Here is a 66,604-nt window from a genome sequence, read left to right as displayed (position 1 = left end):
AAACTCGAACGATCCCGTGGGGTTCTCGTCTGACACTGTTCCGATGTTCCACTCCAGAGAGTCTCCGGAGACCTCGTACGAGGCATCGAAACTCGAGACAACTGGCTCGCTGACCTGGTAGGGGATGATCACACTGACGTCCCTGAGTGTGTCGCCGCCCGTCAGTTCGTACTCGACCGTCATGTTGTACTTGTCCGCATCCTTGTTGATCCAGACTGTGAACGTGATGGGGCACGCGCTGGCATCATCTGCCTTAGCCGTCGCCCTCCAGCGCAGCACGCCCACTGACTGGTTCGTGGGGAAACCGCGGGCAGTGTTGCTCATCTGGATAACCTTGGAGCTGTTGAATAGGTTCTTGTCGACGTTGGGATGCGTTCGGAACTGGGCGCCGTGAGATGCGTTGGCCGTCAGATTCAATTTGACCTTGGTCAAGGTAGGATCGGAGATGCGGAGGCTCAGATCACCAACTATCGCAAGGGAGTTGATGGCTCCCTCTCTCGACAGCTTGGCACTGATGGCCTCGTTGACCACGACATGGATAGCATCACGGTCAAGGGTAGAGGAGACGCGGGGCTCTGCTGCAGGCTCGGGAACATGGGCAGCGGACGGCGTGATAAGGGGCGTATCATCCACCTCGGGGCCCATCTCGCCTCGAACACGCTCGAACATGTCCGTGGTCTTGGATTTCTTGCCCAATTGCATACCCTTGCCCTTTGGAGCGTTCAGTCTGTACATGTCAGCCGCCGATCATTGTGTCCTGGTACCACACAGCAACTCACTTGTTGAACGTCTTGTTCTTCTCAGCTTCGTACGAGTCATACGTATCCGTTGGCGTCGGGCGGGTAGGAGGAGTGTAAGTCGGGTACACGGGCGTTCTGGGCATGCCACCACCAACGCGGCCAGCTCGAGCCGACTCTTTGCGCTGCATTTCCAGTTGCTTGGCCTTTCGCTTCCGCTCCTCCGTCGCCTCCAACTCCTTGTTCTGTAGCAGATGTTAGTATGAAGCGTTTGGAAACACCAAAGAGTAGAGTGACGGACTCTTGCGATGATCTCCTGGATTCGCTCTTCGTGACTCTCCATCTCGAGGAAGGTTTTGATCTGGCTGATGGTCAAGTTCTCGCGGTATCCGAGGGTGACGAGCTCGTCGAAGGCGCTGAGCAGCTCGTACGCATTCTTCAGGATCTCCCTCTCATCGAGGCTCTTGCATGTGCTGGTGACAACCTGCGCGAACAGGTGCAGGGAGTCGATGTCTTGAAGGATGTTGGATTGGCGGTTGGTAATGAGCACCATGTAGAGCTCATCCAGCGGCTGGTAAACGAAGCGCACATTATCTTGTTCGACGGTCGTGTGCTGGGTGCCACTATCGGCCAGCTTTGGAAAAGACGCGAGGAGGGCTTCGATGCGGGATCGTGGCATCTCCCTGAACTGGCGGGAGAGGACAGCTTTCCCGCCACGGGTACAAATCGACGCTGCGAGGACAACCTATTCAAGTCAGCATCTCCTGTCTGCATTCTAAAACAAAGCCGTATGGAAAGGAGGCGCTTCACCATTTTGGATGGGGTGTTGTGACAGTGTTGGAGCGAATTGAATATGTAGATGGGCTGTCGCAACTCGACTTCGAGGTCCCGGGCCAAAGGGGGACCACATGGGGAGCTCGAATATTGAGCCGAATGTGTGAATCTGGCCAGTGCACGGGCCACTTCAACCTTACGTACAGCGGCTGGAACTAGCCCCAAAAAAGTAAGGTGGAAGCTACCTCCAGAAGGCGCGTCTAGCCGCGCTTACGGAACGTAGAGGGGTGGCACCTGGGCCCTTTTTAAATTCCTAACGCGCCTGATTCAACTCCACCTGGTAACTGGTTTGCCCTACCATCAACTTTCAACTCTTTGTCCTGCAACCATTTCCTCCCCTTTCCAGGGCATGCTTCCTCCGGACAAGTTTTTCAACGAACGCACGTCAAAGACCAGTACTCTCAGGGTACGAACTCAGCCTCACAGTAAAATCCCACCGATACCTCCAAACAACTGGATTTCGCTAGCTTCGTCGGGCGGACATCCGGATCTACGATACCCGAAGTACCTAACCGAACCGCCGATCGTCCTGATATCCAGAGGAAACCCGGAACCTCTTTCCTTGAGAAATTATTTCCGACTTGTCGGAATCAGAGGGGATGGCAACTGAAGCAGCTCCGCCCCCGAGCCTCGAGGCTCAGCAAAACGAGGAGTACATCGACTACTCTGAAGACGACTTGGCAGTACCTGCCGTCGCAGCCAAAGACTCTAACAACAAACCATTTTCGTCCAACGCTCAGTTTGACCCCGACGGGTCGGAGATCTTGGAGATGCTGCCTGTAGAGTCAGACCATGAGGCCCAAGCTATCGACGTGCAGGTCGACGCTGATATTGAGGTCATTTCTACGGTTACCGATGTAAAGTCGAAGGATGACGGTGCAGAAATCGATACTACGCTCGACTCTGAAGCCGTCCATCAGATGCATACTACGGAATCTGAGGGTAATTACTTCGACGAGACTGAGATCCTCAATACTGTCAATAATACGGAAGCCGAAGAAGCTTATGTCAACGAGAACGAAATCAGCTGGGAGGATGGTTCTGGCAATGAACAGGATGCAGATCAAGACGGTGGTCACGCCAAGACTGGTAACGATGACTGGCAATTGGTTGGTGATGCAGACCAGATCGCACAAGATGCTGCAAATCTAAACGAGGGATCTTCCAGACATGGAGAAGCGGAGCGTCACGAAATTGACCAAGCGCTCGAGGACGTTCCCAGCGCTTTTGCCAACCTCGACACAGACCTTGAAGCTATTGCTGTTGTTGACGTTGACCCTGCTTCGGAAGAAGGGCAAGTCGCCGAAACCCAAGATTCGGAGGCGGATGATGTGAATGGGATAGCTGATCCCGATCCGGAGAACGGTGATTCAGCTGTCGATGCCTCGACAGATGTCAGTGACGCCCGGCTTGAACGTCTTGAGACCTTTCGAGAGGGTCTTCACAATTCCCCTAGCGAACAAGGCGCCGAGGACCATTCCATGGGCGAAGATTACGGTTCTCAGCTTGAGCAGGACGTCGAAAGCGGCATTGCTGCTACTGATGATGACGTTACCGACGAGCAGCACCATGGCGAAGTTGCCGACTCTACCGACCACATTGCGACAGAGGAAGCCATATCGGACCACGAGCATGCAATGTACGATGATGAGATGCTTGCCGATGTGCGATCATCAGTGTCGGCAGAAACGTCACCCAACGACGACATGGATATTCCCGTAATCACGGTCTCATACAAAGGTATCGACTATCCTTTTTTTTACGGCTCGCCGGATAGTGAGGGCAAGGAATGCTTTTTCCATGACCTGTCTCTTTTGCACTGCAAAATGGAAGGCGTACTGGCAGGTTTCCGTCGAGAGCTTGCCAATGAACTCGGTCCATTCGACGAGCTTGTGTTCCAGATCGACGAGCTCGGACTTGAATTTGCTGAAGTAAGCTTCCATTCTCTGAAGACGAAACCTTTACTGACCAGCTCAAAGTCCAGCCAACCAGATGTGTTTTCCGATATAACCTTGGGCCAGATTATCTCCGTGTTTGACTCACTAGTCAAGAACCAGAACCCCAACGCGTCAAAACCGCTCTACGCGTATCTCTCTACCCGGCCCAACTGCAAGAAGCGATGGCTTTCGCTGGTCGATGATGCCTACAATGGCAAAGGTCTCGATGAAATCAGCTTCTACTTCGCATCCAGGGCGCACAGTGAAGCCCCTGAAATTCTGGATGATGAGGCCGACCTCATTGGAGAAGAAGACAATGCCGATGCTGCTGCATGGCCACGGTCCCCTCGCGAGAGTGAGCGTGGCGACCTAAATGAGGACGAGACCCAGGATGAAACTGTGGAGACCAACGAGGACATCAACGAGTATGACGATGTTGACGATGGGATTAATGGAGATGGCGATGCAGAGTCACAAAGCGCTCTTAATGAAGATCCCATCCAGCCAGGGGCGAGCGTCGTAGACGATGTCGATGTCGAGCCGACCATGGTCAATAACGGGGCTGCCCCCATGGATGAGTCCAACATAGCCGCGGATGTTGACACCGCTGAAGACGCCGGCGTGGTAGACATGGGAGACCAGTCACCCGAACACCACGGAGAAAATGGTAATGCCGACTATTTCCTATCAACCCCTTGTTTCTGCCCTAGTTTTTGCCTTTGCACCACTTGTTCTTCGGCTTTTCCAGCGGCACAGATGGCGGAGGAAGATGGCTTTCGATACGAATCTTTAGTGCGGATGACCCGACATTCTGCCCAACGACAAACGCAATCTCAGCCAAACCATTTGTATCTGGAATTTAACAAAGGATCCCACTCCCGCACAACCCTACGCCATTTGCATTCTCATTCAGATATCAGCATGGTTTTTTCTTCAACCACAGACGCTGACAATATAATTCAAGCTCCAGAAGTCGATGCATCTAACCCACTCGTGTGGGATGCGGAAGAAGCCGATGCGTTCAACGCTGGCGAGGACGCCCAGGCCTTTCCAGAAGACGAGGATCTCACGCACAGTTTGAACCAGATTGCCCAAGGTGTCGACGTGAACCCAACAGACAAGGTAACCCCCAATACCAGTGCGACATCGACCCTGAACGGCGATGAAGAGGCCACGTACGACAATGAGCTTGATCTCAATGCCGACCTGCCTGAAAACGAAATTGATGGCGCTGAGGTCCATGGCCAGGACGACGAACTGGCAGAAATTGATTGGAGGGAGTTTCCTGGCCAAGGCGATGATGTTGCGAAGTCTCCTTCGATTTCTGGCAAACGCCAGAGATCGGATGTGGACGACATGCTGGATGACGAAGCTCAGAAAGGTATGGCTCATGTCTATAAAAATCACGGAATTTGCCAGACTAACCATGCATTAGACGTCAAGCGTCGTCGGTCTTGAGCTTCAAGCATCCTCACAACTAACCCCTTTTATGGCTTTTCCACCGACGCAGATAGGATTTAGGTCTGCTGGACTTTCGGACCCAATTGTTGGTCATCTTGGCGAGCTCGAATCCCACGGTGCAACTACAACTACGGGACTGTTACTCGGCATGGTGTCCTATACGACCATCACGGTGTCTCGCTTGGGGCACCACAATTGCCCACCCAAGGTAGGCTTCTGACATTGAATTTCGTACTGACTTGCAGCTTTCACATTCAACAATTACCAACCAGGCGGCGACCTGGCGTACTGAACGGACGACACGCTCCTTCCGTTACAGCCCCCCCCGAATCTTCTCGATACCCCGTCTATTCTCTTGCGATTTTGGTGGGATTTTGGCGTATAATGGGGGTGAAAGCAATGGGACAGACCCACTGACTCGGTTGATGTTTCTTGTAACCAAATCGTGTCGGAGAAAGGACATGAACAAGGCGCCAAGAAGGCCTGCTCAGCCAGGTGAAGTATGAAGTCTTCCTGCGAAAAGACGCGGGAGTGATCAGTATCTAGATGTCATCAGGGTATCTAGTTCTCGTGACCGGCTGCCTTTGTCTCATATGAGCTCTTAGAAGGAGGCGAATCAGGGTGCCATATTTCACCAAGCTGATGCGTAGAGCCCTTCGAGGAAGCAGCATACGACAGAAAAAACTTGCCTAATGAAGAACACGCATTTGCTTATCGATTTGTAGTAGGTCGGGTCGTGCTGAAGCCCTTGATGAGTCAATCTGCCGGAAGTGAACCATTCCTTGCAAGCCTAAGCCTCGGCTTGCCTGTGGTTGTATCACGTGAAACAAAGGCTCATGAAGCCTAATAGGATGTCGGCCAACAGCAGCCATCAAACAACTTTTGTTTGATATTTTGAAGGGATCGTGCTGAGATGCCATTGACGGCAGTAGATTTGGGACGCGGTCTGAGCATACGGTGCAGGATGAGACGACTGCATGGTGCATGCATGGTGCAAGATTCTACCTAGGACTCATTCCATCGCACTTTACCCCGGTCTTTTTCTTCTTCATCCAATGTTGGAGCGCTTATGTGTGGTTCATGACTACAACAGACCAGGAACGCAGATTAGCGACATGACGATTGATTCCGGGACATTCGGGAAACCCTGCGAGGAAGAGGGCTATTCGAAGCTCGAGCTCCTTACCCCCCTCCAATACATAGCACAATATGTGTATGGTTCGACCCGAACCCGGCGACTAAGTTGAGCTAGAGGCATTGAGGCGGCGAGGCCGCAGGCGAGATCTTCAACGAACTGCCATTGATGGAAGTTTACGAGCCCAAGGTTTGTATGGGTGGTGAACGAGCCCATGCTGCTGATGTAGAGTTTTCCCCGACTTGTCGACTGTTTTGCCTCTGGATTACCTAGTATGGCGCGGGAATCCCTGCGTGCTCTCTTTCCGTGTATCAGTTTCTTAAATCAATCCCCTCCCCGATGAGAGGGACAAACTGATGGCAGGTTTTGTTTCGACGACGACCGTTATGCGGGGCCCTGCCGTCGCTCACGCGCCGCCAGGTTGGTGGATTCGTTTCCCCCCCACAATTAAAGGGGGGAATACTTCATAGCAAGGGGCAATTCACAATACATATCTGCTGTGCGAGACCCTCAGCATGGCACTTGTTGGTAGGTTGTTTGCAACTCGTCTGAGCCGAACGTGGGATCCGGGGAGAGTGTCTGTTGGAGAAGATTGGACATGGGTACACAGAGCACGAGGCATGCTGAGGGGACGTATGGTCGCGTTTTGGAGCGGCGGTGGACAGGAAGGCGCTGGTCACGAGTTAGCATAGAATGGCGCCTCTACATTCCTCTGTGCCATGGCAATATTACCCACGCCAATATATGGCAACTTTCCAAGGGGGAAAATTGCCTATGTTACGGCATGGAGTCCTGGGCAGCCACTGGCTGCTGTAGTGGCCCATATCGACGAAGCAGACTGGAGAGATTCCCGTTTGCTGGTGAGGATAACTCACACTAATAATACACAAATGTGGCTGTGTGGTGGTTTTTATTTTTACTTTTTACACATAGACGAGCCATTTCGTAATGAACCGGTTTCAACAAGACCCCACTTGGGCTGTGAGAGAAAAATAGAAATGCCGATTTCCCTCTTTGTGGGATCGGATCTTCGTATGGAGATTCGACAGGGGGAGAAGAGCACTGTGCTATCCTTGAAGGCTACACAATTACCTAAGCCATGACTAGCATGTGTGTGCTTGCTGTTCCCAACAATACCTAGGCGGATTGCGCACCTAGATCCTAACGGAAGCGGTCCAGGGGGCTTTGATCGCCACAAGTTCAGTGTGACAGGAGAGCCTAGGCTGGCAGCCTCAAACCCCCCTCAAGACTGGTCAGTCTGATACTTCAGGAGAGCGCTGCTAAACTGTGTGGCCCTCCTGCGGAGAGAACAGCGGGACCTCACACATCAAGTCCCCCTTACGCGCCGTCACCCCTGTCGGAAGTTGAGTCGAGTTGCGCTAGTCCAGGTGATGTTCCGAGACCCCTACCTCTGCGATGACCTCAGCGTCGGCGCCATCGCCTTTAGGTAACACAGGACAGAACGCTCAAGATCACGCGAGAACAGGCGGAGAGGCTTAAGATGGATGGAAGGGATACGGAATACTGAGATCCCCCCTCTCCCCCTTCTTCGTCTCGATCTTGTGCAGCGAGCGGAGACTACTTCACGACACAGACGAAGACGAGAGGGAAAAGTTTCGAAAATCCAAGAGGCTTGGCTTGACGTCCCTGCAGATTTGGCTGTGTCAGGAATCGCCTTTTTGTCCAAATCGCATGCGATGAACGTTCCATCCCACTGATCCCGCCACTCGCCGCCCGCCGTCTGCAGTGCCTGTCCGTGTCTGACCTGCATGGTCTTATCTCCAGAAATCGTACAGCGCTTCTAGTCCCCGTCGCACTCCTGCTACACGACAGCAGGCCATGCATGCCACCTCACATCATCATCATGTCCATAGCCCAGCCGCCCCAGCCGCAGCAGGCTGAGCAGAGTTAGTAGGTACCTAGTGTACTCCGTACTTTGTTCCCCTCCAAAGTGGACAGCCTGGCCAGGTCTCTCTCTCTCTCTATTTTCCCCAACGCGCTGTTCCCTGTCCGGTCGGCCTCAGCCCCTCTCGTCCCTCCCGCTAGGTCGATATTCAACACAGGTACGGATACAGGTACAATGGACCCACCCGCACTCAACATGTTTGGCATCGCGACCATGTTCCCGTCTTTGTGCAGAGGCACTGGGGTGTTTCCAGGATCAGTTGTTGGAATTTATTTGTCCGGTACCTGACTCTCTGCTCACTTTCGCTGTTCAGAACTCGTAAAAAACGGGCAACACGAAAAGAGAACGCGCACCCTTGTCGCACACGTACATTAGGTACATGACTTATTTCCAAGGCAAACCACTGAGCGGGTGACTTCTCAGACCTGAAAGGGCACGCCTCTCTAACCCTCTCCCCAGGGGGCTCTGAAACTCAAACCTGTCCCTATCTGGCCAGCTAGCATTCCTCCACCACGCTCCTACCCACTACGTAAACTACCTTCTCTGCTACGGGACCACATACTGCACTGCACCACTCCCAGCAAGTACCAAAACCACAACTACCTTCATCCTCGCTTTACATTACTATTACCTTGCTTTGTCCGTCTCTCGCCTTGTGCTGTCGGTTGGGCGCAGTACTACCGCAGGAATAAACCTGGAAAGATAGGTACCCATCTGTGGTCTATCCGCTACGTACCACTTTCGCAGTTTGCAAAATCCCACGAAACGCCCTCCCTCCCCTTTCGGCCTCCCATTCGCGCCAACCCACCTTTCTCGACTCCGACACTCGCACACCACCACGACTCCTTCGACCTCACTCTAGGCCCCGATTCTCCAACTCGACCACCACGACGGCGAAGACGACGACGACGACCGCCATCGCGTTCGATTCCAGATCTTACAGCTACTGCCACCACCAGTGTCCCCAGGGTCCATATTCCCATGTGTCGCTGCTGACGAGGTCCGGCCATCACTCCAATCGCTCTACCTCGCCCGGCGCGAGCCTCGCAAGCTTCCCTTCACGGGGTACGACATTCTCTACAACGACCGCCTCGCCACGGCGCATCCGCCTAACAAACACCGTCACTCTTTCCCACCTTTGTCGCAGTCGGCGCACTCACTTTCGGCAAGATGATGCTAGATGAGAAGTACGTTTGCGACCTGGCCGGCATCCTCGTCGCCATCCAGATGCCACCACTTCCGCCTGGTCTCGGGGCTCTAGTTAGCTGACTATCAAACCCGCACAGATACATTGGCCTCGGCCTCGCCATGGCGTCCAGCTTAGCCATTGGTATGCATACAATTTTTCAAAGATACTCGAGAACCACCACTAACCGTGCCGTCTTGCAGGTATCAGCTTCGTTGTGACGAAAAAGGTACGCGCGATTTCCGAATGTTGCGGCCGCCCTGGCAACGTCGATTACCATTATCAAGTGTGGAAGCTAACCCTCCACCGTAGGGTCTCATGCAAGCGGAAGAGCGTCATGGCTTCGAAGGCGACGGATACGTGTACCTCAAGAGCCCGGTGTGGTGGGCTGGAATTTCGACCTGTGAGTTTGCATCGGTCCAGCCCCTCGACTGACGCCTGCAAGTCGCTAACAGGTGCTCAGTGGTCCTCGGGGAAATCTGCAACTTTGCTGCGTATGCCTTCGCGCCAGCCATTCTCGTCACCCCTCTCGGAGCTTTATCTGTCCTCATCGGAGCCGTTCTGGGATCATATTTCTTGAAGGAAGAGCTCGGTGTCCTGGGCCGCCTGGGAAGCGCAATCTGTCTCATTGGAGCCGTCATCATTGTTCTTCATGCGCCCCCAGATGAAGACATCCAGACCATTGACCAGATCCTGCATTACGCCATCCAGCCTGGTAAGTCTGCAGCTCCAGCGGTAGAGCGCAATGCAACTGATAACTAACGCCACCCCAGGCTTCTTGCTGTATGCATTTGCCGTCACTTCCTTCGCCGTCTTCATGATTTACAAGGTCGCGCCGGTTCACGGACGGAAGAACCCCATCATCTACCTCTCCATCTGCTCGACGGTCGGCTCAATTTCGGTCATGTCTGTCAAGGCTTTCGGAATCGCACTAAAGCTCACGTTCGCCGGAAACAACCAGTTCAGCCACCCCTCGACCTACGTCTTCATGATCCTGACGACCGTTTGCATCCTGACGCAAATGAACTACTTTAACAAGGCACTTGCCCAGTTCCCCACAAACATGTGAGTATAGCCGTCCCGTAGTGCGCGCTTCGGACTGCGCTAACGAAAGACGACGCAGTGTCAATCCCCTCTACTATGTAACCTTCACGACGGCGACTCTTTGTGCGTCCTTCATTTTGTTTGGCGGCTTCAATACCACCGATACGGTCAACACGATATCTCTTCTCTGCGGCTTCCTCGTTACCTTCACTGGCGTCTACTTGTTGAACCTCTCGAGATCCGACCCGAACGGACACAAACTGGTTGCCGGCCGTGGTGGCGATGATGCTACCGGCACGGACATGATCTCCACCATCCAAACCCGCCTGAGCATGCAAGCCCGCAGGAGCCAAGATCCCCACCGAATGAGCATTGGCAGTCGCCACGGTGACACGACTGGCTTGATGAGGGCCTACGACGAGGAGGCTGGTGCCGAGTTCGGTCTCACTGATCTAGCCGAGGAAAGCGACGACGACGATGCTCATCATAGAGCGAACGGATCTGCTAACGGTCACTCGAAGTCATACAACGAGACAATCGAGCTCCAGAACCAGAGGTCAAACAGATGAGAGGGTACAGTGGAACCGTCTACTCTCTAGGCATGGGTAGACGTTGAGGCGGCAATTGTCCTTTTTTTTTCTTTCCTCTCCAAGCATTTCTTATTAGGAGCCCGATATGGGGGCAGTATTGTACATTTTTCTCCACAGCCATATGACTTGAGAAGTTCTCCACGACATGATCGGATTCATGAAAGAGGCAAAGACCTACTACGGAAAAGGTGCAGGTGCACCCTAAGCAAGGGAAAGGGAAAGCACCAGGAAACCAGAACCAGCAAGCTTTCCACACTATTTCACTTCTGCCACGACACGAGGAGTATCATCGGCACGGGAGTGATCACCCGGGGGGAGGGGTGGGCGTTTATCGGGGGTTCTATGGCACCGCGTGCGAAGGCACCTATTGTACGATTAGGGAGGCGATGATGGGGGAGGGCGTGACTACAAGAGGCATACCCCAATTCGCCCAGAGACTAGCATTTTTCTTCATTGTCCAGAAGCATTCAAGGCATCATAGACGTAAGACCGGAGCCAGGAGCCTGGCGAATTGAGAACACCATGGACCCGTTACGATTTCGATTGCGAACGCGGTTCCAGCAGGCCTTCATACCCAATCCCATCGGTCATGCACGCCGAGCGTCCGTCACTTGGACGAGGCGGGTATAGTAGCAGGGCACCATCATCTTACTTGAATGATTTCGTTGCTCATTTCATGGTTTGTTCTACCATTACAAGCCAGTCGCAACTATCCGAATTCCCCTTTCGCAGAGTGATGCAAATGTTGATCAAGACGCCTGAGTAGTAGTATTCCACACCCCCGTCCTCCCGATAACTTTTTTTTGTGCCTGGTTCGTGCGCACACCCCCATTGTTATCATCTCCAAGTCTGTCTGGTATTTTTTGGGAAAGTAGACAATAGAGACTAGAAGCTAGCGGAAAGCAGACCAAAAGTTTTTTTTTTCCTTCCCCAACTGACGTCTTTTACCAACCAGCCGGGCTGGCGCCAGACTCAGCAGTCTCCTCGACGACATGAGAAGAAACCTGCGGCTCGGCAGCCTCCTACGACTGAGCCTCGGCCTCCTCGCCGCCCTCCTGGGCCTGCTGCTCCGCTTGTTGCGCCTCGGCGGCGGCCTGGGCCTGAGCGGCCTTGGCGCCGTAGTCCTGGGACATGGGCTGGACGACGGCCTGCTCCTCCTTGGGCTCGAGGACGGAGACGGCGTCGGGGAGGGTCTTCTGGGGACCGGCCTTGCCCTCGGGGTCGGAGCCGCGCATGATCTTGACCTTGATGCCGAGAACACCCTGGCGGAGGAGGACGTGACGGGTGGCGGAGTCGATGAAGTCCTTGGCGGGCTGACCGGAGTGGATCATGAAGCCGTCGGTAAACTTCATGGACTTGGCACGGGCGGCACGGAGCTTGCCGGAGACGACAACCTCGCAACCCTTGGCGCCAGACTCCATGATGAAGCGGAGGACACCGTAGCAGGCACGACGGACGGCGAGACCGTTGAGGAGCTTGTAGCGGAGGGACTCGCACTGAGCGACGGCGGAGAGACCGCGGTTCTGGACCTTGGCGGCGTAGAGGGAGACGGAGTTCTCGGGGAACTTGAAGCGCTTCTGAATGAGGGAGGTGAGCTCGCGGATGCGGCGTCCCTGCTCGCCGAGGACCTCCTGGGTGTGGGTGGCGCGGATGATGATGTCGGTTACCGTGGGGGTGACGCGGACCTCGACACCGGAATAGCCCTCCTCGGCCAGCTCGCGCTGGAAGAACTCGTTGAGCTCAGCGTAGAAGACGCCATCGGCGACGAACTTTCTGCGCTTGGAGCTGTTGAGAAGAATTGGTTAGCAATCCATTGTAGCGATTTCCTCGTGCGCCGCAATCTTTTTGTTCTCTTCTCGCAAGTTTCTCGCCCCCTTTTCACCCCCCTTCAAGATCGTGGAATGTTTCGCGGCGGCGGGGATGAAACCTTTTATTTTCGCAACACAGAAGGAGGGGAGGGAAAGGCTTACATCTGAGTGCCTGGAACAGCCATCTTGACTTCTTTGCCCGGTTGTCGAAAAAAAGAAGGGTTGGGGTAGTTGGGACGGGTTGTTGGAGGTGTCGACGGTTCGTTCGCAGTCGGGGGGGCGGGTGAGAGGGTTGAGAAATGAGGTTGTTCAGGTAGCCCGCTTCGCCAGTCGTCCAGTGCCTCGCAAGATTTTGGACCGTGAAATTGAAATTCTGTGTGCCCTAGGATAGGCGATAAGGGGACTCTGGTGGTCTGTGCTGGCCTTATCGGACATTCGAGTTGAGGATTCTCCACCGTGTGCCAGCTGCGGTGACCTGCCCACTGACAGCGCGGCGCGTGTGGTCGGCCGAGGTACGTACCTCTCCGCTGCTGACGTTTCACGTGCTGGCTGGCTGTCGGGAATCGGGAGAGAGAGCTCCGTTTGCCGGAGGTGGGGTTTCAAGGGGGACAGCTTGTTGGAGTGGGAGGTCCCTGGTTGCGTTGTCAACCCCCGGGCCACGCCAGTGAAGGAAAGTCAGTCACAGGCCCCCCAGCTGAAGCCGGCAGGTGGGTGGTATTTTGCAGTTCTACACTAGATTGAGACCAAGCTGCTGGTTAATCACCCAACCCTTTCCGCAGCAGTGAAGGAATGCCTAAGCTAAATTGCTACTCTCTTAGGAAACAAGACATAGTATACTTGTCTCTTTCCCTTCTATTTTTATTTTTATGCAAATTAGAAAGAATATTCCTTACCAAAACCGGGATCAATTTCTTCCAAGTAAGGTTGTAGACATCCAGCTGTCGAGGGTGGATTTTGAACATAAAGACCCTGGCATTCCATAGCCAAACACCCTTTGGAAGACGTGACGTCGGCTCTCTGTTCTCGGCCCCGCGCTAAGCTATTAGTGGGGACCTAGATCAGCCGTTCCTTCCTGCTTTTGCACACCTGCCCGCACTGCAACGACCAGAAGCGCCAGCCAAACTGCTGGACCGCCGACCACCGACCTGACAACCATCCCCCTACGCTACCAACCTTACTTCACCTTCCAAACCTTACCCTGCGCAACCTCTTTAACTTCAACTCTACGAGGTTACATTGATTTTCCCTTCTTGTCTTCCCTCCATCGCGGTCCTTTCTTTCTTTTTCTTTTCCCTATTCCCGCTTCACTGAAGTTGCGCGGCGTTTCAGCTGCTCTCCTTCAAGTGAACCTCTCAACCTACAAACCGTTAACCCCTCTAGACGTTTCGCACGCGGCCATGCTGCAGTAGCTCAAAGAAGCATCATCTTCAATAGCACTTCACCATGGAGGCCAGGAAGGTAAGTTGCATATGCTCTACCAGTCGCTCCCTGGTAGCATGGAAAAAGGAAAGAGGAAAAAAAAAACAAAGCTGACTGTGTTGCGTCCTGAACTATAGGTAGTAAACAACGTCCAGTGCATCAACGGAGGCCTTACCTCGGTCGGCACTCTGCGACTCACCGATTTCCATCTCGTTTTCTGCGCACCGCTGCCTCCCCTTAAGGACCAGAACAAGGACAACGGCAATAATAACAGCCAGCCTCCCCCTCCTCCTAAGAACCGAGAATCATGGATTACCTACCCCATCCTTTCGCACTGCACCCTCCGACTCATGCCTCCGAACCACGGCATCCATAGCTCTATTCGCATCCGTTGTCGCGACTTCATATTTGTCACCTTCATGTTTGAAGACAACAACGTTGCCCGAGATGTCTTTGAGTTCGTGAAGCTCAGGACCTGCAAGCTTGGCACCATTGAGAACCTATTTGCTTTCAGCCACAAAGGCTCCAAGGCCGAGAGACAGGTTAATGGCTGGAAGATCTACGATCCCAAAGCCGAGTTCCGCCGCCAGGGCATCAGTGAGAAGTCAGCAGATAAGGGATGGAGAATCAGCAACATCAACAAGGACTACACTTTTTGCGATACCTACCCCGCTACTCTGGTGGTCCCCTCTTCCATCTCTGACAACGTCCTGAAGTACGCCAAGGAGTACCGATCGCGACACAGAATCCCAGTGCTTAGCTATATTCACCCAGCCAATAACTGCACCATCACTCGTAGCGCCCAGCCTTTGTCGGGCATCACCAGAAAGAACAATATCCAGGACGAGAAGCTCGTCATGGCCTCATTCGCCCCAACCGTACCCCGGACCAGCATCGACAGGGACCAGCCTCCCCGCCGGAGCCAGTCAGACACCTCTCAGAAGAACTCGTTGGATGAGTCAGAGCTCTCGGAGCAGGCCAGGCTGGAGGAGCAGGCGATTGCGGATGCAGAGCCCAAGATGTATGACGAGAAGGGCAAGCGACTCATTTACGGCGCCCAGCAAGCCAACATGATTGTCGATGCTAGACCTACTGTGAACGCTATGGTCAATCAAGTTCAAGGCATGGGATCTGAGCCGATGGATAGATACCCTGGCGCCAAGAAGGCGTTCATGAACATTGAGAACATCCACGTCATGAGGAGCTCACTGGCCAAAGTTGTAGACTGCCTCAAAGACGCCGATATCTCCCCATTGTCTCCGGACCAGAATGCCTTGGCTTCGACTGGCTGGCTGAGACACACGCAAGCCGTCCTGAACGGAGCTGATATTGTTGCCCGGCAGGTGTGGTTTAAGCACTCTCATGTCCTAATCCACTGCTCCGATGGGTGGGACAGAACCAGTCAGCTCAGTGCTCTTGCCCAGATTCTGCTGGACCCTTACTACCGGACTATTGAGGGTTTCATCGTCCTGGTCGAGAAGGACTGGGTATCGTTCGGCCACATGTTTAGGCTTCGATCTGGCCACCTGAACCACGAGAGCTGGTTCACTGTCCAGAAGGATGGCATGGCTGGCTCAACAGTGCAGCCTGGCGACAACGATGGCCGTGACGATGCCTTCCAGAATCTCTTTACTGGCGCTAGGCAGTTTTTCAACCCCAACAAGGAGGACGCGGCTGACCTTGAAGCCGTCGCTGAGGGTTCTACGGGAAAGGTCGCTAAAGACGAGGCCACGGTTCCGAAAATGATCAGTCCCGTCTTCCACCAGTTTCTGGACTGTGTGTATCAGCTTCTCCGCCAGAACCCAACCAAATTCGAGTTCAACGAAAGATTCCTTCGCCGTCTGATTTACCATCTCTATTCTTGTCAGTACGGTACATTCCTCTACAACTCCGAGAAGCAGAGGACCGAAGCCAGCGCGTCCGAGCGAACAGCTTCGGTGTGGGATTACTTCTTATCCCGGAGGCCGGAGTTCACCAACAAGGAGTACGACCCCACCATTGACGAGTACGTTAAGGACCGTGGCCGTATCATCAAGCCGAACCTTGATGACATTCGCTGGTGGCACCAGCTCTTCAACCGAACCGACGAAGAGATGAACTCGCAGTTGAACGCTGTGGCGGCCGCCGCAGTCAACAGAGCTTCGGCTCTGGCCAACTTCCAGCCATCTACTGAGGAATCGTACGTAGACAGCCAGCCCGGCACCCCACCTCAAGGAGCTTCGAGCCCCAAGCCGCCGCCGGCTCTGCCCACTAGCCAGTCCGTTCTTGCAGCCGTGGAGACGGCGCATACGACACTTACCCCTAGTCGACAAGAGCGACAGGCACCGGCTTTGCACCGAAGTGTATCGGCCGAGAACTCGAATGCCTTCAGTGCCTTGAGAGAGGGCATTGCCGGCCTGAACATCGGCAAGAACGTCAGCGGCATGCTCACCAATCTCGGCGGGCGCAACGCCAGCCCCGCGTCTAATTCGAGAGTTACAAGCCGCACCGAGCAAGAGCTCCGGGAAATGACATAGGGCGTCATGTTCGAACACATGCACGAAGCGCCTTACACAATCGAAGTGACGGACAAGACCATGATGCTCGACGCTGAGCTCTTCTACCAGGAGAGTTGGGATGACCCGAATTACACAATGAGTGACTGGGATGACGAATCAGTCTGGGCATGGGGAACCAAAGGGATTGTAAACTTTGGCATCGAGAGCTTAACCAGCTTGAACAGCCTCCTAACCCAGGACACGCCAGTAAACAGTACCTGCTCCGGCGCATCGATCAACTGCGTCGATGGCGTCGCTAAGAGAGAGGCCGACGATGATGCATGTTCCGACACCTCTTCCCTCCAGTCTCTCGAGCGCGTCGCGACGGGTGAGATCACCAACGGCGGTCTCTTCATTATGGTGGGCTCGAGTCTAGAGGAACTCTGCTCTGCCGAGAACGGCGGGTCTATGAGCTTCGATTAGCAGTGCGACCCGATGGACAAGCGGTCCACAACCTAGTTCAACATTTCAAGAGTTTGGCGGGACTAGATGCATTTTTCCACCTCACGACTACAAAAGAATGAACGGATGGTTTTGGCAAAAAGCGGTATGGGAATTTGGGTGGAGTGTTTCACGGCTCCATAACGACAACGCAATGGCGTTCCTGTACTTGTACTACGACTTTTTCTTCTTTTACTCTTCGCCTCGCCTCGCCTTCTACCCTACTTCTTCGCTTCACAACGTTGCTAATGCCGGAACCGGCATCTGCGCGGTCTGCTTTCCGGCGTCAGGTGAGCAGGATTAGAAGACAACTTGTATCCAAGACCGGTAAAGGGGGCTTCCAAGACGCAACGAAACAGGACGAACAGAAACGGCTTCATACACAGTAATTCAGATGGGAAGAATATGGAATGAAAAGAAAATTTGGCGTGGATCGAGCGGCTTGAGTGAAATGGAGACAAACGAGAGAGAGAGAGAGGGCGGAGAGATAGAGAGAAGCTGGGGGGATCCGTTATATAGGTCCGCTTGGATTTTGAACTCCCTGTACTCTCAGTTCCATAATTCTAATCAGTTCTCAAGTAACAACCTCTTGATCCATCGGTGACAGTTGTCAAGGATGGTTGCATGTTGAAACCCAGACGCAAGGGCATGCCGTTGCCTATACAGGGGGCATCGATTGTTGGCCCCGAGAGGAGGTCTACGCCATAAAAGTCTTTAGTAATCATCACTGTAGGGAAACGGGTTTTGTTCAATGATTTTATTTTTCTTGTCTTTTACCACCCTGTGTCTATTGCTTCGTTGTGCATCGGGTCGGCTAGTCTGGTACGAAGAACAAAGTCCATGTTCAACCACCCAGCGACAAGCTGAGTCTCCTTTTTCTTATTTCACGATTGTGCGATCCGAAGCCATTCGTCATGCTCATATCCCATCATGCTCGTCACTACAAGAAGACCTCGAGGTTGATCTCGAGGGTGCTCACGGGGTATCTGTGCACAAGTTAGTAATCAACAATTCAGAGAGCTATCAAGATCCGGAAACAAACCTCAAGTCAAACTTCTCCAGCACAGTGGGGTGCAGAATGCCGAACTCTCCGATGCGCGCCTCCTTGCCGCCAAGACGCAGGTAGATGGCAGCCGCGTGGCCGGGGAAGAAGGTGGCCTCGTCAATCTCCTCGATCCAGTAGCCGTCAGGCTTGCTGGGGTTCTCGACGACCTTGAAGTCGACGCTCTTGCCAGCCGTCAGACCCTCGTCATGGGTGAGGAAGGCGGTACGAAGCATCAGAAGGATGCGGTCGAGGAGGCCGTGAACAACCTCGAAGCCGCTGGTTTTGCCGTACCAGGCGGCACCGAAGTGACGTTCATTGCGAGCCTTGCGCTCTAGAGACTCATCCTTGAAGACGACGTCGGCCGACTCGAAAATCTTGATGGGGACACTGTGCTTCTTGTTCTCGCGGATGGTCTTGAGGAGACCGGGAACCAGGGATGTGCGGACAACCTGGTACTCGGCAGTCTTGGGATTGGCAAGCTTGACAGCAGTCTTGCCGTCATCTTTTCGGTTGAGCCAACCGAAGTTCTCGTCGTGGCTGCAGAGGATGAGGGGCATGACTTCGCTCCAGCCGGACATGGCGGCCTCTGTCCGGACGATATCTGCCAGCTTATTGATCATGAGAGGAGCGCCGATGGTTGCGCTCTTGTTAGGAGATGATCTGGGAAGGTTATTGTATCCGTAGCAGATAGCCAGGTCCTCCATGACGTCGCACTGGTGGAGCACGTCGGCACGGGTGACGGGGATAGACACGTTCAATAGGTTGCTGTCCTTGGTGGAAGGCTTGGCGATGTAGGCCATCTTGGTAAGAAGCTTGCACAAAGTCTCGGGTGACTCGTTGAGACCAGTGCAGGCGTTGAGGTAGTCGATCTCGACGTCGATGTTACGGGGCGCCAGGGTGGGTGTCGTTCTTGAGGCGCCGTTGTGCTCGGAGACAATCTTGACGGGCTCCACAGTGAAGGGCTCGGAGCAGTACTGCGAGAACATGGTGACCATCATGTCGCAGACGATGTCGAGCTTGGTGGCGTCGGTGGCCGTCATCTCAATGAAAACGTTTTTGGTGTCGACGGTGATCTTGGAGTGGTCACCGTTGATGATGGGCGGCAGGGAGCAGACAACGCGGTTCTTGTCGTAGATGACGGGATAGACGGGTGAGTCCTTGATTATGTGCAAGTACTTGCCGAGGTGTTTGTCGCCCTCGTAGAACTGCATGAGCTCCTCGCCGTTCATCTCCTTGGTCTGGTTCAGGGGCTTGAACTTGATGTCCCTAGGCGGCAGGGCCTCATATGTAAAAGGGCCTTGTATCGTGTCGAGGTCGTGGGTTCCAATAGCCACCAATGTTCTTTGTCTCGCCAGATTCATGTGCAGCTTGTCCTGGAGACCGATGAAGGAGTCGTAGCTTTCTTGATTGAACTTGATGTTGCGGAGGATGGCGCCGGCGACGAGGGGCCGGATCTTGCCTGTGTCTTGAGCGACGGTGATGACTTGGGTCTCGGGGTTCTTGGGCTCGACGACCTTGTAGTTGGGTGCAGCGACGGTTCCTCTGAAGATGTTGAGCATGAGTGCTATTCCCTCGAAGCATAGCATGTCGTATCGGTTGGCCGGGATCTCGATCTTGAGTTGGGGCGGCTCCTGCACGCCATTGACAATCGGTCGCTCTTCATTTTCGGTGTCCTCGTCGAGTTCGATGCCGAATTCGAAGCAGAGGTCTTCAAACTCCTGGGTTGTGAAGCTGCGTGGTGATGGTTAGCAAACGGGACATTTCGGGATGGCGGGGTCGTGATATGGGGTGGGTGCGACTGGCGGCGCAACTTACTTTTGGCCCAGGGCCTTGTACAAATCGTACTTGTTGACGGATATGGTAGGCATGGTGAGGATTGGCGAGATTCTCTCGAGGATACAGAGGTCCGGCGGTCGTCGAGGGCAGGAGAGGATCGGGCAATGGTCACTTTCCTTCTCCTAATATGGCCTTGAGTCACAGAAATTTTGGGGATATTCGGAGGTGAAGCAACAGCACACATGGGGGGGTTCGCAGGCGGGATGAACTTGCTGCTTTTACGGGCATGGTAGAGTCATTCGGGTCACCCACTGCCCGTTCCCGCACATTGTTCGAGGGGCTGCGGGGTTGAGGGGCAGCAAAAGCGGCGGCAGGACTCGGCATCTCAATTTTCCAGGGTCCGATGTCACTCCAGTGGCCCGTGCCAGGCGAAACCGGCAGCAGCGCAGAGCTGCTACACTATCCGTCCCGCTGGCCGAGATGCAGCAAACGTCTTCGGTGCAGGACATGGCCGATGACAGCTGGCGACCAGTGCGGCGGCGGGCTCGTCATCAACAGACGAAGTCTGGACCGACAGCGATAGCTATCATTGATGCTCAAAGTTTGATGGCTGGGAGCTCATAACTAACTGCCTTACCATCTCTGAGAGTGACGGTTGATTTCGTTCGATGCATGAACACGCTTGGAAGCTTTACGTCATTATCTCATAGCTATAAATATGCTTTGGGGAATGCTCATGATCATGTAGCTCTCGGTGGCCATTCTCTTGGTTCGGTACACATTTTAGGTGCCTTAGCTGCATCTCAAGTGACCCCTCCCTCAGCTGGTCACCGGGGAGACTTGCCAACCAAGGGATCAGAAGGGATCTCTCTAGTAAAGACATATGGTGCATCCTACCTGTAGGTAGATAGACAGGCGTCGCGTTCCTTGCACGAACATCTTCTCATCCTGTCAAAGAAGAACGCCTAAGGTCTAGAAAGTAGTGTACCTACCTACCGTACGTGCGTACGTCCAAGGAAGAGATACGTCAGTGCTAGCAAACCCTCTCTCTTCAGCTCCTCAGAGGCAGCAGCCCCTCGCAACTCATCTCAAGGGCAGAGCACCACATCTCCCTGCACCCCTGCCTTACTGCACCCACTGTCCAAAGAAGACCCGGTACGTACCTTGGCAGCCTTACCTAAGGCGGCTCATCTAGGTAGTCACAGATACAGGGCTCCTAGACGCCCAGGACTGCTTGCTGTTCCCCGTCAGTGGTCACCACACTGACGCCTCTTCTAATTCAGGTGCAGTAGCGTGCGTAGCCCAGTCTGGCCGGGTGGGACAGCACCAGAAGCAGAGACCTCAGAAGCGTCAAACTTCCCTCTCCGTGCCTTGTGCTGTCGCTACCTATCTCAAATCAACACCACCTTTCTCCTCCGCCAACTCCTCCCACACGAACGAATCCTCTCTTCTCACCACGACAACCAACCCGTACTTGTCGCCAACCTGCCGTCGGATAGTGGTGTGGTCTGCATGCCCGCAACCTCCTGATAGTAATTACCATCCACCACCCCGGTTGCATCGTCTCAGATTTTAGAGCCCGCCCACCCCCATCCCACAACGACCGCCGCTCGCCCTCAACCAACCCATTGCATCACTCGCACGCGATCCACTCCGATCGCTGAAAACCAAGACGTCGACTCTCCTGAACATCGCCCGAGCCCCCCCATCGATAGACGCGCCTGTGCTTTCTCGCTCGCCATGGCAGACGCGCCGAATACCCAGGACGAGCTTTACCCCATCGCCGTCCTCATCGATGAGCTAAAGGTATGGCGGTGACTGACTGGCCAGCCCCGATGCCAGCCTCCCATCCCCCGGCGCACACTTCATTGCTAACCTGTCAAACCCAGCATGACGATGTCCTCCTGCGTCTCAATGCCATCCACCGCCTTTCCACCATCGCCCTCGCTTTGGGCGCCGAGCGCACGCGAGAGGAATTGATTCCCTTCCTCGACGGTATGTGCCGCGCATCCTATTCCGTTTGAGACAATATCTAAACAAACCACCAGAGTCCGTCGAGGATGAGGACGAGGTACTGGTCGCGCTCAGCGGCGAGCTGGGCAACTTCATCGAGTACGTTGGAGGCCCCCAATGGGGTCATGTCCTCCTCTCCCCCCTCGAGAACCTCGCTGCGATCGAGGAGCCTGTCGTGCGGGACAAGGTAGCTATTGCCCTGCTCCACCCGACCAAGTCACGTCGCCTAACCAAAACAGGCCGTCGAGTCCCTTAACAAGATCTGCGAGGAGCTCTCCTCTCAGCAAGTCGAAGAATATTTCATCCCCTTGACCATCCGACTGTCAAAAGCAGACTGGTTCACCTCCAAGGTGTCTGGCTGCGGCCTTTTCACAACGCCCTACAAGAAGGTGTCCCCGCCTGTTCAAGAAGAGCTGCGGAAGCAGTTCGGCCAGCTTGTTCACGATGAGACGCCCATGGTCAGACGCCAAGCCGCCACCAACCTCGCGAAGTTCGTCAAGGAGATGCCGGCTGCTATTGTTGTCGAGGAGATGATACCCCTTTTCCAGCACCTCGCCCAAGACGACCAGGACAGCGTTCGTCTCCTCACCGTCGAGATCCTCATCTCCATCGCCGAAGTCGTGCCCAAGGAGCAGCAGTCGAGCCACGGCGTGCTGCTCACCTCCCTGCGCAACCTGATCGAGGACAAGAGCTGGAGGGTCCGGTACATGATTGCTGACAGGTTTGAGAAGGTTGGTCGGAGTCCTCCTGTGGGTGATGAGCTTACGCTAATGCGCGTATAGATTTCCAAGGCCGTCGATGAGGAGGTTGTCTCAAGAGATCTGGTGCCGTCTTTCGTCAAGCTTCTCAAGGACAACGAGGCAGAGGTTCGGACTGCCATCGCTGGACAAATACCCGGGTTCTGTGCCCTGGTCGATCGAACCGTCCTCTTGAACGACATCATGAGCAGTGTCGAGGACCTTGTTTCCGATACTTCTCAGCACGTCAGAGCTGCTCTGGGAACTCAGATCAGCGGTCTTGCCCCCATACTGGGCAAGCAAGAGTGGGTACCCTGGCTGCTGGAGTAAAAAAAGACGTGACTGACGTCTCAACAGGACCATCGACCACCTGCTGCCCATGTTCTTGCAGATGCTGAAGGACGAGTTCCCCGAAGTTCGCCTTCACATCATTTCCAAGCTGGAGCTGGTTAACCAGGGTATGTGAGCTTTATTCTCAGCGGAGGCGCATGGCTAATCACCCGCAGTCATCGGTATCGACCTACTATCACAGTCACTCCTCCCCGCCATCGTCCAGCTTGCCGAGGATAAGCAGTGGCGAGTGAGATTGGCCATCATCGAGTATATCCCTCTCCTTGCAAGCCAGCTCGGAGTCAAGTTCTTCGATGAGAAGCTTAGCAACCTATGCATGAGTTGGCTCGGCGACACGGTCTTCTCGATCCGTGAGGCCGCGACGCATAACTTGAAGAAGCTCACCGAGGTATTCGGGGTAGAATGGGCAAGCGAGGCGATCATTCCCAAGGTTATGGCTATGGGCAACCATCCCAACTACCTCTACCGAATGACGACCGCCTTCGCCATCACCGTGAGTGGCTCCCTTCTACTACAGAGCGTTCGTGTCATGTCAAGTGTGCTAACAAGTCGCAGACTCTCGCTTCGGTCGTGAGCCTTGATGTCATTGCCGACAAGATCCTCCCGATGCTGGACAAGCTCGTTGATGACGAGATCCCTAACATCCGCTTCAACGTTGCCAAGACATACGGCGTTCTGATTGACGTTCTGCGCCGCTTGCCGGAAGAGGGCACCATTTACTCGTTGGAGAAGGAGGGCAACAGCTTCACCGCATCCCCGAGAGGCATGGAGCTGATCCAGACGCGCGTTATCCCCAAGTTGGAGAAGCTGCAAAAGGATGACGATGTCGACGTGCGGTACTTCGCCACAACGTCCGCGAACAGCGTTTCTGGACCTTCCACTGGCGAGCCTATGAACACATCACCATAGATGAGAAACGTAATGAAGCAATTCCCAATCTTATTACCCGGGTCGTTCCAATATTCCTCCCTTGAATGCATCGACCAACATATGACGGTCTTTGGTGCTCCTTAGGCTTGCCTTTAAGGTTTTGCGGAAAAGAAAAGGAAAAGATATACAATAGAGAGAGAGAGAGAGAGAGAGAGAGAGAGAGAGAGAGAGAGAGAGCATGGTGTGTGCGCATCTTCAGATGGTTCGAACTTGGCGAAAGGGACGGTCCTAGAGCATAGGTTGCACGCTGGGTTAGGGGGGTATCGGAGGATGGATACAGGGGCAGGCGCCGCCACCGATCGATACCACTCCCTGGAAGAGAAACGCAATGTATGATACACCAGCAGCTGTCAGAAGCGGGAACGTGACGCAACAACAAGGAGCATTGACTAAAGGGGTCATGTGTGCTTACAGCCGCACTGTGCCAATGGATTTGGGTATCTTGATGGGCTATTCATTCGTCTAACTCGTGGCATCGTGATGAGCCAGCCTACATCTGCCTCTGGAAACACAAGCTGCTGATGGTCTGACCCTTGGCGCCGCCGAACGTGAAGCTGGGATAGTCAACCTTTCCGACGGCGACGAAGCGGCCAGCGTCGTCCTCGTTGGCGGGTCCCACGAACCAAGCCCTCAGCTCCTCCTCGGTCCAGTTGCAGCTCGTGATGAGGAGAAGGCCGCCTGGGCGGACGAGGCGGAGCGCGCGGCCGCGGTAGCCCTCGCAGATGCGCCGGCCGCGGGCGTCCTTTTCGTCGCTGAGGCAGATGGCGTCAAACGTGCCCTTGTCGAGGACGACGTCCCAGCCCTGGGCTTGGGCGCCGTTCAGGACCGTCTCCCAGGGGCCGTTGAGGACGTCCCACTCCTGGAACTCGGGCTCCTTGGCCTCGTCATCCTCCTCCTCGCCTTCCCCCGCGTCCGCCATATCCTCGTCTTCCTGGTCTGCGGAGGACGAGGACGAGGCCTGCCTCTGAGCGGCGATGCGCCGGGCGAGCTCGACGCTCTGCGGCGCATAGTCGACGCCGAGGGCGCGGCCGGCCCAGCCCTCGTCGCGGAGGGCGAAGAGGAGGGAGCCGTTGCCGCAGCCGAGGTCTAGGAACGAGGCGTCGGACTGGCGGATGGAGTGGTCGAAAGGAGCGGACTCGGTGAGGTCCTCGAGGTAGGTCAGGAGCTTGGACTCGGCGTCCGAGTCGTCGAACCAGACGGTGCCGCGGTCGTCCGGGTTAGAGGCGTTGTTCGTGAGCTCGGTGGTGTAGAGGCTGGACCAGCTGTTCGGCCTAGCGTGTCAGTTGCGGCAATGGTAGGATGATCGGGTTTGGCTTGCAATGCCCCTCCCCGGGGCATCAAACAAGAAAGGGAGGAGGGGGGGGTGGACGGACTATTCTCTTGTACCGAGCTTGGAGGGCTCTAGATGAGTGGGCTTAGAAGCCATGGTAGGCACGTTTTCAGTCGTCAATTATGAACTGCGTGTCTTTGGGGGTTGCCGGCTTCAAGAAATCAAGTGCGGTCCTTCTGGTCGTATTGTTCACCCCCACATACATCTTTCAACGTCCCAAATTTTTGATGCCATCGCGGATAGGTTTGGCGGGGTGTTTCGCCAATGCTACTCGAAAGAGGAAGGCGGTATGCGATACAAGGCAAGGGGAACCGACCCCGCTCTCACTCAATGTCCGGGGGGCAAGGTACACTAGGTGCCTGCGAATAGACGAGGGGTCAGCGGCTGACACTCTTCCGCTGTCAGTGTGTGTAAGTCGTTACAGTTGAGCAGAGGTGATGACGGTGCTACGTGGTGTGACGTGACATGACGTGACGTAACGACGGAAGAGGAGGAGGAGGAGGAGGAGGGTGTGCTTGGCCACGGAAGGCTTATTATTCACGTTTAATGACAGAAAGAACGGCGACCCGTTCGACGTTTTTATGTAAGGGAGGGAAGAAGTGGCAGTTGACCGTGCGATCTCGGATAGCCAAGGGAGGGGGGGGGGGGGGGGGCGAGGACATGGTGTTCATGAGCATTGACGTCGTCGGCTACCTGGGCGTGCGTACGAACCAGACAAGACAAGTTACTGCACCTACACGCGCTCTGCCTCCGCTCCGTTTCGACAGTGACGTTGGCAGATGAGCGCGTCCCATTTAGGGGAAGGAATACCAAGACGGTCTGTGTGATGAAACCCCTTCTCGTACGACCTGGTGGCCAGTGAGCAATGACATGTTCACCCTCCCCAGGGCACATGAGGGCATCGTCCCTTATTCAATCCCAAATACGTACAAGCACGGCAAAGGGGACGGGGTGACGTTTCGTCTGGAGTCGGAGTTTGCCTGTATAGATAGCCCACGCGCACGCTTCCGCTCCCTACCCCCTCCTCTCCTGTCTCCCGCTTCCTCCGAAGGCGTGCCTGTTAAACGTTGACCAGACTCGCGCAGCACCACACTCGCTTACCATCCGCCAATATCATTATCAGATCCCCTCGCACCAAAAAAAAAAAAAAAAAAAAAAAAAAAAGTCGGATCCTTCTCTCGAAGGCTGCTGCTGTGCTTGACGGACTCCGGTGGCCCAAGAGCTCGAGGCGTAGCACGTGCCGTATCACAGGGCGGAGACGAAGACCGGCTTCATGCACACCCTCCGCATCGTCCTCCTCGTGGCCCTCGGCGCGAGCGGCACCGTCTCGGCGGGCCTGCTCGACCGCGAAGCCCTCCTCGCGGCGCGGCAGTCGTCCGGCCAGGACGAGAACAGGATCAGAGGTGTAAGTCCGACCGGAACCCAAAAGGCGCAAAAGGATGCGTGCGGATGGCTGACTGCGTACGCCGCAGAGCTGCACGCAGACGAGTAACAAGTGCAACCTACCGGGCCGAAATGCCCAGGTTTGTCCGGCCGACTACAATAGGGTACGCGTTCCGGTCCACAACGACTCTGACAAGACAGGGCTGAAGGCTGACGAGCGCGCCAGTGCCCGTTCGACGGTGCCTCTTGCGTACTGATCGAGCCCAAGGGGGAATCAAGTCTCAAACCCGAAGTGCGATGCGGATACCTTGGCAGCACCTGAGAGAAAGAAGAGGGGGGGGGGGGAACGACGCACAGTGGACAGTGTAAAGAATGGAGAGCAAGCGAGAAAATTTTCAAGGTACCTTGGCAACTATTAAGGTCCTCTTCTTATCCCCAAAGAGAATTCGAGCACCCAAGCATGCCTCTCTGGCATGGATGTGAGTCTTCAGTCGTGAACGTCACCTCTTTCCCGTGTAGGTGGTTAGATCCAGTCCCCTTTCGTCCCAGTATCGTCCTTCAGCCTACTCGTGCCTCTTGCCACCAAAATCTCAAATGCAATACCCATCGTCCAGGAGGCTGCTCCTCTATACGAACTGTTGCCGAGTCCCTAGGCATATAACCCCTTGTTGTCTATTCGTCATCCCAAGCAAATATTTTCAAACCGTCCACACTGTAGCTTTCACGAGCACCTGGCGACCCCGAACTTCCACAGCTGGGAAGCCTGCAAGCCGCACGACATTGCTGTCTTTGGGTGGGAGAGCTGAGGGAGGGGCAGCATCAGTACTTGCGGGCACAATTGACGACGCAGTGCTGCCCTTGCGGCCGGCGTGCGTTCCGCCGCCGAGTATAGTAGTGAACATACCGCTCTTGCTCTTCTCGGCCCGCTGGGGTTTGCTGTTCTTATCCTTGTCTCCCTCGTCACCCTCCGCCTCACCCTCGGGTTTGGGGGTATCCAGGGGCGGGAGCGGGGTCTTTTCCACGTCCATGATGTTGGGCTGGACGGGGTCTCCAGGCAGGGGGTAATTAATCGCAACATCTCTGCTTTCGAGTGGAAGGTTGGCTGCGATGCCGACAGCCAACTCCACGATCATGGAGGCGCTGCCGTCAACGCCGGCGGGTGGTGGATCTGTCATGTATTGGAACAAGGTCGCTGTGAGGTTGGACGTACACATGCGGGTGAAGTCCGCTCGGTTGTCGGCACTTTCCGGAGAATTCAGAACCCGCTGAAGACCCTCCAGCGTAGCCATCCGCCAGCTGACGACCTTGCTCGTCAGGGCGTCGAACTCTTCCTGGCTGGTCATGGTGTAGGAGAAGCGTCGGATGTTAAGCTCAATCTCCTTCAATTGCCGGCTGAGGTCGAAGTTGAGGCCAGGGTGGAAGCACTTGTTGAAGATTTCTTCTACAATCCATCTTGTGATGACGGCGCGGCCGACTGCTGTCATCTCCTGCTTTCCGGTCTTGAGCGCATCGATACTGACAAACATGTCCAGCCACTGCGGTATCGTACGCCAGTCCTTTCGAATGTTGAATGAGAGGTTGTTAATAGCACCATTGAGACGGTTGAATCTCGTTATGTATTCGCTGTCGTCGAGAGCGGTGCGCGATTGGGACATGCGCTGATTCGCAAGCGCATTCTGCAGCTGCTCGATCTGAGGTTTGAGGTTGTCGATCTGCGTCTTGCCTTCAAAGTACAGGCGCTTTACATTCTTATACTTAGTTACTGAAAGCTGTTAGCATACTGTCGATGCATGGCCTGCGTACGCCTTACAGAGCTCCTTAAACTTGTCGGGGTCCGCGCCATCACGATCGGTGTTGGTAGGCTGAGGGCTGTTTCGGCCCTGCTCCCCTGATGCTCCCTCGAACTGGCGCGCTTCTTGAGCAACGCCAGGCCGGAAAGCTGCAGCAGCGCCGCCAGCAGCAGGAGGCATTGACGGGTTTTGTCTGTAGCTCGGCGGCGGGCCTGAAGGTGCGTCGACCTGGCTGCGCAGTGCCTTTTCCGTCTCTTGCGACCGTCGGATTGGGGGAGGACCTCCGGAGGGGGGGGCCATATTTTGCTGGGGAGGCTGAGGTGTTCCTTGCTGGGAAGGAGGAAGTGTTGAAGGCTGCGGGCTGTCGGTGGTATGCACGGCGTATCTCACTGCGGGGGAGGATTGGGTAGATTGAACGATTGCCGAGCGAGCGTCTGAATCAGTGACAGGCGACTCATGCGACAACTCAGAGACGGTCTCAGGATTTCGATGCGAGCCGGCACCCAGGTGGCTGGTATAGATGGCAGGCGGCCCGGCTTGGTATTGGGCGCTCTGCTGTTGGGAAAACTGTTGGTACTGCTGCTGCTGCTGCTGCTCTTGCAAGGCGGGCACCTGCTGCTTCTGTCGGTCTCCGTACACGGAGTCGTCGTAGGAGGTGTTGTCGAAGTCGGCCGGCACGTATCGGACCGAGTTACGGTTGGGCTCTGGGCTCTGTAGACGGGGATCTATGTTAGGGTCTTGTGCCAGGCGGTGATCCTCGATGGCGCCAACGCCCTGCAGCTGGGAAGGTTGTTGATGGGGACCCGGAAGTGGCCAGTCAGCGGATTGTTGATCCAAAGACAGCTGCGAAGCCCGTTGGGACAAGGCAGTCTTTGCGGGTGGCGGATTGGACACTCTTTTGGATGGCCGGCGAACAAGACCAGCAGTGTTATCGTAGGAATTTGGCGGGGTAGGTTGGGAAGGCGGGGTGTTGTGGTGGTCGCGGCCCGATCCGCCCAAGAAGTGCTTGAGCCGGCTTCGCGCAGAGCGCTTCTCCGGGGCGGGTGGCGGAACTGGCGATGGAGCTGGACTTCGGAGGGGAGCAGGAGAGGTGTTGTTGCCGGATGCTCTCAGACTGTCGACGGAGCTGGATGCAGCAGTGATGAATTGGTTGTTGTTGTTGGGGTAAGGGGCCACTGCAGGCTGGTAGCGCTGTGACTGGGGATCGGCAAAATCCTGCTGACTCCTTTGGCGTAAATCGGCAATGGGCGGGTTCTGGTGCTGCAGCAGGAGAGAGTTGCGCGAGGCAGTAGCAGCGGCGGCGGAGGTTGAGGAAGGGGGGTATTCGCGGGGCTGTGCAGGTGATCCCTGCTGACCCTGCTGTGGGAGGTTTGGCTGATGTTGCTGGAGGTGTTGAAGTTGTGGTTGTTGGTGTTGATGTTGATGGGCCAGCTGGGTTTGGTAGGTGTCGAAGGATTCGCTGGAGCTGAAGGCAGTCGACGAGATTGATTGGGGGGTTATCTGATTATTAGCGCCGGCGGCGGCGGCGGCGGCAGCGTTGGTTGTGATTGCACTCGAGACGGGCGCGGGAGCGAGGGACGAGGAGTAAGGGTAAGGGTGAGACGAAGAGGAGGAGGAGGAGGAGGAGGAGGAGGAATGAGGACCAGGACCGGAGGCAGCAGACCCCGAAGGCGGCGGCGCAGGTGTAGCAGTAGAATGTGAAGCTGCTGGGCCGGCAACCCCTCCGCCCTGATCAACAAGTGCTTGCTGCGAACGGTTGTGGTGCCGTCCAATGCGACCGAAGGTCGGCATTATAACAGCGATATCGTCGTGCACAACCGCCGCAACCCCGGGTAGAGCAGGCCAGGGCAACCTATTATTATTATTTTTGTCCCTCTGTCTCTTGTTTGGGTGGATTGTGCAGTACTGAACTGACGTCGTGTGTGTGTGTGTGTGTGTGTGTAGCAAGCAAGTCGGCGAGGCCGGAAAATAGAAAGACAAGCAAGAACAGCCTGGCAACTGTCTCACTCCCTCTCTCACTCCCTCTCTCTACCTACTCGACCTGCTGAACGGCGAGTGGCCTGGTACTGAGTAGCGGAGAGGCACACACACACACACACAAGACGGGGAACGGTGGGCCGGGGGCAGCAGGGCTAGTTTCTCTTCAGCTCAAATCAGTCGGTATCGCTCAGGTTCTTGTCTCTTGTCGGTCGGAGTCCGAGGTTGAAGACAGCGAGAAAGCAACGGCAACAGCAACAACGAGCGGCAAGTCAGAAGGGGAAGCAAGAGGATGATGATGACAGGGCGAGAGATTGGTCAGCCCGCCCTGCTGGTCCCCTGTACCTATTTTTGCGCCTCCGCAGATGCGTCTACGACCCTGTCTGTCTGTCTGTCTGTCTGTCCACTTTCTCACTCAACTTCAATCTAACGTACGTGTGCAGATGCCCGCCAGGAAGGAGCACCAGTAGAGCAACAGGCTGGAGACCAGACTATTGGGTTCGGATTGGCTATCCGAGCTACAATAAGCGGATGCCGTGCTAGGTCTGGGGTTGCCTGGAGGGGCTTTCTTGGGGCTGTGCACAAGTCAAATCCGAAGTGGTGCTCAGCTGTTGTCCTTGGAAGGAGAGCTGGAGTCGCTGATGGCTTATTGCTAGGGTGGTGCCAATGTTCTACCCGACCAATCCTGGGGTGCAGCGCTATACCCTTCCCGAACAGCGATAGTAGGCCAAAGGGAGCGGTGGTGGTGGCGGTGGAAATAGTTGCTTATCTGGTGCTGTTTTGCCGCCTTTGCTCATCTCCAGGGTTGCCTGTGTTCAGACGAACGGCGGTTAAGACTCGACCTTCGAGGGAAGGGAATGGGCGACAAGCTCCAGCTGCTGCGGGGAGGGATCTGGGGTCGTTTAGTGAAACGCAGACAGGTTTCGATCAGCGTCGCCAGGGACGTCCAAGTTGCTGTCGAGACGGTGAATGCAATTCCTCTGGGCCGATAGCTGAGACGGCGAAGACGGACGAGGGACGAACAGCGCGTCGATAACAAACGGGAGATGCGGTTTCGCTAGTGGACAGTTGTGGATGTCCAAGGCGAACTCGACGACATTGGGTGTGAGATGGAGTGGAATGTGGAAGCGGGGAGGTAATCATACTAACGTGGGAGGGCGGGAGACGAAGAGAGAGGCGAACGGCGTTGTGTTGCAATGGCACGCCAGGATAGGGCTGATCAATTGCTTTCTCACCGGCGGCCCTTCTTCCCACTGAGGACTGGGTGCAAACATGGGATACATACCTTACGAGACGAAATCTCGGACCGGGGGCACGAAGAAGAAAACCCCGAGATATTCGGAACCTGCGGAAAGGCTGCGGGAAGCAATACGGGCCAGCAGCCATTTAATGCCAACAGTCAGCACCAGCAACGCCTCTCTCTCTCTCCCTCTCTCTCTGCTGGATGAAAAGGCATCAGGGGTCGGGCAACAGCAGTCAGCATCGAGGGATTAGACAGGCTCCATCCACCAACCCATCTGCTATCAGCATCGACGACGATGACGACGATATCCTCCGGCAGGCCATGCCCTCGTTCAGCCTCCGTTGCCGTCTCGGCCCCTTCGGTACGGTACTGGGGGGAAGGCTGCTAGGTAGACTACCACCGCCCACCCAGGCCTCCCAACAAGACCCTACCCAATCCAACCTTGGCCTTCATCTCCCGTCGTCGTCGTCGTCGTCGTCGTCGTCGTCGTCGTCGTCGAAAAAAACACCGGCTGACTGAGTCGCGAATTGCGGCCGAAGTCAGGCCCTGAACTACAGGACATCTCATAGCAGCACGTTGCGCGAGCTGCAAGAGCGGGCAAAGAAGAGGGAGGGGAAGGTCGCCCACTATACAGGTATCACGGGCTTGCCATGGCGGATCCATTGGCAATGATAGTATCTGGCTTGGAGCGTCTCCCCCATGCATGTCGACTATGTTCGCCTTCTGCGGCTGTTCGATATCTGAGCAAACCACGGACCATACGACTCCTTGATAATCGAATATTCTGTCGCATATTGGGCAGAGATGCCTTGGTATGACGACACTGGCCAGGAAACCACAGTGTACCTCAATCACCCCTCCTCCTCCCACTAGGTAAACTCGCACAGCTGAATAGCTCAGCCCTAAGAGAACCTTGTCGCAGAGGCTCCAGAGTGCCAGGGTTGATACAATGTACTTTGCTCTTCGTAGGTAGTTCTGCCGCACGCTGGCACCCCTCTCTGGCAAATTACTCGGTGGGGAGCTCTCCTAGTTCACCACGATCTCGACGAAGGTCTGATGGCTTCCCCACCTTGCCATTCTGCCCCGCATCAGTCAGACACAGCAATGGCTTTCTTTGCTGGCAATGTCTCCCGGCAAAGAGCAAGGCATATCTAAGGGTTGTGCCAGGTGGCTCTTGGTTAATGCTTGCAAAACACACGAGTGGCCTCAACCAGCGCCGGTGCATCCAAGCTCACGAACGCTATTTCCAGCGTATATCTCAGCAGTTATTAAGCGTTTTCGACCCCTTCGTCTAAACCCCAATCAACTCAAGAAGCTTAGCTACTATATTCGTAGCTGTACCAACAAACATCGGCCCTAGGGAGAGAGCTCAGGTGGGGCATCCCTCGGGGAAAGAAGCTACCAATAGCCCACTGCCCAGGGTACGGCCAGGGCCAACAGTAAGCCCAGTCAAAGGCTCGCCAGGTTGGCGAGCTGCGTACAACGTTGGCTTCGCGGCCAACCGGCATGAGTGAGTCATGGTGTGTCATTTGGATTGGGTCGTGAGAGATGACGGTTTCAACGCCCTGGAATAGAGCCCACAAACGCCATTTCCCTCCCGGGGTCATGGGAGCTTGATATGGGCCTTTTCAGGCTACCTACTGTTGTTAGCAGAGGGTCCTCTCGTTACCTTCACTGTCACCCTACCGGAGCTGAAGTATACTTTCTGTCATCCGAGCCATCAAACTGTCCGTCATAGGGCAACGCATTCATTCTTTCAGCGTAGCCAAGCGTCTGGTGCTCACAGGGATCTGCCGAGTGGAGGGGGGGGGGGGGGGGGGGGGAAGCGGGACGTACCTAATGGGGGGGAATTATTTACCCTTGTCTTGGGCAAAAAGTCAATTTGGGCGTGGGCACAAGTGCTACTATTAATAGCGACGAAAAACCCAAGGGAGAGGAGCGGGCCAAAACTCTGTCAAAATCTCACGGGTGAGAGAATGGGAGCCGTATCAGCTCTCGTCCATCGCGCTTGTCCGGATCCGAGACGACCAGAGACGGAGCCCCCCCTCCCCGTCGGCTCACCTAAGCAGAGGGGAAGAATAAGTACCGGGAAGCGGGGCGGGATCCAAGCCCCTTGCGGCGAAGACGTCAAACCACACGACAAAAAGCCCGTCCAACTCCTGCATGCCAACTCTCTCCGGGTAAGATCAGAGATCAGCTTCATGCTCATGCTGCGTGATCATGTGTGTAACAGCGGGCTGGCTTCCTGGGAGTCGACGTGACGTCGCGACGACTGATCTACACGTCGGGCTTTTATGCGTCGTCTGGTTTCGGTGCTCACCGTGCAGGCATCCTCCCTATTGGACAGACCCCCTCTCCTTCGCAGCTCACATAACGAGCAGCGAGTGTCTTTGTGCATCACAATCTCTTGTTTCGACGGTTTCTCTCCGGGAACCTGAGGGCGGACCTATGCTTGACAGTTGCAGGTGTGACCACGATGGCGGAGTCCAATGGTCCCGGCATGTCGACTGGTTTGTTGCCTTATCTTGCATGTCGGTGGTGTTCAAAATCAACATCGCAATACGAAGCATACTCCCATACCTGCTACCTACCTAGGCTGTGTCCGTCTCGGACTCATGAAAGAAAAACGGCATCATCTCGTCTGATGCTATCGATGCTTGCCCTCATGGCCCCCCCAAAGGTCATCGAACCCGGCGCACTGCCCGGGGTTCCTGTCGCGGATTCCTCCCAAATCAATGCTTGCGTCCAATTTTTTTCTCCCCCTGCAGAAGATAGCAATCAAGGCCCTCTGACCAGCTGGTCATACGGTCAGGTGCTCTCACGAATCAGCAACGCCCTGAAACCTTGTACCCAGTGTCCCGTGAGTCGGCAACTCCGTCCGAGAAATTCCCCACGGGTGGGGGCTCACCGTCCCGTCCCGCTCGGGCCCGTTATCAGTGACGACTGCGGCTCTGGAGGTTCCTGGTTATCTAGATCCCTACTCACAACGGCATTATCCGTGTCCCCAGCAGGCAAGAGCTGTTTGGTCATATTATTCGGGACTGCTGTCTACTGTTTGTCAATGGACATATTGCTCTGAGTAGTCGAAGAATGTTTGTAGCTTATAGAGAACTAACCAGTGTACTGCAGGAATGGCGGCAGTGGCCACGAAACCAAATCCAATGGCGACCAAGGCGGGTTAATCGCAACTGTGGCTAGAATGAGAAGCTCTGGCTTCCGAGGCCATTCGGGGAAGTAACAGTCATATAAGTCCAATATCTCGATCTGGAACTCGGCTTTGATCTGCAGCTTGTGGCGCGGGAAGTTATTGCCGCCGTCTCGGGACATTGCGGTCGTGATCATGGCCCTGATATTCTCGTCCGACGCTGCACCGTTTTCATGGATGAGGAGTATCTTTCGGAGATTGGGGCAAATTCTGGACATCCGGCCCATGGCTTGGAAAGTGAACGGCCATGACCTGCCTTGGAGGCTGATGGCGACTTGGGTAATGCGGTCGATATGTGCTGTGTATCCCGGGACCTGTGCCAAGGTGAAGCTGTCGACTTGGACGGTGTCGCAGCCGTCCAGAAATAGGATGCAGTCTTTGGGGAACGCCCACACGCGGCGGGGGCTATTGTGATGGGGGACGGCCAGGCATGGGAATGCCTCTTTGAGGGTGTCGTATGCCTCGGAGCACGCCATGGCGGTAGACGGGATCGTGGGGCCGGTATCGACACCCATTTGAACAAAGCGATTGATGGGATCTTGGTGGGGTCCTATGATCTTGATAACTCTTGGCTGCGATAGTGCCTCGATCCATATAGCGCGTCGAATCTCGGCCGGAAGAGAGTTAAACAGATGGAAACAATCGTGAAGCACCATGTTGACGAAGGGGCGGCGCGTGTCGCTGCTTTTTCTTGGGAGGGACAAGAAGCGGTTCCGTCTCTGTTGTGGAAGAGAAGAGCGGGATCTGTGGTGATGATGTTAATGTTGTTCTCGGACAGTCCCAGGGATTGTGGCTGGTGGTTTTCTTCTTCTTCTTTCCAATCAGGCACGTTTTTGGCTCCGCTCTTGCTTCGGGAAAGCAGGAATTGCTTACCAGCAGTTCAGATCCGTCCGCAGGATTTTCTGTGGGAAGAGAAAAAAAATGAGAAGAAGTAAATTCCAAGATGAATACCAGCGCGGTTGTTTATGATAAACTGTCACTGGGTTTAGGCGAGGTCCGAGAGAGAAGGAACGTGAATGATACGTATCTGAAAAGGCAGGCACGTTAAGCAGCCCTGTGACTCTCAGTCTGTGGCCAGGCTTAGTTATTCCCCACTGCTTGAATAGCTGGCAAGATGAAGCCTGATATAAAAAGGAAACAAGAGAAGGCATGCGTGCTTGTCTACAGTGCGTTTTGAGAAATGCTCTGAAGCGGCAACCATTATTCTTTGTTGGTGTCTGACCAGGCTCTCCAAGGCGAACAGTGTCGTCGGGATCGAAACTATATAGATCACTTATTCCCCAGAGGCTAGGTAAAGCGTAGCCTCCCTGCAACGGTCTCTTCTACTACACATTGATGTGGATATAGTAAACGCACATAGCATGTATATCCTGCATAATAGGGCCTCACGGATTCTCTCTAACATTTCCATTTTCTTTTCTCGCCTGTGGGGTTTCTCCAGCCTCGTTTAACTGACATCTGGTGTTGCAGTCGCATCACTGCACCTTCACCTGTTTGTCTCTTTACAACTTACGCATTATCAACGCGAGACAAAATTCGGCTGTTCTCTCATCAAGCTACTTTCAAATTCTTACATCTGTCTGATGATATAACCACCCGTTGTTATTTGTCCGATAGCGTATCATAAATGGCTTTATTGGTGTTCTAAGGCTAAGCCTTGGCCATGATGCCAGTATATGTGAAAATGAGGAATATAAAACTCCTATTCCAGAACCTCAATTTTCTGGTTGATACAAAAAGCCGAGAAAACCTAGTCAAGGTATGGATATTGATTGTTACAGATTCTAGGAAAGCCCTCTCGCCCCGGCGATGCCAATATGTTTTATCATCATGGCATCTTTTTAAGAACGCTCACCAACAAATATTGCATTCTCAACTTTAAACTGATACTCAATGTCTCTGCCGATGTTCACGAAACACTTATGGTCAGTTGCCAGCCACTCTGGACTTGGTAGATGTCGGTGTAATCATTGTATCAGAGAGCCCCAGTCCACTACTCATTCTCATACTGTTGATAAATGCAATGTGTTATAAGCCTGTCACTGTAGAAACGGTTAGAAAAATTGGCCAATGTCTAAACAAGATCTTGCGGCGTCCGGACACCATGTGAAGAGCTCTGAGTCGAAAGTCGATGCCCAAATCCCGCCGTAACTGTTAACAGAAGCTCTTGTTGCTTTCGTGTGCCTCTGAGCGATCGCACGAGCCGGTTACACGGAGGAGCCGGGCATCTGCTGTGGTCTCCTGGAACAGGGCTCGACTGGCAGGGTTGATGATCTTTTGTAAGAGCGGTGTGTGTGGTTGAAGCCTCTTAAATGGTTTTCAGAGTAAACCTAGCCCCGTGGGACATGAGACTTTGTGATATGATGAGGCTGACGAACCAATCGAGAACCACGTCGGCGAGGATCGTGCTGCCCTGGACGGGCTCACCTCGGAGATCGACCATAGATACTCATACGCAGTGCCCGGACTAGCCTCGTGGAAGGGCTAGGGATCATGTGCAGCTGCTCACCGCTTGGCCGCTACCTCTCGTCCCTGAGGCGGAAGCATCAGGCGATACACGCACATGGCAACAACCAACCTCCTTCCCTTCCCATCCACGGTACATGATGATCAGCTGTTTATGAGGCCGGCAGTTATACTAGGCCGATTGCGGCATACAGATGAATATATCCAATACGAGCCAAATTCCGCGTTTGGTCTTTCCAGTTCAAAAGCGCAGCATCGTCCGCTGGATGGCTGCAGTGATCATGCCACCTGGTGCAATCCAGGGAACCGGATATGCTTCTTTCTGGGAGCCAGTGCTTTTGTACTTCTGGTCCATATAATATGATTAGCGGCGCGTTCGAGCAAACAAACAATGTTACGGTACGCCTTCCGTCGGGCCGCCGAGGTTGCACCGTAGTAGGAAGGCAATTTGCCGTTCCCGGTTGCACGAATAGACTCCTCTATATCCAGCTTTTGCGTACCTTGGTCTCAACAGGTTGAGTTCTCTTGCGCCGACATCGCCCGATACTTTGTGAGATACGAGAGGGTTCGCTTGGTCTGCAAATCCACGGCGTGGGCAACCAGTCGTGTCCACGGACAAATGGCACAACCACCGGTCGTGGCAGCAGACACAGACCAAAGAGTCGGTGAACGGTGCTACATTCCCGGCCTTAGCACTTTCTTGGGTTTCATTTGTGCCAACGGCAGTCTGTACAGCTTACAGGATTTCTGCCGCCCTGTTATGGACAGCCTCAAACAAGGCGGTGATGAAGGACTATCATCCTCCTGCCTTCGTCCGGAACGAACACCAGTTACTCTTGTTCAAAGTCCTTCACAGTCTTTACGACATATCACGATCAGTCCTCGCAGTATCAAAGCCATGATCTGCGGCAGCACAACAATCTCCGAGGGATATTGGTCTACGCCCCCGGCAGGTACCCTCTCCTGATTTCGGGTTCCCCGTACCGGCCATGTTTTGCCAATGCTGGCGGTCTGATTCGACCGCACACAATGCCTCGTACACTCAACGAAGGCGCTGGCGTATAACTGCGCACAAGTACGGCTTCTTGCACCGGGCCGCATGTGAACGTCGCCGGTTGCCCGCATGCTGCTCTGCTTTGGTGAATTACCGGCCCAGAGCATCACAGACAAATGACATGCTACCGTCGTCGTTGCCGAATGCCGGATGCTTGATATCAGGCGTCTTCCCAGGAAGATATATAAAAGATGCTAGAAAGACGAAGATGCTGTTTCCTGTTGATGCACTAGACTAGGTCGAGATCTTCTGGCCAGGAGTCAGATCCGTGCCCCTGCCATAAACTGGTAAAGTTCTGCCATCACAGCCAGTCTTTAACAAGATGAGCCTTCTGGGATTGGCGTCAATGCTGTCTCTCATCTCCCTTGTGGCAACGTTGCCGACATTGGACACCCAAGCCGTTTCCCAGTTCAAGTATCCCTGGCTAAACATGACTCTCAGCAACCTCGAGTCTGTCTGCCGTAAGGAGCAAAGAAACGAACTGTACACCTGCACCCTCAAGTGTGAGCATGACTGTCCCTTCAAACCATTTAACCCCACAGGATACGCGGTGGCCCGCGCAACACTGACACCCAACCCGCCTAGTCGATCTTTACGACCCCAACACGGAAGGCATCGTGGAAGTCAACGGCGCACACTGCGGTGCGGCGTGGGAATGGGACGGCATCACGCCGAACCACGGCCCGAACAACAGCTACCCCAGCACCGGCGTCCTCTGCTGGAGCGGTGGCTCGAATGCATTCCACTTTAGGGTTGCAAAGTTCCGGTCGGCCTCGAGGTTCGAACTCTACGTCAGCCACTTGTACAGAGATACGCGGTGAGTCCGGTCCCTTTCTCCATGGACGAGGCGCGCTGCTCAACCCGTCAAAAATGCCGCAGGTTTTTCAAACCGCCGTACGACGGGAGGAAAGCCCTCGTCAACATCGCCATTCCAGAAGCCCACCCCCTTCCGCCCATCGCGCCGTATGTGCCCCCGGTCGACCAGTTCGAGTTCATCGCCACGGCCACGATTTCGAGACGCACAGACGGGCTGTCGTAGGAGCGCAAGCGTGCGTGTGGTGCCAGTTTCACAGTGCTTTTCTTCTTGAAGAGCCTCACCTCGGTTCGCCGGAAGCGCCGGCCCGTTGTCCCATACTTGCTGTGGTTGAAGAGCGGCTACCTATTAGTGTTTTTCTTTTTCCCACCCGAGTGCGGGGTATTCAAGGAAAGGATTGTACCCATCACAGCCTGTATGCAAATAAAGTTGAGCGAACTACTTTACTCTAGTTCCGGCGGAGCTTGCGACGACCTGCCTAGGCCGGATGTCGGTTTCGCACCTTTACAGTGGTCGCTGGACCACCCATGACCCTGCCGGCGGCGATCCCAAACAAGCGCCGAAGGAACGGGACCAAGAATTTTGCCAAGGAATGTATAAATCATCCTCCGTTACGGATACTCTGCCTCCAAAGAAATCAGTCGCCATTGCCCACCGCCCGGTGTCGAGCCAAGACGTTTGAACAGAGCAAGGGGTGAGAGCCGTCCATGAAGCGTCTACTATGCATGTTAGGGATCCATAACAGAATCCACGAAACTAAAATATGCGGCACGGTTGATTCATTTCTTGGGCCACACATGATTCATGTGTTGTTGTTTCTAGGATCGTCTAGCTTCTGATTCGCCAACCTTTTCTTCTTCTTCTTCTTCTTTCCATCCTTTTTCCCTTTCCCTAAATGTTCTCCAGACTCTATTTAGTAGTTGTCGACTTGCTCAAACCCAACAGACTTTTTCAATTTTGCTTTCAAGGCGTCCTTTCGAAATGAGTAACTCGAGACAAAAGAGTGTGTTCGGTACACGGCCAGTAATGCGTGGAATACACGTCATTGATTTATCCAAGACCCGAGGCCTGCGATCGATTAGCTAGGATCCTATAGACTATAAACCCCTTTTCCCCCCCTCTTCTGTTTCCTTTTTTCTTCTGTACATGTTTTCCCGGTACGCCCTCTTACATAGCATTAAACTCGATACAAAAACCATCCAAGGCCTGCCAAGGCCACCAACGCCCCAGCGCTTTCTCGGGGACGGGCGAACAAGGGCAAGGATGCGCGGGAAACTAACTGGTGTTTCTCCGCGGGGATCCAGTTCGGTAGGGGGTATTCCAGCTTCGGGGGGGGGGTATCCGGCCAGTGGATCGAAGTTCGGGGGAGGGTAAAAAGACCTCCATAGGCTTATTTAGGCTTAGCGTAGAGTGTGAAGAGTGCAAGAGTCCTAGGTATAGACTCAGCATATGCTCAGCATATCCTTTACAATATAGCACTTACCTTCTATAACTATAGAGGACTTAGTTATCTTAGTTTTTACTAAATCCTCTATAGTTATAGGAGGTAAGTACTATATTCTAAGGTATAGACTTAGTATATGCTTAACATATCCTTCAGAATACAGCACTTACCTTTTATAACTATAGAAGACTTAGTAAGAACTAAAGTAGCTAAGTCTTCTATAGTTATAGAAGGTAAGCGCTATATTTTGAAGGATATGCTGAGCATATGCTGGGATTATTTTAGTTACCTTTTTTTAATTTACACTGTGACTAGGGTTTTAACCCCCTTCCGAACTCCGCTCCACTTTTCCGATACCCACCCCCGAAGCTGGAATACCCCCTACCGAACTGTGCACCCTTTCTCCGCATGCTTTTCCACTTCCCTGCTCGCTCGGAATCTGTTACGGGGCTCGGCGGGCAGGGTTCAAGCGTTGAAACGTACCGACATGCACACGTCCACATTTGTCCTGGCGTTGTTTGATATCATGTAACGTCATGGTTTGTTTCCTCATCAACCGAGGCACGCAACCCACTTGGGACCGAGGTATCCTTACGGAGTACGGAGTACTGTACACTATATCCAGGCGGATCCTCTTAAGATCGCACGGGTAAATGATAATAGGGGCACAGTCAGAAAAACACAGTACAAGCATCACACCCTATATTCAACACAATAACGAAAACTCGGGACAAGGGCCACCGAAAACGACTGGTCGACCACGAAAGTGCCGATTGGTGATTTGGGTTGCTCGAGGGGAAGTATACCACCCGTGCGGTAAGAGTAACAGCCTTGATGCCTGTTTGAAGTCGTGACCATCGGACGGCTGCCCTCGCAAGGTCGAGGCCATGCCCCTATTGACTCGTGACTTCACCATCTCAATCCATCCCTTCTTCCCGTCGGCTCTATACATTTCGTGCCCTAATCCGCATGCGCTTCTCTTCTTTCTCCTTTTCATAGCTGGGCTGTCTAGCTCTTCCTCAGGTACTAGTCACGTTCGGACCTCCAAAACCCGCCAACGACCTGTGTGCCCGGTATCCTCTTCAGCCTCCTTCCGAGTTCCGTGTAGCGTAGGTGATCCAGACAAAAATGTCCTTCCTCAAGGCCTTGGTCGCACTGGCGGCCATCTCGCCCGTCGTCGAGGCCCGCCTCATGTCCAGGGCGGCGAACATCGCCCAAGGCGTCCAGATGGTGAACATGGCTGCCGACAACCAGCAGATCAGGCTCCAGGTTGGCATCAAGATGCAGAACATTGACAAACTGGAACCGACGCTCCGGGACATCTCCGACCCGGACAGCCCCAACTACGGCAAGTACCTGACGGCGGCCCAAGTCAACGACATGTTCAAGCCGGCCGAGGCCTCTGTCGCCGCCGTCCAGACCTGGCTGGCCAAGGAGAACGTCAGCGACGTCTCTTACACGGAAGGCGGCCGCTTCCTCAACTTCGAGACCGACGTCGCCACCGCCAACAGGATGCTCGGCGCGAGCTTCGCCTACTACGACGTCCAGGGCACCATGAAGCTGCGCACCAAGGAGTACTCCGTTCCGGACGCCATGGCGGAGCACATCGAGCTCGTCACGCCCACGACCTACTTCGGAACTACGAGGTCGGACCCGGCCATCACCAACGTAGCGCTGCCGTTGACATCCGCGCCCCTCGCCCGCAGACAGCAGGCTCCTGGACCCGGCGTCGCGACCAACTGCTCCAAGGTTTTCACGCCGGCCTGCTTCGAGCTGGCCTACAACTACGGCGCCTACCAGGCCGACCCGGCGGCGGGCAGCCGCGTCGGCTTCGCCAGCTTCCTCAACCAGTCGGCCCGCCAGGAGGACCTCACTACCTTCCTGGACAGGTTCCAACTGCCGAGCCAAAACTTCACCAGCGTCCTCATCGACGGCGGGCTGGACCACCAGGACCCCAATGGCGACATCGGCGAGGCGAACCTCGACGCCCAGATCATGGCCGCCACGGTCAAGTCCCTGCCAATCACGCAGTACATCACCGGCGGCTCGGGGCTTCTGGTGCCCAACCTGGGCAGCCCGACCCAGGCGGACAATCAGAACGAGCCGTTCCTCGACTTTTACCAGTTCATGATGACGCAGGAGAACGACAAGATCCCGCAAGTGCTCTCCGTGTCGTACGGCGACGACGAGCAGACCGTGCCCATCGAGTATGCCACGCGTGTGTGCAACCTCATCGGCATGATGGGCCTGCGCGGCATCACCGTGCTCGAGTCCAGCGGTGACACGGGCGTCGGCGCGTCGTGCCGCGCCAACGACGGCAGCGACGCTGTCCAGTTCACGCCGCAGTTCCCTGCCTCGTGCCCGTACATCACCGCCGTGGGCGGCACACAGGCGTTCGGCCCGGAGATCGCCTGGATCGCTTCCGGCAGCGGCTTCAGCAACTACTTCAAGCAAGCGTGGTACCAGGAGGGCGCCGTGAACCAGTACCTTCAAAGCGGCATCTCGGCCGACACCAAGGCCTACTACCAGCCGTTCACCAACTTCAGCGGCCGAGGGTTCCCCGATATCGCGGCACACTCTGCCAGCCCTCCGTTCCCCGTCGTCCTCGCCAGCAAGCTCGTCGGTTCAGGCGGCACTTCGGCCGCCTGCCCGTTGGTTGCTGGTTTGGTCGGGCTTCTCAACGACGCCCGGATTCGCGCGGGTCAGCCGACCATGGGCTTCATGAACCCGTGGCTCTACAAGAGGGGCTTCAGTGGATTGACGGACGTTACCGCGGGCGGCGCAAAGGGATGCGGCGGTATTAATCTGCAATCAGGCAAACCTTTGCAGGGTGCCGGCGTCATTCCCTTCGCGACGTGGAACAGCACGCAAGGATGGGATCCCGTGACGGGACTGGGAATCCCTAACTTTGAGGAGATGAAGAAAATAGCTCTGGCGAAATAAGGAGGGGGGCTGGCGGTTGCGCGTTGGCGAATGCTTTGTAATTAGGAGTTCACTTCAGAGGCTGGCTGGCTCTTTTCATGAATATATCGGGGAAGCAAGATCGAAGTCGCCGTTTCCCGTACCTCAACCAGCGCAGTCCCAGTCGGCATGAGAGGAAGGGTTGCCTGCGAAGTCCAGCGTCGGAATCCATGTCGTTGAACGCAATGGTTTTCCTTTCGGGTCGTTCCGTTCCACTGTGTCAAGTGCCAGTTGATTGATTGGACTCGGAAACTGAGACTGCTCTGTCCGAGACATTAACGACACCGCTCCCTATATCCCGACGAAGCTTAACATGGTACCTGTCCCACTGAAAACCCGTGGGGTTTGCCATGGACCAGGAGACCGTCACTTGGCAGATATAATAGGCAGATGTACAACGAAGGAGACCAAGGTTGACCGGAAAGGTGAGGGACGGCCACGTGGATGCCGATGGTCCGAGTAGCTATCTCACCAGCGCCGTGAATGAAGAACTTTGGTGGCAAGTGCAACGAAGATGGGACCGGGGTGAGACATAGGATAGACAAGAAATGAGACAGGGGTTCTTCACCAGCCGTTCAAGCATGGCCTTGGCAAAGACCAAACAGTGGTTCCCGCGAGAGTGTACCATGGTCCCGGGTAAGGTTCTCTCACCACTATTTTGCCTCGTGGCTCGGTTGACATATACCAGTTTGCACCCTTTGATTGGGGGAGTCTCCTTCAGGTTTCGATAGCGTAGGTAGACGGCGCATGGCAAAGGTCCAAGCCCGCGCCATTCTCGTGGATGGCTGACAGCTGAAGCCTTGGCACCGAAAAGAGGCTTTCTAGTGAGGGGGTTGCAATCTCGCTCCTCCTGAAGCTCCTTTGCAATCTGGCCATCTTTCAGCTGGCGGGACCGGCGATGGCAGTTTTTTTGCGCTTTCGCCACAGAATAGCACACTCACCCACCTGCGCACTTGCGCGGTATCCTTTTGGTCGAATGGACCTACAGGGTCGAGGATGACAGCAGCTGGACGGGCAGTCTGTCTAGTCCCCGGGCAACTAGCGCCGTCATGCTGTCCTCGCTTGCATGGGCCAGCGAGCGAGACATATTGGACCTGGATCGCAGAGACATCGCTTACACGATACAGCTGTGCGGGATTTCTTCTAAGCTGCAGAGCTTCAATCGTACTGGGACAGACGGGGAGGGGGCGTGTGTGTGGGTTTCTTCTCAAAGGGGGGTATCATTCGGGGGACTTGGCCTCAACGGGAGAGGACCCCCTCTGTGAAGCCGGAGAGAGCCAGTTGCCAGTTGTTATGGGACTTCTGCTGGTCGGTCTAGACGCTGACCCAAGCCACAGCGCCGCTAGTGTAGATGCCGCGTGTCCCGGACTCGAACCTTCAGATATAAATCAACGCAGGCGGTTAGGCAGGATGCCTGCACAAGGGAGTTCTGAGCTGAAACATTTGCAATCTTCCCGTCGTGTCAGTCTTTGGTTGCACAGCGAACCAGCTCGATCGAAGGCCATGGCCACGATGGGTGGTGGTAGGTAGGATGGGATTGGTTGGATAGGAGATGGCTCCAGGAGGTGGCCGGGGACATTATCTGCGGGGAGGCAATAGTGGGAAACGTGATCTGCGCAAACACAGGGGTCGTTAACAAACAGGCAAAAGTCTGCTGAAAGCTGACTGAACTTCATTGACCAGCACGGCTATCAGTTGACATTCGATAGCCTAATGCGAATGGCACGGCCAGTCCCGATTGGATGGAGGTCGAGAGAGCTGAGATGCAAGCCACACCAGTTGTTGACTATCTAGGTAAGGCCTGGTCGTCGAACGCAGAGAGGCCAGCGGAGGAATAAAGTTGCTGATTCAGAAGCTTAGCCTGCGGCGACGGCAAGCGGATTCTGAATTGAGTGCTGAAGGCTTGGCGGATGAGGATTATGTCGTCGCAGACACTTGAGGTGCCTTTCATCGAGCTTTTTTCTCAGTACCATTCTTTATTGAAGCCGTGGAAGCGTGCCGCCCGGGCACGGCCACTTGCTAGCGTATCAGAGGCCTGCAGTGGCGCAACGACCGTAGGCGATGTCGAGGATACGAATTCCTGACTAGGGTTTGAGGAGCTTGGGGGCATTCAAAGGACTGAGAGAGAAAGCGCGCTAATATCAGGAAAGATTTCGTCACGGCGGGGCGGGGTGTCTTTGGTCCAGTCCAACACATGCGCAGCACACCAGGATGGTTGAAGTCGAGCTTTCGGGCATATCGGACTCGGTCATGATGACGAGGATGCGAGGTGGTCGTGCAGTGGCATGCTTGGTGTCGACAGCTCAGCACACACACAAGCGGGAGCGGTGCGGAGCGGTGCGGAGCGGTGCGGATGGGTTGTTGAGATTCGAGATGAGATGGATGGACTTTCTGATCCCCTGGCGGAATACGATTTGATGTGACTGTACGGACAGGGGCGACAGAGGCATATGGTGACTTGAACCAGTAGGGTTAGGCAGGTACGGGAGTAATGGGCCTGATGGCCTGGTATGGATAAGCGAATACAGGTCGCTTTGCATAATCACATCCATACCTAAGTAGTTAGGTACGCAGTATGTCCCTGTCGACCTGGGGAAGGGGGGGCCTTCTTTGTTGTGGGTAAGTAAGTAAGCAGGAAAGCGCAAGGTATCTATCTGTATGGCGGGAAGCAACGACTCAGGAATGATGCCGCAGAAGAAACAAAGACACGATGATGATTAGTAACCTAACCATGACTGGGGCGTCGCCATGTGGGATTTGCCGTTGAAGTTGTATTCCTAATCTGCATCACCACCTTTGTTTCTTCGACTCTTGATTTGCCCCGTCACCCACCCGCGCAGCGCACACAAGATTTTCTTTATCTTCGCTTTTGTTTTCTTCTCTCTAGTCCCTAGTGGAGTTTTTTGAACCCCCGGCTAGCAATTTAAGGTTAGCTTCGCCTCTTCCTAGCATGGTCTACGGATACCTACTCGTAGCATATCTATACATAGGTAGTAGGTAAGTGCCTATTTACCCGGTTTGTACGTACTTATGCCACAAATAATGCTGCATGGTCCCCCGGCGCGTACGGGGCGGCCCTGGTAGGCTATGTCAGAGATTCAGCAAGCCACTTTTACCAAACTCATCTTATCTTTTCCGCCCACCGAACTCGGGATGATGGTAGCCATCCCGTCCCAACTCTCTCTCAGCATACCTAGTCGGGCAGCTCATCTGCATGTTCCTTGGACTCGACAAATCATAAGGCTGCCGCTATCGTGGCTGAAATGCAGCTAGCTGGCATGCCACTATCGAATGCCTTCACACGCCTGCACCACCGGACAACGACCTTCTTTGGGGTTGTAAAGGCGGCAAGCTCTACCTTGCAGCATGTGCTTCATGGTCTAGATCATTGCTTTCTCATGCTCCACCTTCACCACCGCAGTTAGTGTCAAAGCAAAGTGGTCCCAAGTATCCGTACGCACGCAGTACATAGTATGTCAGCTTCGGATCCAGAACACGACATGATTGCGACCCTCGGCAGCCTTGATTTAAAGTCGAAACACCATTGGGGCCGAACATCTCTGTTATACGAGCCAACCGCCCTCGACCCCCGCCGAGACTTCGCAGACCGATGGGTCTCCCCAGAGTGTTGACCCTGGCCGGGTACATGAGCCAGCAGACCAACGAGTCAAACTTACCGGAACCTTGGAATGAGGTCTTGTCGTCACCAGGGGTTTGGGAAGGAATCTGCTCGGCGCCCAAAGAACAATTGTGTTTGGTATGCCGATTAGCGGTTGTGTTCAAAATGGCCGGCTCAAGCCACACGAACGAGCGGAAGTTCTCAGTGGCTCGAGACCTCCCCAAGGCTTGATTTGCGGCAAGCCCATACGCGGGAACCGAAAGGATCGCAACGATACCAACTCCTCTTTCGGTTAAGCAAATCTACTAGGTAGTAGTCTTTTGCGCCGCTTCGCTTTGCAAGCACATCCTAGAGCCACAGGAGTGTGGCTGACCTAAACCGCGCCAAGTCCGGATTGCACCCGCGGTTCCTGGGCTACATACTATGTAGTGGACTGTTCAGAATCTCCTGTCTCTTCCCCACTGCTCCTCGTTATGCTGGCACATTCATTACCCGTTGTCAGAGACAGACGTTGCATCTTTTTCAACCGTCTTCTGCGCCAGCCAGCCCGACCTGGACGGGCCTACTTCAGGTGAAGCACACCTTCGCTCCGCTTCAATGTCTCATCCTTTTGATACGCAGGCCATTCGCTTAATCCATGTCAGCATCATGATTATGGCCGCACTCTCGCTGTCCGTGTTCGACCACCAGGGGAACGCTCGGTGGACTAATATCTAGTAAGCTTCTGACCTCGCAGGGGTGCTACGGCTCCTTTTGCAGCCTAGCGGCTTGGCCATGCAACGCTTGGGGAGGCATCGTTTGCGCGATAACGCCTCGGCTTCCCTTTGTCGTCCTTGACCAGAGCTAACACCTCAGGATAGTGAAGCCTCTTTCCTTCTTTGTACGAATGCCTACCCACCCAATTCGTACCCAGCGCACGGGTGGCGGCCAACTTCCCACGTATGGGACCAGGGACAATGCCGCTTGTCACCAGTCCCCAGCTAAGATGCTAGCCCGTAAAACTCATGTTTGTGCCATGGGCCTCGAGTGATGGCAATGCCAGCCGCTGCTTGTCCCTGGTTCGATCCGGGCCCGTCGTCTTCTCAGTGCCGCGGCGGGAGCGCCCATGACCACCCATGTCGTTTATGGCGCGGCCAATTAGACCAGGCCATATTGCTCTCAGCCCTCCGGTGCCTCCGTGTACGAGGTATGACTGGTCTTTGTCCCCAAGTCGACGATCCTCCGCGCTTGCGAAGTCTCTCTACCATAGCCCCGTAATACATAACTTGGACCGCTGCCCTGTCTCCTAGGTAACAGATTATCTTAACTAGTGACATATTCGCTTACGGTGCTCACCAACGCTCTCTCTTCATCTCAAGGCTGGAAGTGGTTTGACCAGTTTGTGGTTCGTTCGTTCTACAGCTCCCACAAGATGAAGGCTTTCAAGTCCTACTTCTCGCCTGACCAGGCGCCTGACAATGCTGCGGCCGGAACTTCGAAACCCAACACAGTCCAACCGCCGACTCCCTCGCCGAAACTGCAGTCCGAGAAGCCAGCCCCCTACCGGAACTACAGCAACAGGGCGTCCGCCCGGCAGTCGACAGTGAGCTTGGCGCTCACGGCGGGAATGAGGGACAAGCATGCCAGCAGCATCAATGATCTCTGGGCCGACGTTACGGTACATAGCTTGTACCAGGACCAGCTGCGGAAGATGTACGCCTCGGCCTGGAACCTCGGTGAGGGCTGTGTCCTCAAGAAGGGCCGCAACGAATATGTCTGCGCCCCTCCTCAGCTAGCTACTATCCCGAATGGATTCTTCGACATGGTCGGCCAGCTCAACGTCAGCGTAAGTGGAGCTATCACCACGGAGTCAACATCGGTACTGACCAGACCAGTGTGCCATGACTGTAAATACACCCGTGATTCAGTCCATCATCCATGGCTTCTTGAATAGCGGAGAACAGACGAACTCGATCCCTCTATCTGGAGGCCTGCAACTGCAGGTCCTTCCGAGGATGACAGACCTGCCTCGGTGCCAAAAGCATCACTTCGCAGCCTACATCCTGGACCCCCCTCTTCTGGTTGTTTGGGACGATGACGCGAACAAAATCCACAATCGTGCAGAGAGTTTGGAGCAGATGATCATTGCTCACATTTGGCGAAGCGAATCCGCTGATGAGGAAGAGGACGATGAGAAGAATGAGAAGCAACCCGGAGTCGGTCTTGAAGAACTCTCGCCTGCAGCGCTTGAGGAGGCTCTCAAGACAGAGGCACGGCCAACTCGGGTGGTAAGCTCTGCCCTCGTGGCGTTGGCCCTCGGCCTCAGTATTACGTGCTTGGGTCTCGGTTGGAGAAGTCTAGCTCTGGAGGTTGCAGTCGACGGCGACTACAAGCGGCTGGGGTTAGTGGCAGTGGCACCGATCACTCTCTTCATCAGCTTGGTAGGTTAATCGGTACCATAGCCCTTGCAACACTGTTGACTAACACATCGTTTAGTTCTTCTTCATCTCCATTTCTGGCGTCATCTTCCAAGTCTTTGGCCCTATCTCCTCGATCAACGCCAACTCCTCAAACTATTCCGGCAAACCTCCTCGCCGACTCAGCCCGTACCGACAACAGCTCCCCCATGTGACTTTTCAGATGCCCGTCTACAAGGAAGGCCTGGGCGCCGTCATCAAGCCCACGGTTCTGTCACTCAAAGCGGCCATCTCGACCTACGAGATGCAGGGCGGCTCTGCCACCATATTGGTCAACGACGACGGTATGCAGCTCATCGACCCCGATGAAGCTGTCGCCCGCAGAGAGTTCTACAATGAGCACAGCATAGGTTGGGTCGCTCGTCCTGCCCATAACCCGAAGCCCGAGGACCCCGCCGAGGCGCCCTTCATCCGCAAAGGCAGATTCAAGAAGGCCTCCAACATGAACTACGCCCTGATGACAAGTAACAAGCTGGAGGATAGGCTCAATCAGGTCGACCGTAGCAGCAACTGGAACCAGGAAAGCGAAGACCAGGTCTACGAACAGGCCTTGGCGCAGATCGTTGAAGAGTCTGGGGGCCGAACCTGGGCTGGTGGAAACATCCGCATTGGCGACTATATTCTTCTCATCGACTCCGACACCCGCGTCCCTCGTGACTGTCTGTTGGATGCTGTCAGCGAAATGGAGAATTCTCCCGAGGTGGCCATCCTCCAGTACACCTCTGGTGTCATGAACGTCTCCGACTCGTTCTTCGAGAAGGCGTAAGTTGTTCCACCTCAAAATCGGAGGGTTTTGATACTAACGCCCTCAAACAGTGTCACCTGGTTCACGGAAATGATTTACACCATGATCACCTTCAATGTTGCCAATGGTGATATTTCACCCTTCGTCGGCCACAACGCTGTGCTCCGCTGGTCCGCTATTCAAGATGCTGCTTCCTACATGGACGAAGAGGATGGCTACGAGAAGTTCTGGTCAGAGTCCCACGTCTCGGAGGATTTTGACATGGCTTTGCGGCTGCAGACAGCCGGTTACGTCATCCGATACGGCGCCTACACCGGCGACGGCTTCCAGGAGGGAGTGTCCCTGACGGTCTACGACGAGCTGGCCCGTTGGGAGAAGTACGCCTACGGCTGCAACGAGCTGCTCTTCCATCCCCTACGCTTCTGGCTTACTCGCGGCCCCTTCACGCCCCTCTTCCGCAACTTCTTGACGTCCAACATTGCCTTCTTCAGGAAGTTGACGATCCTGTCCTACATCGGCACGTACTACGCTATCGGTGCGTCGTGGATCCTAACAGTGCTTAACTACTTCCTCACTGGGTGGTTCAATGGCGTGTACGACAAGTACTATCTCGACTCCTTCGCCATCTACTTTTCCATCATCATCGTGTTCCCGCTCTGCGGCAACGTCGCCCTGGGCATTCTTCGGTACAGATTGGGCCAGCAGTCCCTGATCGGAGCCAGTAAGTCTCACACACTGCCCTCAAGTGCCTCTGACTACTCGACGAGAACGTTCGCTGACTGATATCCCTCTGCAGTATGGAACAACTTCAAGTGGATGCCGATCTTCTCCATTTTCCTCGGCGGTATCTCACTCCATGTATCCAAGGCCCTTCTCTGCCATTTCTTCGAGATCAACATCCAGTGGGGCGCCACGTCCAAGGAGGTCGAGCGCTGCAACTTCATGGAGGAGATTCCCAAGATCATCAAGAACTTCGCGGGCACCTTCATTTACACCTTTGCCGCGACTGCTCTCATCGTCTGCGGGATCTACGTGTTCCCTCCCCAGTGGCAGATTCACACCTTTGCCACCATCTTCCCCCTGGGCGTCTCCATCGTGTCGCATTTTGCGCTTCCCGTGCTCCTGAACCCGGCCCTGATGAAGTTTACCTTCTAGGGCCGGCCACCTTTTCACGTGCGCGATTTGTTCTTCGTTTCTTCCTCTATGATGAGCACAGCCTCTGGGTATCATAAAATTAGGGTCTTTAGACGGAGTTTTCATTCTGGCAATGAGGAGTTTTGGGGGTCATAGACTTTTTGGTACACAATTGGACACAACCGCGGCCATAGAGGCCTTCCCTTGCCGCTTTACTCTTTGGGGGGGGGGGGAATCGTTTATCAGGCGATATGAATATAATGTCTCTTGTTTGTTTTGGTTTAGAATAGGCATTCGGTCCAACAACTCATGAAATGAGCCATTCGAAAAACAAAAATCCCAGCGCATGGTCGTCTGCCAATACGGTGTCTTTTCTCCTCGCTGCTCTTTTGTTCCGAAGAGTGACAATCTAAAGACCTGCACCCATAGCTCTGGTTTTACCCACGACAGACCAAGATGCCGCTGGCAAGTGGGCTTGAGGATCTGGGGCTTCCGGCCCCGACTCAAGGCGATCGTTGGCTACAAACCCCACACGGCTGGTGGAAAAGGAACAGTGTATACCGTCGCTTTGGCAGGTTTCTCGCGACCTTCGGGCCTTGTATGTAACGGTTGACGGGGCAGGAACAGAGTAACAGAGGGGGCGTCCTCGCGAAACCGGTGTCTTGAACACCAGCCCTCGTCCGTCTGAGGAGCCAGGCAAGGGGGGGGGGAGGGGGATTCCTTCGGAATCTTGAAGGAGGGCGAGTACCCTTGGCTAGACCACAGTCTCTCGGTTTGTTGCAACGAGCGACTGGTCACGGTCTTGAATGACGGCAAGTTACATCACCAGAGGGCAGGACTTGCTGCTCGGCCAATCCGTCGCAGTGGCTCTCCCCAAGTCCCGATGCTACTATTGTGATGGGTGCAAAGGGCGGAAGACAGGGCCAACACGGTATAAATCAGCGGACGATAGGAAACATTTCCAAGATTGACGCTCAGCTATTTCTTTTTCTTCTCATCTGATATGGTGCTATGCTCTTTGTGGATGAGTGAGTCGTATCTTTGATTGCCTCCCGGTCCGCTTTCCCCGTGTTGCGCCTGAAAACTCCACGAAACAACCTATAAACGCTGATATGAAGCAATATTGATAATCTGGTGTGTGGTGGCACTGAAAAAGAGATGAGATCACACCGTCACCGAGCCTTGAGGCTGGCCTGGCACACAGAAGGGCTGCAGCCCTCGTGTTTCTGCCACGGAGTTCACGTAATGAAGACCTTCTTGAGCTTGTCCATGGGGTAGACTTCGCCAGTGCGCAGATCCTTGACCTGATCTGGCGGCAAGCCCGACTTCTTGGCATACTCTTCGAGGCGCTCCTTGCCATAGGCCCGGCTATTCGGCAACAGCAGCAGGTCGTGCTCGACGTAACTCTTGGTGTGATGCGCGTAAGGGACGTTACGAGCGAGGTCGTTGAGTTCTGTCGAGCATATCGGGCAGACGGACTGCGTGCCGGCGGTGGCCGACGCATTGGTGGCAGTGTTGGCGTCTGCCGCGACATGTGACGAGTTCAAGGAATGGCAGGCAGGGGTCTTGAGGGCAGAAAGGCCTGACGAGAGAGCAATGTGCAGGAGGGGATAAGAAGGAAGGGCGAGGAGATTATTGTGGGTGCGGGTGAAAAGCTCCGCGAGGGCGTTCCAGCGGTCTTGGCTGTATAGGTCCGAGTAAACGGCATTAGCAGCTGTGGGAGGGTAGGCGAGGAGGCCGAAGGCCTTGCGAAGTTCGTCTGGATACGTCGACTTAAACGGGACAAGGTACTTCTTCGCGTGCGCGATGGCCTCGAGCAGTTTGGGTTGTGATTGGGTGCGGACGAGCTCGATGTACTGTTGGAAGCGGAGCATGAACTCAAGGTTGCTCTGTTGTAAATTTGGTCAGTCTCAACTCGAGAATAGGGCGGATGGCAAAGACGTACATCCATCTTGCGGAGCTCCTTCTTGTTGTCTTGGCACCAAGCCAACGCCTCGACGACGCTCCCGCTTCTAAGCGATTCCTGAATGCGGCTCATATGCACAAAGGTCTCGACGTCGACCAGGTCATCCATGTTACGCTCGGCGGTAAGTGCCTGGGCGCTTTCGTTATAACCCTGGCGAAGCAGGTAGTCGACAAGCAGACGGTCGAGACGTGCGCGGCTCCAGGCCTCGTACTTGACGTCGTCGACCGAGTGCATGTTGTAGAGGTCGCCAAGGTGCGAGATGCGAGCGCCGGCCTGGCGGGTGAGGCGGGCCTCCTCTTCGGCATGGGCAGTGAGCTTGCGCTTGACGCCGCGCATGCGGGCGATCATGGTATCGAGGTTGCGGAGGACATCGTCGGGAGATGCGCGACCGTTGACCGAGGCCGTGGCGGTCTCCTTGAGAAGGGTCTTGACGGCAGTCGAGTCCTTTTCGACGGTGAAATGGGCGGACCGAAAGTTTTTGCGAAGGAGTTCGTACGGGAGACGGAGGAGGGGTTGGTCCTATCGGTTGGAATAGGGGGGTTAGTGCTGGAGTTTGAGCTAGCTTGTGGTACAGCGACCGACGTACGAGGAGGAGATGATCCTGGTGCTTTATCGTCGAGTGCTCGTGATCGCCCATATTGGCAACCGTCCTGGAGGTGTCAGTGGGCTGATAGTACTGCTTGGCCGTTCACAGCGGCATGTGTGTCCTCGAAGGAGGGATTCGCGAAGGCTGGCCTTGTCGGTGTGACTGGAGTGGTTGTTGGAAACCCGCGGCTAGGAGGTTGAAGCACAGATGCACAGATACGGCCGCTAATAGCAGTTGACGTTATGCGGCCCGATGTGGCGGGGCCGGAGTCGCTCCGTATCAAGATGACTTTGGAGAGAGTCGGCTTACGTTACGACTAAGGTATTGGAAGCTGGCATGGTCATAAGTCCACTTAAAGTCGCTTGCAGCATCACTTTTGCATTTTGCTGAGCTAAAGTCCATTGCGTAGTGTAGTATCGATACTTGCTATCAAAAGGTCCCAGCATGTCCTCTGGTCCCCCACAATGACGGACCCCAGCACTGGCACACGACGACTGAGCTGTTCTGGGTGCACGAGCCACATCTGTGGCTCGGTTCGGTCTACGTATCACTACCCCACCCAGGCGCGTCTTCTTTCCCGTCCCCTCAGCCACACGTCACTCGCTCATTGTAAGAGGTAAGCGGGTGTGCAACGCGAGAGAGGTAGGACAACAACCTCGCAGGCAGTGACTTACAACGGTGAAAACCACTGTGGAGCCGCCGTATCTGTTGCACTTCGAGTTCAAAGTGGAATGTCTCACAGCCCATCAGTCAAGTGATTCATGTTGGCAGCCAACGAGGGCATCAGATGATTGGTAAGGCTCGGTATTCGCAGTCGCAGAGTTGGCGAGTGGATGCGACGAGTCGAGGCTAAGGCAGAGGAGCAAAGAGCCCGGGCCCCTCCTCACACGGGCGGGTGGAAAGCTACCCCTGCTGCCGTTTGGGATTGTTGTCCATCTCTAACGTGAGGCATGGGCTCTTTCACACATTAATCGATAAGTCGCAACAAGCAACACTCGCATTGCTGGCCTGGGATGCTGTTGCGGCAGGTGCCCCTCTGCAGGACGGGGATTGGATCGGGGCACTCGGGGAAGGAAGCACCAGTAGTGACCGAATGCCTGGGGGTGTGGCTTCCCAGCCCCTGATTGGCTTTGTGCACTGCGTGCCTCAGGCCAACAGCCTCCCTCACCCTCAAGCGTATTTATCTCCAGCCTCACCCACTTTGCACGTGTTCACCCTCTTCCTTTGCCGCGTGACCAGAGCTTCCCGCCGCCCCCCCAAACCAACAAGTCATCTCAACTGGCCTCCTTCCAGTCTATTTCCTCCTCAGGAACTAATAAGAATAAACGCAAGCCTTCGCCCAGGCTGTGGCAATCCTCAAGATTCGCGAGTTGTGAAAAAATCCGACGCGTTTTCCTTGTATTCTTCCACCACTCGATCTTCAGCTGCTTGTAACTGGACGGGCTCCATCCGACGAGCCCCCCCTAGCTACCCGCTGCCGCGCGATATCACGAGTTTGATCACGCTGAACACGTGAACTCCAGCAAAACCCGTGATCTGGCACTCACCGCCCAGACCACGCCGCAAAGCACATGATCTGAAGGTATGCGACCTGTCCCATTTTTCTGGCGATCTTTACATTGGTCCTATCGTTCTCCATTTCAATCGCACTGCACAGCGACGCAAGGCAGAGTTTTTTCTGCATCGTTGCTTTTGCTCATTGCGCCATTTCCTGAAATACTGCCTTCATCAAGCATATATCTCGATGTTGCCCGTCAGCCCTGATCAAGCGATCTAAGATGAATTTCTTCCGCATTGCGAAGGAGGCATAATCCGCTTCAAACAGACCCATCCGGGCTATTTACACACTCAAAACGCGCTTATTCGGAGCACGGCGAGGCCTCTAGATGGTTTCGGATATCATCAAAATCTCTAGGCTCACTCACCGCAACTCATCATGCGGTCCCTTTATGGCAAACATGCTACAGAATATGCCTGGAAGTGGCTCACGCATGTCAAGTGCAAGCGCTCTTGCCATCCTGACTCACACAAGATAATCGCTCCTTCGAGATCGACCATCTCAATTTGTTGTCTTCCACTAATGCACTTAACCCTTTGCTCACTCGGCCATCTTCGTCCTCTATACTCTGCGGGCTGATTCACACATTGTTCTCGGGTGCTAACCTTTCTTCCAGTCCCGCGATTCATCCTTGTGGCTTCGAACTGTGCTGACCTCGAGGCTCCGCCAACTGTCCAAGGCAGAGACAGTGCTGCGTAACCTTTCAATCTAACAGCAAAGCCCCATTATCGCAATAATGGCAGATGTCATGGTCGATCACCCAGAACTCTCTGAGCTGACGGGCTCGCCCTCGCCTGGTCAAAAGCGGAAGCGCGATGACATGTCAGAGTCCAACAGCCCTGGTCGAGCCAAGCGAGCTAGCGCTGGACTCTCGGACGCCGATACTGCAGCCTTCATTGAGAACGCTGTGGAAGCTGCTCATGCCGCCGCTGCTAATGGCGTCAACGTGGCCGACTTCAGCGCTCTCCAGCAAGCTGCCGCCGCCGAGCACTCGGAGGCGGCTGATCCAGCCAACGCCTCTAGCACCGCCGCCGCTGCCCTTGGATCCATGTATCCTACTCTTCATGTCCCATCAACCACAGAGGAGCAGTTCGCCGCCCAGACGAGTAATGAGCCGAGCCATGGCCAAGACCATACCTTTGGTCACCCCGATCTGAGCCCGCCGGATGGACTGCCTGCCCTCCCTCCTGTACCTCAGCCCACGAATGGTGTCCAGGCTGTCCAGCAGCAGCAGGCTCATCAAACCCACCAAGCTCTTCAGCAACATCAGCAGCATCAGCAGCACCAGCCCCCGCAGCCCCAGCATCGTTATTCATCTGGATCGGTGGGTACCCCCGCTAAGAAACCAGATGTTGGCTCTGAGGAATGGCACAAGATGCGCAAGGATAACCATAAAGAGGGTAGGCATTCCTACGCACTGTGCTCAGATGTTCATGCTGACTCGAACAGTGGAGCGACGTCGTCGGGAGACCATCAACGAAGGCATCAATGAGTTGGCCAAGATTGTTCCTAACTGCGAGAAGAACAAAGGATCAATCCTTCAGCGCGCCGTCACGTTCATCAACCAACTCAAGGAGAACGAAACGCAAAACATTGAGAAGTGGACCCTTGAGAAGCTGCTTACGGAGCAAGCCATAGCAGAGCTCAGTGCTTCCAACGACAAGCTCAAGCAAGAATGCGAACGTCTCTATAAGGAATTAGAGACTTGGAAGCGCGTTGCCCAGAACGCGGGTCTTTCGTATCCTCAGGCGAACAAGGAGGAACCGGCCTCGGCGGCTTAGGAGGCCCCAGCTCAAGCCGAAGACCCTTTTCCGGCTGACTTGGGCCAAGGTGTGATCCCAAACGGTTTACCCGTTAGCCAGATGGACGTTTATCACCGTGTCCCTCAGCATCACCCCTCGGCTGCACATAGCCCTCCTTGCCGACCTCAGACCCCGGCTCCCGGCACTGTAGCGCCCCGGCAGGTTACCCGCGCCGACGTAGCGACCAACCAAATCCAAGCTCAGGCTTCTGTCGAAACTGGTTCTTCACCTTTCTTTTCATTTTATACCCCTAGTCAGCAATAAGCTGCTTTTTTTTGGTGTCCCCCTCCCCTTTTTTACTCGGATTACCCAACACGGTTCCTGTAGTCGCAAATACACTATAGTTTATAATCAGCCACGCTCTTTGGCTTTCGTTCTATCTCCGTCAGGTGGACGGTTTGACCTTGGCGTTGAAGAAAGTTTGGTCTTTCGTGTACAGAATATGCATATGGCTAGGTGCTGGCTGATAATAGTTTGAACCTCTGAGCGTGCCCCATACTAAATGACAAATGACACATCTATATTGGCCACAGTAGTTTCACTATTGAAAGTGTAGGGTAGGTAGGAACTCATGCGGTGCGGCGATCTAGAGAGAGAAACACCACAACCTCCATAAGCAACACAAGATTCCTCCCCGATCGGTGGACGACTTGCTCTGATCAGAGCAAGATCAGTCCTAATCAGGAGGACTGAAGATCCTAATCAGGCGAAGTCTTCTCCCGATCGGATGAGTAGAAACTCCCGATCAGTCTTGTGTTATCACGATCAAAGGTCAATCATGAGAAAGGCTCGCTCGATCAGGATATAGGTAAGTGTAGGAAAAGTGTCGAATTCGTTGATGATGTCTCTATCTATCTGTCTGTCTCCCGACTTGTAGTTCTTCACCCGATTGATGCAATAATACTCCGATGAGCGACTCGCGCGAAACCTCTTGGGCTGATCACCCCGCCCTATTCCACAATGTCTGCCGTGAATGTGCCCGCCATGTTTGAGGTTGATATGACCATGTTGACTGACATGAGGATAGGGTATGCTGAGCTTTCTGGAGGCGAGGAGGACAGGTAGGGGCAACGGAGCGACGTATTACATAGGCGTGAACTTAGCACTTGCACCTGAAAGGGGTGAGGGGCTCGGGTTAAACACGACATTTAGATGAAGAGAATCGGCTGCTACTGGTCGAAACCTAATGGCAGAAGGTATCTGACTACATGGAGGCGCTGGAGAGGCAGGGACATCCTACGATCTGGGCCTCACCAGGGTGAAGAGATTACAGTATACGATTATTGTCTCCTGTCTTTGCGGTTGCCGACGTCAACAGGGCAAACTTTTGTCTCCGATGCATGTCCTAGGACGCTACCAGAGAGTTGAAATATGCTCGAGAGTACGAGGTTCGGACGGCCGGGTTCTTTTCAACATGTATTACATGTCACTCTTGCCTTCTCTGGTCGTCGCAGTCGTAATTTCCACGGAACTACGGTACAGAGGAGCACAGGGAGGGGGCAAGAAAACGGATAGCGACAGTAATGGTTCCGATGTAAGCCGGAACCTTTGGCGTGCTCATGTGCGGGTGTCAAAGTTGATGACGAACTCTATAGATTCGTTTATCAGTAAGCTAGTGATGTCGGATTTCAGGCGGATTGTCGAGATCGGTGCCTCAGACGACGAAAAGAGGTCATGTAATTCCATTCCATGGAGTGAGTCGGGTAAGTATGCAGGTTTCCTGCCATATTCGGCATCTCCACATACTCGCGCAACATCTTTTGGAATTAAGGGGCAAATAGACCCAGATAAATGCTGAGATGAGCTTGCGTATTGATGCGTCTACCCGACGTTATATTAAGGGCTATATAAAGCAAATGAGGATATCTGCAACGCGTTTGATGATGTGGTCCTCCGCGTTACAAAGTATCAGCACAGCATTCCCCTTTCCCTTCGCCCCCCGAAGGTGTTGTATGGGGGAAAGCCCATCGTGACATACCCCCCGCATCCACAAAACATGGCATGCTGCTTTGCTCATGAACACGTAAGTAGGCGCCATCATCGACGCTGGGGGGAGGGGGGGGTGAGGCCTGGCCCTCGCAGCGGGATTCCGGAGTCCGGCTCCGGAACGGAGAGGCCGTCGAGGCCATGCAGCGCATTTCCTGCGGCTTGCCCGATACTTTCTGCAGTGAAAAAGTCAAACAACACCCCCTTGTTTTGTTTTTCCTCCTTGATTTGTGGCTCTGTCAGGGAGTCGGGGCTGACTGGTGGCTGTCTTGTTTGCGCGTAAGACAACGCGGCGTGTACAGATTCGTCTTACTGCGTCTTAGCATACTTGGCGGTCTACTGCCGAAAATATGGAGGTTAAGGTATACGGGCGTGAGGAGACTCGGACTACCGTCTCCAGATGAAGTGATTTTGAAGTCCGCCTGTTCGGCGCGGCTCCAACCTGGCGGGACTGTCTTGTTTACCAGACTAGTATTCGTTCCTGCAGACTTGACCCCTTTCCCAATCGTTCTCTTCTAGCCGTATAACCCCCTTGAAATGAACTCCGAATCATTGGCACCCATCGCGTCACCATAGAAGCCCTCACGGACAATGACGCTTTTCTAATGTGGGCCAACCGAAAAGGGAACGTGGTTGGGTGGCAACCGCAGGAGGAAACAAACTCGGCTCCCCGCTGTCATCTGTAAGAAAATCCCTTCCCTGAGAAAAAGATCCAAGGAGGGCGCACGATTCTCGTGCTTATTTATGGTACATATATGCCTTCCCGCCATCAGTCCCTGCGCACCATACAAACACCTCTCCCCTGCTGTCGGCTCTCTACCCACTCCCCAGTAAATAACCACAACGCACAAACAGGTGTGAGTGGAGAGGTAAAGGACGCGAGAAAGGGAGGGGGGGTGTAGGCGGGCTGAAGAGGGAGGGTAATGGGAACGCTCCGCAGCGGGAGCCAACTCGGGCCATGCAAGTAGCCCTCCTCTCCCACCCCGTCTCCAAATCATATCACCAGAAAATCAAGGAAAAAGAAAGCTCATAACACACATCATCTGTCAGGAAAGCAGGAGACGTGGTGCAACAGGGGGAGGGGATGAGGGGGGTCAGATGTCCGAACAACGACGAGCTTGAAATGGAGGGGCGTGTGACGTTCACGGGTCCAAAGTCCAAAAATAAGGTTGTTTGGAAGGGGAAACCACGAAGAGGACGGATAGGAAACAAAAAGGGGGGGGGGAGATCCGACAAATCTCGGAATAAGGTATGAGGTGTGGCACACCGCGGCCGGTGACTGGCCGCCCGGCGACTCCACTTCTTGACCGGTATGCGGGGCACCGGTGACCGGGGTATCACCCCCCTCCCTTTTCCCTTCCCTCATGCCCCGGCGAGGAAGTTCACGACTCGACCGGCCCCTTGCGGCCTTGCCGGGCCTCCGCAACGTACTTTTCCAACACTCCCCCCCCTTCCCTACCTACGCCTCAGAAAAGAGGTCATATTCGATGAGTCACCTATTCTGTTTCCCCCCTACCCGAGAAAGCGGGACCGAGATGTACCAGGGTCGCTGGCAGTGTAGTTCATGTACGGCTACAGCCCCGAAACTCTACTGTCGCAGTTCGTCCCCCCCTCATCCTGCGTCTGTTCCTGCTTCGTTGGTTACCTGTCAGATCTGTCCGGTCGTGTGCGTGCAAACAAATCCACTCCCCCCCCTCCTGTGTCTCCTCCTTTCTTGACGTTCCTCACCTCTCACACCCCGTTTTTGCCCCCCCCCCCCCCCCCCCTGACGTCCTGGACCCCTTAATCCCCCCTCCCCCCATGAAGATACTGTGGAAACCACTGTTTGTTTACTCGCCATATTTCATGCCGGTGCAAACGCAAAAAACGTGGGAACCTTCGGAAACCCACCGATTGGCGCAGCTGGAATGAGAATACCTCCACACCCACCCACCTCCCCCCCCCTTCCAAATACGTTTTCTTGGAAAGTTGTAACCTCACGCTTAAGTCAGCCTAGCCTCGGATCTGCCGAGGAGTCTCATCGATGCTCGGGTCCAATGAGGCTGACGGCTCTCTGAGACACCAATACACAGACACGCACTAGACCAGATAACAAAGAAGGACGCGGTAGTGCCCGAGGTCATATCAACGACGGACCTCAGATCATGCGGACGGACAAGGAAACATTGCGATTAGACCGCCGTTCATTAATCACCTATCTATAGCGGCATTCGTAAAAGATCACCCCAGGTCGAACCTCACAGGGCTCTCAAGAAGAAGTTCCCCGGAAAAGCTCCAAACAAATAAACTACAAAAAAACTCCGTCATAACATCATGCCAGACCTTCCTTTCCCAGTCCAATCTTTTTCTCGATTTTTTCTTCTTCTGGGCATGTTTACTTCCTCTAGCGATGCCTCTGGGCATAGCTCCTCCCCTCCGTCTGTGATTCAAGCGCCTCCACTGGTAGGAAGTTCATAAAAGGCTGGAACGTCCAAAGCCGGCAATATCGCCACAAAAGGAAGGATTTCAAAAATAAAACAATCGTCCGGCACATAGCAATGGCCAACAGCTCTCCCTAGTGAGCCCATTCGTGTTCGCTGATGCTTGGGTAAGTAAGGTGGAGCCCGGAAAAGACAAAGCTCGTTCATGACGACGTAAATTGTGCCACCCTCATATCCGTCTCGACCCCTCGGAAAACAGAAACTCCGTTCATCGGGCTGTGGGCCGTTCCTATGGAAGCAGCCCGATCTGGTGTTGAAATCACCAGCTCCCGCCGTTCGCATTGTTCCAATATCCATTACCCCGGAACCGCTGTCGCTAGTTGATGCGCTCCAGTATGCTTTCGATGTCAAGTGTCGCTTTTAGACCCGCAAATGATATAAAAACGGAGATGCCGCTCGCGGAGGTAATCGGCCAGGTCGCGGCGACATGGATACTAAATAGTTAAACACCTGGCTGCACACATTTCCATCCCTTTCTTTGGCGTCCCAGTGTGGGACTTGATGGCTTTGAACTGGTTCTGGGCCCGAAGGGGGGGGCTTCGTACGCAAGAACGCCAGGAAATCGTGATGTACCGGCATGGAAAATGTGGGCGTTCATTTACCGCACCTCAAGAGGCCGGCTTCTTCGTTGTCCAGTGCACTTTCCGCATTGGAGCCGTAATACTGATGTCGGCGCCTGGCCACAGGCAATTAAAAGAACGATAACCGGATCCTATCTTGCCTCATTCAATGCATCTGCCCTCGGGCAAGTGGTTCTGGTTTTCCTCCTGGGCCCGGAATCCCTCGTGCATCGGTCGGTAGATAACCCGGAAACCCCTGAGAGTTCTGCACAGGAGTCTGGCTGGCACTCACGGGCCGAAACACAGAATCGAAACCGCCGCGGGACATGTTGTCGTATGGCGTGGGCATGTACTGGTTCTGCGACATTGAGACGCTAGGGTTCGCAAAATGTCCCTGTGCTGGCCCCGGCTGCTGGGGAGTAAACGAATAGACCGAGTTGCCACCGGGAGCAGCTGTTCCTCCTTGCCATGGCTGCGTGTACATTCCTGCCGAGGCGGCGTTGGAATATTCAGTGGGAGATGCGTACAGGGAAGGTCGTCGATGAGGGTCATGAGATGCTGGCACAAGTTCCTGCAGCGGCATGCCGGGCTGGTGAATATTGTTGTTCTCAACGAAATGGTGTTCGGGTTGAATGTTCGAGGACAGCATCTGGGCAGAGTACTGCTGGTTACGCATCGGCATCTCGTTCATGTACGCACCCCCATGTAGAGGTCCCGCCGGGCTGTGGTCGCCGCTAGACGTGTGCAACAGGTCGTGCGGCGCTCCTGTCTTCGATGGTGACGCGCTCGAATTGATGGACGGGTGCTCGTCCTCCTCCTTTACGAAGCCATTGTCCTCGTTGTCGGATGGGTAGTTCTCGGGGAACTTGTCTTCGGACATGACAAAGACCTGCGTATCGGCGTCTACCGCTCGTTAGTCTAAAGCTTCCTAGGAAGGAACAAGGACGCTCACCGATTTCGCCGTTCTTGTACCTCTCCTCCGCTTTGGCCACTTTGAAGATCTCGTCGAGGTATGGCTTCTTCTTCGCGTTCAGCTTGTTCTCCTTGTCTGAGAAGAAAGCCGACATCGCCTCCGTGGTAGCGTCTTCTAGCTTCTGAACGTTGAGATTCATCTTGCGGATGGCCGGGTGCTGCTTTTCAGGGGGTTCCACGATCATCCGAAGGATGTGACACAAAAGATGAACTCTCTCTGGGACGCTTGTCAGCACTTGAGCTCAATCCTGGAGCTTCGTCATGTCATCGTACCTCGTTTGTAGAGGTGATCAGGCTCTTTGTGCCTGACTTTTTCTTCTTTTGTAGGACCCCATGGCTTCGGCCACCAGTCTGGGGCCTTTTCGTCCTGGCCAGTATATGGGTGATTCGTTTGTTTTTTCGGCTCAACAACCTTGACCCAAGCCTTGGCGATAAGCTTGCAGGCCGTTTGTTGGCAGTTCTTGAATCGTTGTTCGTACAGATTCCACACCTCCTTCTGGTCGCCCACCTTGAGGGTTTTCTTCGTATTGGATGTAACCACAATCGCGACATCGTCCTCATCGTTGGCGGCTCTTCTGTAGCCGGCTGCTATCCCTGCTCGGTGTCTCTTGCGTGTCTTGTAGCCGCTATCTTCGTCGAACACATCCCCGCCTAGTCGACGACGGTCTGACGTGCGGTGCCCAAAACTGCCGAAATTCTGGTGGTAGCCATCGCTGTCGAGATGACTGAACTCGGAATCATCATGCAAGGGAATGGCAACTACACACGTGTCAGAAGGCGATCGGCTCGTGCCAGAAATGGTGTGATATGTACCAGGGCGTACACCACTGACGTGGCTGGCGTAGTTGACATGACGAATGAAGTTCTTCAAGTTGAAAAACTTGCTGTACCCGTTTGGGTGATGTCTTTCGCCCGTGTTACCAAAAACTTCCGTGGACCCGTCATCCAACACAGCTACCATGAAGAACTTCTTGGCTGGGATGTTGCAGTGATCTCGCAGAGCCTTCTCGATATCCTGACCTAGTCAACAACCGATGACAGCCTGATGGGGATTGCATGGACTCACAATTGGGGGTCTTCGAGCGTCACGGGTCTCGTGATATCGGCCATCATCGGGGGGTGGAGGGTCAATAGGAAACCGCTCCGGATGCCATTGCCGGGGGTATGGCTCCCGAGGGAAGTCGCGGACCATGACGATGACACAAACGGCGCGAAAGCTAGTTCGATCGATGAGAAGCTTGCATCCAGTTGCTGAGATGGAATATCCGAGGTGTCGTTCAGGCACGATTTAAGAACTTATCGTAAGCGATGGTGGGTCAAGCGTATAACGCAGCGGGCCGAATCCAAGAGACGAGGAGCCGAATACGACGTGTTACTGTTCGAAGGTTAGAACATAATGGCTTGTATGATATCCGGTGTCAAGTATCCTACGTAGCGCGGTAAAGGTTGAGACTTCAGAGATGATTGTTATGGAGCAGAAGTATATGTGCAGAAAAGGAGCATCAGAATCAGATATCAATGCGGCCGAGCAGTGACGAGGAAAGGAACACCAGTAAAAAGTGGCCAGCGGGGATGCTCAAATCTGACGCACGAGTTGGGTCGTCAAGACTTGACAGAGGTGTGCCGGATCTCGTGCGAGGGTGGATGCAGCAGAGAGCGTGACTTGTCCCGACACCCGTCAAGGGAGCGCTGGCTAAATATTCCACAGCTGGTTCGAAGAGCGTCCGGCGGATTCAGGCCAGAACGGATCACAACGTGTTGATAGGGCTCACAAAAGGGAAAGCGGAATCTCGCCTGATATTGTCGGTGGTTGGCGGAGCGAATGGCTTTCAAACGCAGAGTGAGAGGCAGAGAAATTGCTCGGTGTTGTACCGTGGCTGAACAGACGAGATTGACGGTCCAAGTGATGGACACGACAAAGAAGACGGGTGGTGACTTGTCAGGGGACGTTGCTGGTATTTGGGAAAGGAGTCGGCAGAGGCGGCAAGGTTGGGGGCGGTCGAAACAGATCTATCAGCTCGCGAAACTGGGCGCCGGGAAGGACCTCAAAGTCCTCTTTGTTCCCAAGATGTCTTGAGACATCGGGGGGAGAAGCCTCTCCACTGGTTCGCGATTTGTCTTAGAACGCAACTCTCCACGCAATGTCTCGGGGATATGTGTAGACCAGCAGAGAAAGAGAGAGAGAGAAAAAGAGAGAGAGAGGGAAAGGTTGAGAAGTGAGGAATTAGGCGAAGAGCCAACAAGATGGGTTTGTGATCTCAGCCAAGAGAACGATGGACACAGCTGCCTCTAGAAGAGAAATCAAAGATAAAGAGCCAATGACCAAAGGCCGAAGGGTGAGGGCCCTAGATGAGGTCAAGGCTCGCGGGCTGAGGTGGATCTTGGAGGAAGGATAGGCCTGCGAGGCGAGGGCGAGTTGTGGTTGTCGACGGGTCCAGTACTTTCGTAATGTTCCGACTTAGGGCTTCTTAGTGTATCTCGATTTGCCGTGGTAAATATGTGGCAGCTAGCTGGGGAGTGCGAGCACGAAGGAGTGTCCCGCAAGCGAAGGGAGAGGGGGGGGGGGGGTGAACCGCGAGACCAGCGGACTTGAGGTCGAGGGGCAGCGAGCGAGACTAGCCTCCGCAGTTGTGGAAACAAGAACGAGCCGGGAAGCAGGAAGTCGACGGCCCAAAAGAGACCCCTGCTGTGGCCAAGGGGGAGCTTTCTGCCCTCCTTCAGGCTTCGGCTGGATGGTTGGTGGGAGCCCAGGAACAAACAAGCGGCATGAGTAACGAGGTCGTCCGTATGGATGCCAGATTGAAGTGCGGCCGGGTTGAGAGAAAAAGGTGGACGCACACGCCTGAAGCAGGAGGACAGTACGGGGAGGTCTTCCGACGCGAGACGGTGGGGAAGGAGAGAGAAAAGGAATAAAATGATAACAAGAATGATAAAAAATAAAAACAAAAAGGGTTTGCCAGGTACGGCTTCAGTGGTGTGCGGTGAAATGTGTTCAAGGTACTTGTGAAGCTGTGCGAGGGGAAAACTGGAAAGTACCTATTTGAGTGCCCTCCCTGGTCCGTAATCCTGATAACATGTGGCAGGTGTCCGTCATGAGGGAGAGAGGAGAGGGAGAGGGCGTTGGATAAGTCCATACACCACCACCAAGCTCGCAGATCCAATATGTGTGACCTGCAGGTGGCCACA

The 66,604-nt window shown here is 54.6% G+C and overlaps 18 protein-coding genes across 18 annotated transcripts in view; 10 read left to right on the top strand and 8 right to left on the bottom strand.

The window, feature by feature from the left end:
- The window catches only part of GLRG_03635 (adaptor complexes medium subunit family protein), a gene marked incomplete at both ends in the record, with an annotated part of 1,777 nt that extends 227 nt beyond the window's left edge, over nucleotides 1–1,550 (bottom strand). Inside the window, 4 exons of the mRNA XM_008094320.1 lie at nucleotides 1–727; nucleotides 780–982; nucleotides 1,039–1,482; nucleotides 1,548–1,550. The exon at nucleotides 1–727 is cut by the window's left edge and continues 81 nt beyond it. Of these exons, the coding sequence (XP_008092511.1) occupies nucleotides 1–727; nucleotides 780–982; nucleotides 1,039–1,482; nucleotides 1,548–1,550 (1,377 nt within the window). The remainder of the gene's footprint in view (nucleotides 728–779; nucleotides 983–1,038; nucleotides 1,483–1,547) is intronic.
- Nucleotides 1,551–2,170: 620 nt separating this feature from the next.
- GLRG_03634 (uncharacterized protein) lies at nucleotides 2,171–4,966 on the top strand (the record flags this gene model as incomplete). The annotated part of the gene is made up of 4 exons (XM_008094319.1): nucleotides 2,171–3,502; nucleotides 3,551–4,175; nucleotides 4,473–4,889; nucleotides 4,944–4,966. 4 exons carry the CDS (start codon nucleotides 2,171–2,173, stop codon nucleotides 4,964–4,966), a joined length of 2,397 nt encoding a protein of 798 aa, XP_008092510.1.
- Nucleotides 4,967–9,318: 4,352 nt separating this feature from the next.
- On the top strand, nucleotides 9,319–10,809 carry GLRG_03633 (uncharacterized protein; the record flags this gene model as incomplete). The annotated part of the gene is made up of 6 exons (XM_008094318.1): nucleotides 9,319–9,340; nucleotides 9,400–9,425; nucleotides 9,509–9,599; nucleotides 9,660–9,911; nucleotides 9,970–10,261; nucleotides 10,320–10,809. 6 exons carry the CDS (start codon nucleotides 9,319–9,321, stop codon nucleotides 10,807–10,809), a joined length of 1,173 nt encoding a protein of 390 aa, XP_008092509.1.
- A 1,043-nt stretch (nucleotides 10,810–11,852) lies between these two features.
- GLRG_03632 (ribosomal protein S3) lies at nucleotides 11,853–12,823 on the bottom strand (the record flags this gene model as incomplete). The annotated part of the gene is made up of 2 exons (XM_008094317.1): nucleotides 11,853–12,615; nucleotides 12,801–12,823. 2 exons carry the CDS (start codon nucleotides 12,821–12,823, stop codon nucleotides 11,853–11,855), a joined length of 786 nt encoding a protein of 261 aa, XP_008092508.1.
- Nucleotides 12,824–14,081: 1,258 nt separating this feature from the next.
- GLRG_03631 (uncharacterized protein) lies at nucleotides 14,082–16,573 on the top strand (the record flags this gene model as incomplete). The annotated part of the gene is made up of 2 exons (XM_008094316.1): nucleotides 14,082–14,096; nucleotides 14,195–16,573. 2 exons carry the CDS (start codon nucleotides 14,082–14,084, stop codon nucleotides 16,571–16,573), a joined length of 2,394 nt encoding a protein of 797 aa, XP_008092507.1.
- Nucleotides 16,574–16,633: 60 nt separating this feature from the next.
- On the top strand, nucleotides 16,634–17,017 carry GLRG_03630 (uncharacterized protein; the record flags this gene model as incomplete). Its single annotated transcript, XM_008094315.1, has 1 exon — nucleotides 16,634–17,017. The coding sequence occupies one exon, from the start codon at nucleotides 16,634–16,636 to the stop codon at nucleotides 17,015–17,017; it is 384 nt and encodes a 127-aa protein (XP_008092506.1).
- Nucleotides 17,018–17,975: 958 nt separating this feature from the next.
- Nucleotides 17,976–19,948, bottom strand: GLRG_03629 (phenylalanyl-tRNA synthetase; the record flags this gene model as incomplete). The annotated part of the gene is made up of 3 exons (XM_008094314.1): nucleotides 17,976–18,021; nucleotides 18,078–19,811; nucleotides 19,896–19,948. 3 exons carry the CDS (start codon nucleotides 19,946–19,948, stop codon nucleotides 17,976–17,978), a joined length of 1,833 nt encoding a protein of 610 aa, XP_008092505.1.
- Nucleotides 19,949–21,596: 1,648 nt separating this feature from the next.
- Nucleotides 21,597–23,866, top strand: GLRG_03628 (uncharacterized protein; the record flags this gene model as incomplete). The annotated part of the gene is made up of 8 exons (XM_008094313.1): nucleotides 21,597–21,662; nucleotides 21,746–21,851; nucleotides 21,905–22,056; nucleotides 22,109–22,600; nucleotides 22,652–22,911; nucleotides 22,964–23,064; nucleotides 23,113–23,450; nucleotides 23,513–23,866. The coding sequence occupies 8 exons, from the start codon at nucleotides 21,597–21,599 to the stop codon at nucleotides 23,864–23,866; spliced, it is 1,869 nt and encodes a 622-aa protein (XP_008092504.1).
- Nucleotides 23,867–24,377: 511 nt separating this feature from the next.
- Nucleotides 24,378–25,313, bottom strand: GLRG_03627 (S-adenosylmethionine-dependent methyltransferase; the record flags this gene model as incomplete). Its single annotated transcript, XM_008094312.1, has 2 exons — nucleotides 24,378–25,149; nucleotides 25,261–25,313. 2 exons carry the CDS (start codon nucleotides 25,311–25,313, stop codon nucleotides 24,378–24,380), a joined length of 825 nt encoding a protein of 274 aa, XP_008092503.1.
- Nucleotides 25,314–26,490: 1,177 nt separating this feature from the next.
- On the top strand, nucleotides 26,491–26,857 carry GLRG_03626 (uncharacterized protein; the record flags this gene model as incomplete). Its single annotated transcript, XM_008094311.1, has 2 exons — nucleotides 26,491–26,622; nucleotides 26,690–26,857. 2 exons carry the CDS (start codon nucleotides 26,491–26,493, stop codon nucleotides 26,855–26,857), a joined length of 300 nt encoding a protein of 99 aa, XP_008092502.1.
- Nucleotides 26,858–27,298: 441 nt separating this feature from the next.
- On the bottom strand, nucleotides 27,299–30,181 carry GLRG_03625 (uncharacterized protein; the record flags this gene model as incomplete). The annotated part of the gene is made up of 2 exons (XM_008094310.1): nucleotides 27,299–28,362; nucleotides 28,411–30,181. The coding sequence occupies 2 exons, from the start codon at nucleotides 30,179–30,181 to the stop codon at nucleotides 27,299–27,301; spliced, it is 2,835 nt and encodes a 944-aa protein (XP_008092501.1).
- A 4,540-nt stretch (nucleotides 30,182–34,721) lies between these two features.
- On the bottom strand, nucleotides 34,722–35,471 carry GLRG_03624 (uncharacterized protein; the record flags this gene model as incomplete). The annotated part of the gene is made up of 1 exon (XM_008094309.1): nucleotides 34,722–35,471. One exon carries the CDS (start codon nucleotides 35,469–35,471, stop codon nucleotides 34,722–34,724), a length of 750 nt encoding a protein of 249 aa, XP_008092500.1.
- Nucleotides 35,472–38,657: 3,186 nt separating this feature from the next.
- On the top strand, nucleotides 38,658–39,374 carry GLRG_03623 (uncharacterized protein; the record flags this gene model as incomplete). The annotated part of the gene is made up of 3 exons (XM_008094308.1): nucleotides 38,658–38,838; nucleotides 38,921–39,152; nucleotides 39,215–39,374. The coding sequence occupies 3 exons, from the start codon at nucleotides 38,658–38,660 to the stop codon at nucleotides 39,372–39,374; spliced, it is 573 nt and encodes a 190-aa protein (XP_008092499.1).
- A 2,347-nt stretch (nucleotides 39,375–41,721) lies between these two features.
- GLRG_03622 (Pro-kumamolisin) lies at nucleotides 41,722–43,536 on the top strand (the record flags this gene model as incomplete). The annotated part of the gene is made up of 1 exon (XM_008094307.1): nucleotides 41,722–43,536. One exon carries the CDS (start codon nucleotides 41,722–41,724, stop codon nucleotides 43,534–43,536), a length of 1,815 nt encoding a protein of 604 aa, XP_008092498.1.
- A 5,048-nt stretch (nucleotides 43,537–48,584) lies between these two features.
- GLRG_03621 (uncharacterized protein) lies at nucleotides 48,585–51,529 on the top strand (the record flags this gene model as incomplete). The annotated part of the gene is made up of 5 exons (XM_008094306.1): nucleotides 48,585–48,998; nucleotides 49,048–49,593; nucleotides 49,649–50,391; nucleotides 50,446–51,095; nucleotides 51,171–51,529. 5 exons carry the CDS (start codon nucleotides 48,585–48,587, stop codon nucleotides 51,527–51,529), a joined length of 2,712 nt encoding a protein of 903 aa, XP_008092497.1.
- A 1,217-nt stretch (nucleotides 51,530–52,746) lies between these two features.
- GLRG_03620 (uncharacterized protein) lies at nucleotides 52,747–54,111 on the bottom strand (the record flags this gene model as incomplete). Its single annotated transcript, XM_008094305.1, has 3 exons — nucleotides 52,747–53,397; nucleotides 53,454–53,993; nucleotides 54,061–54,111. The coding sequence occupies 3 exons, from the start codon at nucleotides 54,109–54,111 to the stop codon at nucleotides 52,747–52,749; spliced, it is 1,242 nt and encodes a 413-aa protein (XP_008092496.1).
- Nucleotides 54,112–56,354: 2,243 nt separating this feature from the next.
- GLRG_03619 (helix-loop-helix DNA-binding domain-containing protein) lies at nucleotides 56,355–57,399 on the top strand (the record flags this gene model as incomplete). The annotated part of the gene is made up of 2 exons (XM_008094304.1): nucleotides 56,355–57,018; nucleotides 57,068–57,399. The coding sequence occupies 2 exons, from the start codon at nucleotides 56,355–56,357 to the stop codon at nucleotides 57,397–57,399; spliced, it is 996 nt and encodes a 331-aa protein (XP_008092495.1).
- Nucleotides 57,400–62,612: 5,213 nt separating this feature from the next.
- GLRG_03618 (uncharacterized protein) lies at nucleotides 62,613–64,610 on the bottom strand (the record flags this gene model as incomplete). The annotated part of the gene is made up of 5 exons (XM_008094303.1): nucleotides 62,613–63,349; nucleotides 63,399–63,635; nucleotides 63,692–64,177; nucleotides 64,232–64,433; nucleotides 64,485–64,610. The coding sequence occupies 5 exons, from the start codon at nucleotides 64,608–64,610 to the stop codon at nucleotides 62,613–62,615; spliced, it is 1,788 nt and encodes a 595-aa protein (XP_008092494.1).
- Nucleotides 64,611–66,604: the final 1,994 nt, after the last annotated feature.

This window comes from Colletotrichum graminicola (assembly GCF_000149035.1).
Source record: "Colletotrichum graminicola M1.001 genomic scaffold supercont1.11, whole genome shotgun sequence".
NCBI lineage: Eukaryota > Fungi > Ascomycota > Sordariomycetes > Glomerellales > Glomerellaceae > Colletotrichum > Colletotrichum graminicola.
Note: the sequence above shows the minus strand (reverse complement) of the source record. Positions and strands in the feature narration are given on the sequence as shown.